Source organism: Dreissena polymorpha, chromosome 3 (genome assembly GCF_020536995.1).
Source record: "Dreissena polymorpha isolate Duluth1 chromosome 3, UMN_Dpol_1.0, whole genome shotgun sequence".
NCBI classification, from domain to species: domain Eukaryota; kingdom Metazoa; phylum Mollusca; class Bivalvia; order Myida; family Dreissenidae; genus Dreissena; species Dreissena polymorpha.
Window position 1 is genome coordinate 72,603,948 of NC_068357.1, and position 72,089 is coordinate 72,676,036.

Here is a 72,089-nt window from a genome sequence, read left to right on the forward strand (position 1 = left end):
TCTGAAAAAGGGGTTTAATGCATGAGCATCAAGTGCCATCCCAGATTAGCCTGTGCAGTCAGCACAGGCTAATCAGGGATGACACTTTCCACTTTTATGATATTTTTTGTTTCAAGAAAGTCTCTTCTTAGCAAAAATCAAGTTTATGCGAAAAGTATCATCCCTGATTAGCCTGTGTGGACTTTAAGCACATGAATTAAATCCCCTTTTCACAGAGTGTGGCCCATATCTTATCCAAAAACACCTGCCAAAGCTTTCAGTAGGAAGTAATTTTAGTTTTGTATTTCTGCTGCTTCAGCTAGCAGGTACTTTCGTTATTGCTGTATCATTATTGGAAATAATATCTTTTTGATTATTTGTAAATACGGTTATCTATTAAAATGTTTTGACAAACAAATACTTAATTATCAAATAGCATTTAATTTTAGTGTTATAAATTGAAATAATATCTGTGCAACATATAATTTCTCACACACCAAAAAGTATATTAAAGTGTTGAACAACACACAAGTAAATGCATTATGAAACTTGCAGAGTTTGTTTGAAAATCTATCATGGTTTCATACTTTATTTCACACAGAGTGTCATCAAGTAAAATCATGCTTCTAATAGTCACAATATAATCGTAAAATGTCTTGCAACAAGATTGCTTTATAAGAGACATCCCATGTTAAATACCCCGGTAATGGTAATACAGTTTAAGACAAACTCTGCTTCTCATATAGTATGCATGTTCCATAATGACAAGTATACTCTTATTCCTTTTATAACAGTTGAAGCAAAATATTTATAGTGATTCTGAGGTAATATAATCTTGTATAAAGGTGAAAAATAATACCGGTATATCTTGAATAAAGGTGAACAAATAATTGAAACAGTTGTGTAATTCTGGTTCAATGGATAAAGTCATTGACAGAGCAGATAATAAGCATAAGAAGGCTAGATGCCATATGGTACATAAAGTTAGCCATGACACGCATTCTGATTTTTTGCTCCAATAAAAACAAGACACAAATTCATATATGTACAGCGTAAACAATATTTAAATCAGCAGTGGTGTAATTCTGGTTCAATGGATAAAGTCATTGACAGAGCAGATAATAAGCATAAGAAGGCTAGATGCCATATGGTACATAAAGTTAGCCATGACACGCATTCTGATTTTTTGCTCCAATAAAAACAAGACACACATTCATATATGTACAGCGTAAACAATATTTAAATCAGCAAGGGTTGACTTGAACGCTTTTATAATCACAGAAAGAAACCCATCTACAAAATGAGACCTCTTTTTCATAATAAAATGGGAAACATTACTTATTAAAACATATAAAACATAAATACTTTTCAAAACAAGCACACATGAACACGCTTGATGGAGACAAGTAAGAATCACAGATGATGGAATGGTATGGGGAGTTGTGCCTAGCTATGGCCGTGCCCACATAGTTGAAAGGTATTGTCCTAGTTCTCAGAAGGCTCTGCACCTAGTTCTTGTATGGTCCATGGGAGTCTTTGATAATCATGAGGCTGTCAATCACAGCTCCATCCTGGAAAACAAAACTCTGACTTTTATGTTTCAATATTAACACACTTACCACATATCGGTAAGTAATAAAATTTTGCATGTGTTTTTACAGGTTTACGTACAAGGTTTTTCACAACTGTATTCATATAGTAGGTATAGTGCAATAATATATATCTTTTTAAATTTTGCAATGCTCTTAAATTAATAACCAGTGAAAAAAACAAACTAGAATCAAAGTTATGACCATGTTTCTTGTACCTAATGCAGTGTTTTCTTCTGTATCCAGGTGTTACCAAAAACATTACCATGATCTATCCAGATTATCTCAATTATTTTCTAATTTTAATGTTATACAAATACATATGAGAAAAAACTGAAATCGAACATTCACCACAAAAGAAAGATAAAGAACTCTAAATCAGAATTTAAACATTATCATGTCTATGCAGCTGAGAGGAATCGCCCTCTAAAACATGGATGTCAAACTTTTTAAGTTTTTTTTTTTAAATATTACTTCTGTTGGTCAATTTTATTGAGAGCTATTCAAGAATAAAATTCCCAGACAGACTGAAAAGAATATTCATTTTCCTGGGACGAGTCTTAACAAAAATGAATTAATAAGCCTTTACCCTTAAGATACATATAATGATGCATTTGTAGTCCTTTAGAAAAGAATATTCGATTAAATACCTTTCTTACTAAATTAAAGTTCTAAAGGCTTCATTTTCAACCCTTAGATACTGATGAGCAGCAAACAGCATAAAATCTGAACAGACTGCAAGTTACTCGCAGGCTGTTCTGGTTTTTATGCTGGTTGCAAAGCCATTTTCACCTTGCTTCTTATAGGGAAAGGGTTAAGCCCAGTTTTCCGGGAGACTGGTTCATTTATAAATGTGTCCAACATGTGATTAGAAAGCTGGGGTTGTAATAAGTACCACTATCTTATATAATGCAAGACGCATCATGGAAAGGGTTAAAATTAGCTTCAGGTTTTTAGTAAAATTAAACAAAATATGAGCAACCTCCTGCGTAAAAATGGGGTTTTATGCCATTTACCGCCAGAGTAGTGTCAGAACAGCCTGGTCAGGAGCTATGGTGTCTGCTTTTTTTAAGTCATGCAAGCCTTCATCGTATCATTAACTGACAAAGTGGCCCCTGACCAGACTGGGTGGTTAGTAGGCTGGTCTGAAGCTACCCTGGCTCCATATTGCACAAGACCAATTTTTTGCATTACACAGCTAATATCTAGTTGTAACTGATTTAAAGGGGTTGTTCACAGATTTAGCACATATTTTAATGTTTATTTATGATGCTTGCTATAGTCCCGCTGCTTGGAAACATATTACCATTATAAATGTGCTATCTTAAATGCAAAATTGCTGCTAAATCTTTTATTTAAAGTAATCACACAATTCATGTTAATGATGACAACATAAACAACACATACATTCCAAATAATTCCATCGTCTTGATTTAGTAACACTTTATACTATTTATCAACTTCAAACTTTACGCCTAAACTAGATTTTTGCAAAGAAGATACTTTTTTTAAACAAACAAGAGATGTCTTTGTCAGAAACACAATGCCCCCTACTGCACCACTTTGATTTTTTTTTTATCATTTGGCAGGTACAGATAATTATCTCCCTTTGAAGCTTATTACTTCCCTTGAATTTGTTTTTTTGACCTTTGACCTTGAAGGATGACCTTGACCTTTCACCACTCAAAATGTGCAGCTCCATGAGATACACATGCATATTAAATATCAAGTTGCTATCTGAAGCGACATAGAAGTTATGAGCATTTTTCAAAACCTAAACGCGAAACCTAACCGCTAAGTGTGACAGAAAGACGGACAGACAGACGGACGGTCCGATCACTATATTCCCTCCTAAAATATAATAAAAGCGGAAAGTGTCGTCCCTGATTAGATTGTGCTGACTGCACAGGCTAATCTGGGACAAAACTTTACGTACATGCATTTCACAAAGAACGGCTCCATTAAATTGAAGAAATCAGCTGAAAGGAGGAGAAATCAGACCAACAAACTGTAAGAAACTTAATAAAAACAAGCTGTAATCAGTACCTTGTCATCCGAGACCTGTTCCAGGTATAGGTGTGTGCTGTTGAAGACCTTCATCCTAGTGTAGCCGTAGTCGTCACTGCGGAAGGCTGACCAGCCCCGGGGATCCGGTATGAAACTATCGTGGTCCTCTTGGCAACCCTGCAATCGGTGTTACATTCTTTTCTGTAAATTAATTATCTTTGTGCGCAAAACTCACCATGGTTTAATTCCCATTTATGAGAGCAGATATTGTATAATTGTACATACAAAACTTAAAGAACTTTTTATTTAACACAAACAATTAATGCAATTTTCTTTATTACAGATTGCATAATTTAAACATCTAAATTCAAATATTTAAAACTATATCAACCAATTATTGAAATACGAATTTGATATATGTTGCAATTCTCGTTTAAATTTTGTATGCACACATATATCACTGGCCCTAAGTGCATACTTAAATTTCAAAATGTTTTACTGGTTCGTAACAAAGTTTCATAAGCCTGTCCCCTTGCCAATCAAATTCATTGCTAAAATTGACAGGAAATCGGTTGTTTTTAATTAACATCAGATGGACCCCTAGAATTGCTCAGATTTAGAAATGAAATGTTTTAATAATAATTAATGACAATCCTTATTAAAGGACAAGATCATTTCCCTGGCAAGGGGCCAACATACGGCAGATCCTGTGATGATGTGGACAGGGGCCCTGGGGTTGGTGTAAGGCTCCTTCAAGCTGCCGTTGTACACCTGAAAGGGACCAGGTCAGACCAACATTAAAAGGGCAAAAGGAAAGTTATTCGTCATTACTTAGTGAAGAACAATAAAAGTAAAATAAATATCTGAAACTTTATTAACTAACAAATTTTTAGATTTTACTTACAATATTGAATATTGTTGCAACTTGAATTAAAAATATTAAATAGTTAATATCAGTTTGTTTTTATAATTTTATGACCATTTCATATGACACAATATGATGATTAAACTGATTTGTTTATCGCATTAGTCTCACTGGTTCCCAGTATATATGCACACATTAAAGTATTTATTCTGGAGTCTATTCTCTATTCCTTAAGCCTAAGGCTAAGGCTTAAAAAAGTAAGTTTAAAAGACACACAAGTTTTTATCTAAAATAGCATACACTATTCTTAATGAAATGTTTTAAGACATTTTACCAATAATTGGGTATTAATCAGTTCAAAAATTAATCTCTTAACTAATGACACTGAATTAAAAGCAAAAGGCAACAAGAGTTTGTCGACATATCCCCCCCCCCCCAAACTAGTGACCCCAATTTCAATAGGGGTCATCTACTGTCCAAGGTCAATGCGCATTAGAAGTATCAAGCAAATGGGTAAATCAGTTGACGAGTTATTGATCAGAAACTATTTCACACTTAGTGTGTAACAGTGACCTCGACATTTGACCTTGTGAACCCACTTTCAATAGAGGTCATCTACTGTCCAAGGCCAATGCACATGGGAAGTATCAAGCCAATCGGTGAATCAGTAGAAGAGTTATTGATTGGAAACGATTTTACTCTTAATGTGTTACAGTGACCTCGACTTTTGACCTTGTGACCCCAATTTCAATAGGGGTTATCTACTGTCCAAGGCCAATGCACATCTTAAGTATCAAGCCAATTGGTCAATTTGTTGACGAGTTATTGATCGGAAACGATTTTCACATTTAGTGTGATAGTGACCTTGACCTTTGACCAAGTGACCCAATTTGAATAGGGATCATCTACTGTCCAAGGCAAATGCACATGTAAAGTATCAAGCCAATCGGTCAATTCGTTGACAAGTTATTGATCGGAAACAATTTTCACACTAAGTGTGAAAGTGACCTTGACCTTTTACCTAGTGACCCCAATTTCAATAGGTGTCATCTACTGTCCAAGGCTGATGCATACATGAAGTATCAAGCCAATCGGTTAATTCTTTGATGAGTTATTGATTGGAAACTAACTGGTCTACTGACAGACAGACAGACTGAAAGAGATCCTGCAAAACAATATACCCCTTCTTCTCCGAAGAGGGGTATAAAAATGCATGCTCTATTTTCAGCTAACCTGAGAACAACATGTACATGGTGAGCTTTTCTGACCATCTTTTGTCTTTCTTTGTAATCCAGTGTGTCGTCAACATTCACCTTATTATTACCCAAGAGGCCACAATATTGCCAAGTTTTCATTAAACATGGTCAAACATTTGTCCACATGATATCTCGACCATGTTTACATGGGGTAAACAACTAGGTCAATACGTCAATTTAAGAACAAGAGGGCCATGATGGCCCTGAATCGCTCACCTGACTAACCTTGCTACATCAACTTAAATTCTATCAGACCCATATACAATCCCAGGCCAGATTTCATCAATTAATACATTCTGACAAAATTTCATTAAGACGTGATGAAAACTGTGACCTCTTTCATCTACACAAGGTTTTACTAGAATTGGCCATGTGACCTAATTTTTGACCCCAGATGACCCATATACGATCCAAAATCAGATATTATAAAGATAAACATTCTGACCATTTTTCATTAAGATCAGATGAAAGCTATGACCTCTATTGTCTACACAAGGTTTTTCTATGATTTGACCTAGTGGCCTAGTTTTTGACCCCAAATGACCCAAATACAATCCCAACCCAGATTTTATCAAGATTAATATTCTGGCCAAATTTTATTAAGTTTGGATGAAAACTGTGACCTCTACTGTTTACACAAGTTGTTCTTTTAACTTTGACCTAGTGACCTAGTTTTTTACCCTAGATGACCCAAATTCGATACAAACCCAGATTTTAACAAGACAAACATTCTGACTAAATTTCATAAAGATTGGATAAAAATTGTGACCTCTATTGTCTACACAAGTTTTTTTTATTATTTGACCTAGTGACCTAGTTTTTGACCCCAGATGACCCAAATACAATCCTAACCCAGATTTCAACAAGATAAACATTCTGACCAAATTTCATAAAGATTGGATGAAAACTGTGACCTCTGTTGGCTACACAAGGTTTTTCTATTATTTGACCTACTGACCTAGTTTTTGATCCCAGATGAACCAAATACAATCCCAACCCAGATTTCATCAAGATAGACATTCTGACCAAATTTCATAAAGATTGGATGAAAACTGTGACCTCTTTTGTCTACACAAGGTTTTTCTATTATTTGACCTAGTGACCTAGTTTTTGACCCCAGATGACCCAAATACAATCCCAACCCAGATTTTATCAAGATAAACATTTTGACTAAATTTCATAAAGATTGGATGAAAACTGTGACCTCTATTGTTTACACAAGGTTTTTCTATTATTTGACCTAGTGACCTAGTTTTTTTGACCTAGTGACCTAGTTTTTGACCCCAGATGACCCAAATACAATCCCAACCCAGATTTCATCAAGATAAACATTCTGACCAAATTTTTATAAAGATCGGATGAAAACTGTGACCTCTACTGTCTACACAAACAAATTGTTGACGGACACACGCACACACGCAAGCACGCACATAACGGACGCCGGACATCACACGGTCACATAAGCTCACCATGTCACTTCGTGACAGGTGAGCTAAAAAGCTGGTGAACATTCTAGAAGTCAAATTTGTTTGCCCAATCATAATGAAACTTTCACAGATTAGAGGTTTTCATAATAGTGACAAATACCCCTGACGCCAAAAAACAACAACATGGCTGCAAAATAATGCTTTATATTGCCTTATTGAAACCTTGTGAACGCCCCAAAAGTGTGACAGCATGATGAAACTTTCTCAGACTATTCTTATTAGATCAGGGTTAAGTAAATAATTGGTTAAGGGCCCTTATAGAAGAGCTGCTCGGGCTAGTCGGCAGTTTTCCTTACAGAACAGGTAAGTTCCTTTGTGTCTCAGGTGAGCGCCTTCTTGTCACTAATATCAATATTTAGTTTAAAGTTATTTTAGCTCTACATTGAAGGCCTCAGGCTTATTGAAACGCTCTCGAGTCCGTTTACGGGGCCTAGAACCAGTACTTTGGGGAAATCAAAAGAATGCTCCGACAGTGGGGATTTAACCCGTGACCACCTGTTCGCTAGGCTGACACCTTATCCATTACACCACAGCGACCTCAACTTGGGATAGTATGTCAATATTTAATGCTCCAATTGTCTTTTACAAAACTAAATGATAATATTCAAGCAGGACTGCTCTACAGGATATTTCACCTTGTCATCAAATGTTGGCCATAGTCTTTCATAGGAGTGTTCATGTGCCCAGAACATCAGGTCTACCCCATGTTCATAGAATATCTTCTCCAGGCCAAACTTGTGGATGAAAGGAATACCATCTCTCACCTGGAACAAAGAAAACACTCTTTTATAGAATACAGCACAAATATCCAGACTTACCCCTTTACCACATAGATACGTATTTTGACACATTTGTAGTCCCTCAGAAAGTTACATTTAATTAACCTGTTCCCACATATCTTTATGCATTTGTAGTCCCTTACAAATTAACATTTAATTAAAGATCTTTCTTCCTAGATTCAAGTTTTAAAAGCTTCATTTCCAACCCTTAGTAACTGATGAGCAGCAAACAGCATGCAAACTGAACAGACTGAGTTAATTGCAGGTTTTCTGGTTTTATGCTGGTTGCAAGAGCCATTTTCATTTTGCTTCTTATGGGGGAAAGGATTAAAGATCTTTCTTATTAGATTAAAGTTTTACAGGCTTCATTTCCAACCCTTAGATACTGATGAGCTGCAAACAGAATAAAACCTGAACAGACTGTGAGCTACTCACAGACTGTTCTGGTTTTATGCTGTTTGCACATAGCCATTTTCACTTGGCTTCTGAGTGGAAGAGGGTTAATTTAAACAGCACAACCACACAGGCATACAGAGAACGAAGAAAAAAAAATCATAAATAACAGCCAAACAAACAGTCATAAAACACAGCACAAACACACATTCATAGATCATTTTGTTAAGGCCATAATTACTGATGATTGAAATACTATCTCTGACAAAGTTAGACAGTGAAATACCATTTTAAAATCACTGAGATTTCCCTTTAAATAATAGGATAACCTAAAATTAATGACTGAATTCCAAATATCTGCTTTAAGCAAACATTGCAACTGACTCACAATAGAGTGCCACTTGGTACAGTCGTCTTTGTCGGTGTTGGAGCAGTACATGGGGCGGTGGCCCATGGTAATGATCCAGGGTCGCAGCTTCCGATTCTCCGGCTTGGTGGCCTCCTTAACATCACAGTCAATAGCTTGTTAACAACATGGATTGAAACAGCTAGAAATGCACAAACGGTGTGATGGTTTTATATTGTTATTTCCTACTTAAAGTGATATTATGCGCATTTTTCACTGTTGAATTGTGCTGAAAAGAATTAACAGGTCAAAAGAGTGAGTTAAAATGTGGTTACTGACCAATTATCTGCAACTCATCTTGCTACCAGTTGTTTATAAAAATATATGTAATATTCGATATTTTACTTGACTGTACAGTCCTCAATGCCGAGCGTAACCATCTTTTTATGAGGATCGGAGTTAGTGTTCGTGTGTCGTATGAACAAATCTGCACTAAAACTAAATTTAGATTCAAATTGTACATGCATAATCAGTTGATAAACGAAAGTACTTTTAATATTCAAATGCATTATTTTTGTCTTTCCGTGATATTGTTTTATTATGTTGATGCTGCATTAACAAATATAAGTGTATATGAAGTGAAAACACCAAAAATAAACAACAGTTGTGATAGACACCTATAAAAATAGCATATACTGTTAGATGCGCATAATATCACTTAAAGCAAGACATTTTAAAACATGCATGCAACCCCCCCCCCAAACAAAAAGTATTAATTTTTAATACAGTCATTCCCCTACATAATAAAATATTACCATGGGTTTGAATTAACATACACCTGGGGTGCAGTTTTTGTAACCATTTAGACAAAATTTTACCACTTTTATTGGGTTTACCTATGTCAGGTCTAGACATAAACTTTCAAATTCACATCCAGTAAGACCAGTGCCTTAAAATTTCACTTTTTCTGACCAAAAAGGTACTTGTCCTGACCTTAAAATATACCTCAATATCCTATTAAAAGTTTGAGTGATTTTACAAAAATAAATAAATAAATATATATATATATATATAAATATTATATATATATATATATATACACGTCTTTGATACCTCTATAACAGCTACGCTTGCCATATATGGCATAAGACCCATTTTCCCATGACACAGCTCCTCTGATACCTGGCATAAGACCCATTTTCCCATGACACAGCTCCTATGAAACTTCTAAATCAAAATGGCATAAGACCCATTTTCCCATGACACAGATCCAATGATACCTCTAGATCCTAATGGCATAAGACCCATTTTCCCACACACACAGCTCCAATGATACCTCTAGATTGTCATGGCATAAGACCCATTTTCCCATGACACAGCTCCTCTGATGCCTCTATTGAAGCTACACTGGTCATACATGGAATAAGACCCATTTTCCCATGACACAGCTCCTCTGATGCCTCTATTGAAGCTACACTGGTCATACATGGTATACGACCCACTTCCCATGACACAGCTCCTATGATACCTCTAGATCCTCATGGCATAACACCTATTTTCCCATGACACAGCTCCTATGATACCTCTAGATCCTAATGACATAAGACCCTTTTTCCCATGACACAGCTCCTTTGATACCTCTATTAAAGCTACACTGGCGATACATGGCATAAGACCCATTTTCCCACGACACAGCTCCTATGATACCTCTAGATCCTCTATTAGCCAGTAGTACTGCCTCAGAATTTGCGTGACCCCGTACTGCAAGAAGAAGTAGTGCTCTGTGGACAGCGAGATGAAGTGGACCGGACCCATGTTGAAACTGAAATACATGGCACACACTGTTACACACTAGGTAATTTGCTAATTTCAAAATCTATTTGAGCCGTGTTCTGTGAAAAGGGGATTTAATGCATATGTGTAGTGTCGTCCAAGATTAGCCTGTGCTTTCCGCACCAGCTAATCAGGGGACTACCCTTTCTGCTTTTATGATATTTTCCGTTTAAAGAGTCACTTCTTAGCAAAAATCCAGTTATGGCGGAAAGTGTCGTCCCTGATTAGCCTGTGTGGACTACACAGGCTAATCTGGGACGACACTTTGCGCACATGCATTAAACCCCCTTTTCACAGGGCACGGCCCATTTGAATGTTTTTGTACAAACAATATGCAATTAAACATCTTTTTTATAAAGAAACCACACAAATGTCTTGCATTGCATACACGATTTAAGGTAAGGAGCCACATAACCAACTCATCTTATGTTATAACTTACCTTACAAATGAGCATTATGTTAAACATATACTTGTTTGTTAAATGCCTTGTGCTTAGAGTTTATACTTTTAAGTTTACCAAAGGAATCAAATAGATATAAAAGAATATACTTCAAATATACACCTGTAGAACATGTTGTCTCCATTCATATCTGTGGGCATGTTGAACCTCGCCTTGTAGTGGGTGAAGTTACTGAAACAGAGGCACTCCAGTGACTCATGAGGACAAACAAGTGTGTATCAATTAAAACCACACATGAAATAAGGGTCCATGCAACTCGGTTAAATGTTTAGTTGTTCAAAGATAACACAATCTTATGCAAAATGGGTGTTAGCGATAAAGTCCTGTCATACTGTGGAAAAATTATGCAATTATGGCTTCAACACACCCACTGTAGTGTAGAAACTGTAGAAATGTCTCATTCTTTATAGATGGGATGTTTTCTTATATCTTACATTTGTTGCATTTCATATGTTGTTAAGCCTAGCCCAGTAATTGCAAGAATTTTAATTGCAAGATATTTCACATGTTTCCAATGAACCTTGTATATTCTCATTAAGACACTTTTCTCATTCATGTTGGAAAACAAATGTTGTCTTGAAACAATTGTGTGACTAACTTGTCCAAATCACATTAACACTCGATGGACAAAATCACCACATCTGGCCGAATAAAACAGAAATAGAAAATCTGGCACGGCACATAATTGGGCATTTGTTTCATACTATGTATTCTAATTGAGGATTAATGGGACACAGGCTACATACTATGCATTCTCGTGGTTCCCAGGACACGTCATGTAGGGCAACTCTGCAGCCAAGGGTTGGATCATGTTCATGAACTTGTCTCCCACATACCCATTGTCCTGAAAATTAAGATTGTACTGGGTTCAGGGTGAATCCTGCTTTGACAGAGTTAAATTCCCTGATAGTTAACAGGTTTAGGTTATGTCATTCTCTCTGTTTTCCTACTTGTGTGTGAACTTTCTTTTATCAAATGATGACAGAAGTAATTCAAATTCATAAAACAGATTTATATTAAAAAAACATCATACTCATCAAGATAACAATTTTAAAACGTATAATTTAAGTCACAAAATACTAGTAAATGCAAGACAACCATAAATATTGTTAATTATGTTTTCAATCCAACAACAATTAAGTTTGATTGATAACTGAAGTGCTACTCACCGAGTCCATGTCATAGGCCAAGTCACCTGTAATCATAAGTAGAAGCACTATAAATCAGTAGGAGAGGTGGTATATAATACAATTTCACAAATAGTTGTATAAACAAAATATAGCAATACAGGTATATTCCAGTATAATGTTTTTAAATTTCTGACATGACAGAACAACCAGCCAGAACCCTTAACTTTAAAGGCATAGACAGTTTGTTTTTGTTGTGTTTTCAAACACTAAACATTTGGCATGGCCACGTTTTCCATAACAGTTTTAAACCAGAAATAAAGAATTATGTTGCAAATGATATGTTCTTCACACAAGGCCCTACAAGTGCATCAGTCAGGATCTCAGTTTTTGGACCTATTAACCCTTTACCACTTAGATACGTATTTAACCCTTTACCACTTAGATACATGTACGTATTTAACCCTTAACCACTTATATACATATTCAACCCTTTACCACTTAGATAGGTATTTCACCCTTTACCACTTATATACACATTTAACCCTTTACCACTTAGATAGGTATTTAACCCTTTACCACTTATATAAATATTTAACCCTTTACCACTTAGATACGTAAATAACCCTTTACCACTTATATAAATATTTAACCCTTTACCACTTAGATACGTAATGTAAATAACCCTTTACCACTTAGATATGTATTTAACCCTTAACAACTTAGATACGTATTTAACCCTTTATAACTCAGATATGTACTATACCCTTTACCATTTAGATACGTCTATCATTAGATGCACAGTCCAAAATGAGCACTGCAACTGAACATTTCACCGATAAAGGCATGGGAAGGAATATTTAATAAAATGTGTTTGTGCAAATAAGTACCAAGCAATAAATACCTAAAATTCCTAAATTCAGTTTTGTTCGCTATTAATTTTGCCTCTTGATCTCAAACCACTCTTTTCAAGTAGGCAAAAAAATCCCTGCCATAAGATACCAGCGATTTTCCTCCTTCTTTATAAAGTACCGGTAAACGGCACTTTCCCAATTATGAAAAAAATACAAATTTCCCAATTGCTGTCCTTAAATTCCCAATTAAAGGTAAAAAAAAAAAAACAAAAAAAATTTTTTTTTTTTTTTTTTTTTAAGCAACATTTAGTTAGTTTCCCTTTGCAGCTCTATAGCTTGAACCTATGTTTACATAATATTAACAGCTTGAAAACACTTGGTTATCAATTTTAAAGTATTTGGGAGCAAAAAATCAAATACACCAATTTCCCAATTTGAGGTTTTCACGACTCAATTTTTTCCAATTTTGATGTTTTCACGACTCGATTTTTCCCAATTGGACCGGTACGGGTACTTTTCCCAATTGGACAAGGAAAATCGCTGGATACTGTAACTCAAGATTTTGTATCCCACTTGAACATCATACATTGAATTACTTTTTTGGGACAAATCAAGTATGGAATGAAATATTGCATCATAGGGACTATAAAATACATGTGAAAGGGTAAATGTGCACGTGTCATTTTTGTGTACTGTATTTGATTTATAATTTCAAAATAAATAAGAATGACACATTATCTAACTTAATGGTTCAGTCATTCTTATCACAAAAATGCTGTGCATTAAAACAAAAACATTTCATTACATTTTAATTATGTTATCTTTACAATAAATAGTTTATCTGAATGATCTAGACTTGGTACATGATCAGACCACATTCTGATTACTTATCATATCTCAAATTTTATATCATATCTACAGTATTGAATAATCACAAGATAGACTTTACATAACAAAATGGAATGATGTAATATTATCACACGCAATTTAATCTTAAAAACTGATCATGTATGTGTACTGCATGTTCACAAATAAATAACTGATGATAAAGCTAAATAATCATCGACAACTTAATTATAGTGAAATGCAGTTTTGAATATGCTTAGGCCATAGATAATAAATAACTAGATTCTCATCCAAATTTTGGGGAAAATTGGGGCAGGTGGGTGGGTTTTATTTTTTATTATTAATTTTTCATTTTATGTGTCAGACCTATATATAAGTAATGAAGTTTCACGAATGTGTTGGTTTATATGCATAACGCCTATATGTATGTATGTATGTATGTATGTAAACTTAAATAGAATTAAACAAGTACATAATCAAAATTTGACTATTAATGTGTTTTATTTTACCCTTTTAATATCATGTTAAACATATTATGACATTCAATAAAGCATTGACTAGACAAAACATTGACTAGACAAAGTATTAAAGAAAATACAAATCTGTAACAGAACCTTTTACATTATTTTTTTCAGTATGACTACATGTAGATATCATTGATTAAAACATGGTCTGACTGCATTCAATAGACAGCATTTACTATTTTAAGTTCAGTTTGTATTAACTGGATGAAGATGTTGAAAATGAAGATGATATACATTTGATATGGGAAGTTTCAGGGGTGTCTGCAATAGTAAAGTCAATTAAATTTCCTAGACAGGTGACAGTTTAACTAACTGTAACATGGGGTGACACCTGTGTCAATTCTAATTTATTTCGGCCGACGAAGGAACAGATGATTTTCGGTAGGTCAACTTTCAATGGGCTTGATCATACGAACTACAAATGAACTCATCGTACAGGTCTGCGAGAGTTTAAATTTTCCGCACATTTTGACACCCCGTACCAATCTTTTACTGTTGTAACGCCGTTTCTACACCTAAAAATAAGAAACATTTTGTTATTGTTTTCGCTCGATCACTTAAATTTCAGACGACGCTCGTGCGCCGTTAACAATCGAAAAGCCTCTGGGAGACATTGAGTTGCCAATACGCCATTTGCTATTTTTGTACTCATTCAGCCGTTTCGTCCTCAGTAGTTTGCGGCTCGACTTTCTATACGGATTTTTATTTCAAAATAAAAAAACGTTCGGGCAGGGCGATTTTCAATGGGAGGGCGGGGATGAGAATCTAGGAATTTATTTTCTATGGCCTTATACATACCTACATGGAATAACTATCAGCAATTTTTCAAATTACCATCATACCATCTTGAACATGAACTATTGCAAACAAAATTGGAAATAATATTCCTATATAGGATAATATATTTTAAGGAAAATGAACATCCTGAATAATGTAGAAAATATATTTTTTACAATTTTAGAACAAAAGGACAGAGAGAGCCCAACACATGTTTATTTATTTTAAGATGCAATGCTTTAGTTTGTATGGATATCAAAACCAAATTCATTCAGAAAAAGAATTCATCTTTCCATGATAATTTTCCAGCTAGTCATAAGTAGTGTACATATATAAGATAAAGACATATTGCCTACATACCCACATGAAGAATGGCGTCATACATGTTCTTGTCCTTGTCAATGCTAAGACGTTGCAGTGACTGGTGGTTGGAGAAACCAAAGTCTCCGTAGAGAGCGACAGATGGCGACCAGTCAGTGCCGTCTTTCATTGCATGGAACGTAAACTGATCGCTCCACACACTTTCTGGCCTTGTGCCTACTCTGTACACTAAAAATATATACACCTAACAATGCAAGCATTTTAAATCTGGAATGCTCAGATTCTTCGATAAGTATTGATATGTATCAATACATATCAATATGTATTTTATCATTTTTATTGCTCTTAATCAATCACAGACCTGCCCCCATTTGGTGATTTTAATTTCCAAATCTGTGTCCCAGACCCAGAGAGGCTTAAAACCCCAAATCAGACAACAAAAGAACGATATTTCAATAAGCTTCTGACCATAGCTGGCTCAAAAATCAACAACAGCGGATGATATTTCAGCCAGAAAACATCTGAACCTACATGAAGTTTGTGGCTTCAGCTCAGGTTGAGTCACTTACAGAAGTACTACCAAGCCATACCATACACAACAAACAGTGGGTCTATGCCCTCTGTGCATAAGTAAAATCCTCCGGCAAAACCTGAATAATATAATATAACAATTGCACTCTCATAGGCAAACTACTTGTTTTCATTGACTATGCATATTTACCATATATCTGTCCAGGAATGAGTCCAGTGAAGATGACTGTGTGAATGTACTGGGTGTGGTGAAGTGTACCGGGGTCCACAAACTTTTCACTGGTTCCCTCGACAGGTGTGTACGAAGGCCTGAGGCTGGCCTGCAAAGCGATCATACCCACAGTGGTCTGGGTGGCATTCATTGTGCTCCATGTCACCACCATCTGGGTTGGATCAACTGCAATGGAATATTGGATTAATTATATGAGTGATATCTTGATTAAAATTTGAAAAGTCTTGATCAGTAATAAAATTATTGGTTAACAAATTAAGCAAATCTAGAGGGAGGAGACTGTGCTGGTATGGGGCTAGAACCCACAAACTTGCTGCAACACTAGCATGGCGTTTTATCACTCAACAACTTTCAGCAAGTAGGTTTCATAGTACCGAAAAGACCTGTTCCTGTTAGCAAAATCAGCGAAGTCAGAAAATACAAAAAGCTACAGTTTACATAATGAAAGCCAGAACAAGACACACTACAATATAAACTAACAAATGCAGATAAGATGGACCAAATCAATGACACTTCAGAACATGAAGTTCTGGTCGCTGACAGCCTTAGAAAATATAACAATAAATTACCTGAGCTTTTTTTTAAATTTTTAACCTCAAAATAACTTATCTGTAAGAAAGTGCTCATAGATGTTTATCGATTAATTACCTTTGTCATGGGGTAATGATGCAAGATATCCAGACAAAAGCTCTCCTGAACATTTGGGTAGAAGAAAACTTACAAATGAACAGTTTAACTAAATTTTTAAAAAGTTTCACATTTACGTTGTAGTTTTGTTTTAATATTTATCATTTGGTAATTGCATGCCAAACAAGTGCATGTTGACATTCAAGCCAATAGTTTACTGATGAAAATATCAAAATGTGTTTACAGTATTCTGTCATGACTGCTATTTTGATGATACCCAAATAAAACGCTATTAATTCAACTGAAGACATGCAACAAAAACAAGAGAGCCAAAGCCCCCAGGAGGCTCCTCTGATAACCAAAAAACTGTTCTAAGCAGGGGTTGTGATGTTAATATAACACATGTGGCTTCTGAACTAGTTTTTTTACCTTAAACCATTCTTTAACTTGGCTGCTATATCATAAGAACAAATGTTGTGACAAAGTTGTATTCTAATTTGGCTAAAACATAAGACGTTTCTTCACAAGGTTACACTATAGACTTAAAAGGAAAACTGCCCCGCCCCCAATGTAGCCATTTATATTAGAACAAAGGTTTTGGATGAGTTTGATGAAGATTGGAAAAAATGGGAACTTCTAGGGTGTGTAGAATGATTCACTATAGCCATAATAGGAACTGACACTGGCGGCAATTTTTCAACACACCATAACCATTTTCCAAGTTGGCTAATCCACATCATATAATGTAACAAATATTCTGAGAATCGCAAGTTACATAAAGGTTTGACAAAAAAAGAATTCTAGATTGTTCACATGCTTCATCTATAATTTGACCAGGTGACCTAGAGTTTGACCTAGCGTGACCCAGTTTTAAAATCAGCTGAGATATAATTGGAACAAATAAATGTGGCTTCTAGTGTTTACAAGGTAAATGCTGACGACACATGAAGGACGACACACAAAGGACAAAGTGTATTACAAAAAGTTCACCATAAGCATGGTATGATCAGGTAACAAGGGCTGTCTGGGCGGTCAAATCAACAGTCATAATTTACTTTTGCCATAATGGGTTTAGACCATCCTGAAAGGATTCCAAGTTAACGGGATGGCTGGTTCATGTCAACACACAATGCAGAGAAGTTCCAGTTTCCATAAATGTTGCTGTTAACCATTTACCACTTAGATATGTATTTTTGGGCATTTGTAGTCCCTCAGAAAGTTAAATTGAATTAAAGACCTTTCTTAATAAATTAAAGTTTTAAGGCTTCATTTCCAACCCTTTTAATGGTGAGCAGCAAACAGCATAAAACCTGAACACACTGCGAGTTAATCGCAGGCTGTTCTGATTTTATGCTGTTTGCACATTGCCATTTTCACTTTTCTTTAGAGTGGGAAAGGGTTAATGTGGTCTGACATAAGTCTACATAACCAGGTCAGTATACAACATTTCAAAGAAGTAATAAAAACCAATTAATGTTACCAGTTGATATAATTGACCTATTTTGTATTGAGGCAGAGACCAAACTACAGGTATTCAATTTATACCAATTTAATGTAGCAAAGTAATTAAACATAAATTTATTATTAATCCAGTTGATCAAAATATCAATAGCAAAACGCATATAATGTGATTATGTTCCTTATTTAAATACGTATCTAAGTGGTAAAAGGTTAAATACGTATCTAAGTGGTAAAGGGTTAAGAAGAAAACAGCTTACAATTCATTTCATTTAATTATCAACATGATATCTGGACTATTTAATGTTTGGAATGCACATTAAATGTGAACAGTGCATTGTTTAAGGAAAAGGATAAATGCTTTAAGCAGGCAATTTTATTGAAGACTATTGGCTGAATCATTTATAAGTGAATAATTATTGGTAAACATTAATTAAGTTCTTATCAAGCATCCGACATTATTTCAGATGCTACAGGAAAACAGCACTTATGCATGTGAATATCAACCTCACATATCGTTATATAGGCGTAATATATACATTGCTTTGCTTAATCCTGGAAGACATGATTTTGCAACAAGCAATCATTACAAAGTGCAAGGCAGCATGATTTTTAAAATTTAATTAATTAATTCTATTTGAATCATTGTCTTTTTCATCTTTAATCATGGCATTTAATATACATGTGAAACACATTCATAATAAGCATGTTTTGAATGTTGTCTGAGATAATTGAACTTTGAAGTGGCATTAAATTACAAAACTTTAATTTTTAACATTCAGATTATCATAATCTTCTTTCTATCATACCTAAATTATACAAAACAAAAATTGTGAACTTATTAGTAATTATGATCATTTCAAATCCATAATCCTTAAGCAATATTGGAAAACTATGTCTATAACCAATTCATTCCAATATATGAAAATAATGCAAATTTTATGGTCAATTGACTTCTTGCATTTGTCTGCAAATTTCATGGCCACCATCCAGTTGTAAAACAATAACTTGCACTAATTCAACTCTCAGCTTGATAACCCAAAGGGTTGCTGACAGTTGGAATGTGTTTTCTATTTTTTCCAAAGGTGCAAAATGTGATCTCCAATGCAAGGGCTAAGGAACACTGAAACTGCAAAAACTTATCCACATTTACCTGTCTTAACACCAAACCATTAAAGCACAAAATAACTATTTTGATTTACTTTATTTTTCTTACATACTCTCTTTCCACCATCATTTAAAACTGTTGCCAACTTAAAGTGTCGCTATCTGTTAGGTTGCAATTCACTTATCTTTTGCACATCTTGATAAATTTGTGATGTTGCCTAAGTCGATAATGATTTTCGAATAATTACATTGTTCCAAATTTTAAAAATAAAAATGTCAGCAAGAGTAGTGTGTTGAAACATTGTTGTGTTGTTTTCTGGTGCATGCAAAGGATAACGTCAGTGGGTTGCCATTCAGGTAAATTTAATGTGTTTTTGAAGCTTATTCGTTGCTTTCCTTAACTTGTCACGAACAATGTCTGTTTAAGGATGCCCACAGATCAGCTGCAGAGAACTTCAGTTGTGTTTATGAAGTGGTTGATATTGGCTCCAAGAGTCGTCACAGAAAAATTATGAAAGACAGGGCTCGAATTTGACTTTTTCTTCTACTTGCAAAACATTGCGAGCAGCTTAAACCCTTTCCCACTCAGAATCGAAGTGAAAATGGCTTTTGCAACCAGCATAAAACCAGAACAGCCTGCGAGTAACTCGCAATCCGTTAAGGTGTTATGCTGTTTGCTGCTGATCAGTATCTAAGGGTTGGAAATGAAGCCTTTAAAACTTGGATCAAGTAAGAAAGGCCTTTTATCAAATTTAACTTTCAAAGGGACTACAAATGTGTGAAAATACGTATCTAAGTGGTAAAGGGTTAATACCGACTCACAAAATCAAAAACATTCTCGCAAATTTTGCTGGAAACAATTTAATTTCCGTTTTTTTTCTAACTCAACGGTTAACTTTGCTTTATCTTTCGTGTTGTTATTTCAGTATGTGGGCAAAAAGAAACTAGTTATTTTTCGCTGCGACGCCATGCCTGTTCAAGTTCAATGAACACGTGTAAATTAGTAGACTGTTTCACGTTCTTTGTACCAGTACCATCCGCGTATCTATACTATATGTATACAAGTCTACATACAAGGTGCGCGCTTCTGCATACAGGTATTAAGACTTTCTATAAATTGACCTATGGTTTAGGGTTCACGACGTTGAGCACATTTAGCAATATTACTCATTGTTTTTTCACTTTTTATTTACTTGCCAAAAAATACTAGTGGCTTAAAACTTAACTCGCAATCGGTATTTTGCACTCGCATTTTGCAAGTGTGCGAGTGTTAATTTCGAGCCCTGGAAAGGCTCTGGGGCCCCGTTTTGATGGACTAGTGTAATCGACAGATCAACACAAAATTGTTGAATTCAATTTCTGATAGAACTTTACTGTCCACAAATTTGGGGCAATTGCACTTTGCCGGTACGTAAAAAAGCGTACCCTAACCCGCAACACCTAATACCTTACGCAACACCTAATGATCCTTTTTATCCTAGCAGATATACATTTCCTTAGTATCGGGGGCTACCGCCCCCATACCCCCGCTTTGTCGATAGTGGTAAAAAACTGCATACCGGTAAACCGCAATCCAGCGGTCATTACTTTTAGTGAAAGAATCGGCATTGCCAAAAAATAACAGCCACAAACAAATATTTTGGCTCAAAGCGAGATTATACGATTTTTTATGTGTTAAATTTTAATATATTGATAAAATATGTCACATTAACACAAAATAGGCAAGAAAAAATATAGTTTTTTATACATTGAAGACGAATTTAATAAAATGTAGCAAATACAAGTTAACGCCCAGAGCCGATTGTGATGAAGATATTTCATACATATTTTCCTACAATAACCGAAGCATTCGTCTTTTTACTTAGTGTTTGTGTGTTGTATTGACCTTTTCGACATTATTTTAAGGGAGACAACTCTGAGTGGATTTAGTGAGGTCGGGGGGGTACTCGATAAACTACTGCAGTGCGTCTGCATACAGTTCTATGTTGAAGCAATTATAATTTCCCAATAATTTGCAGATATAACTTATAAGGTATGATATTTTTTGGTAATTTTTTATTAGCTTAGTATCTTTGATATAATTGTCGTTCATGTTAATGCTTTATTTCGATTTCATTGTGTTTAAAATAGGTAAAAACAAAACATGCTAAAGCGGGTGGGGTATGGAAAAATATCTTATTTGTTAAGTTTGGGCAAATTAGAAGTTTGATGGCATTTGGTAAAATACTTTTCTTTAAAAAGAAAAATTATTTTAAAACAGATAACTTTGCTGTATTTAAATGTTATTGAATGGTTTATTGTTATAACTTCTAGAAACTTTTTTTTCAGGAATATCACACTTCACAGTGTCAACAGAAACTGGGATACTGTACTGAGTATCTAATGCTGCATGAAGATCAAGATTTCTTCACCTGGAATTTTATTAACACTTGCAATAAATATTATACATCACCACAGTTACATAACTATGTTCTTTGACAAAATAAAATAAAGATACTTCAGATGTGTGTCTACTTCATACCCTTACATTAAAAAATATCCTACACATTCAGAAATATAATAAAATGGATGGTGGTTTAAGTTGCTACACATCCAATGTTGTCATGTAATCATTTAATATAACATGTGATGTGTTGTTACTTGACATGACTATTAACACTGCTAAGAAAACATTTACTTTGAATCAAAATTAGTGTCCCTGGTCAAATGTCCATTGGCTTAATATCTATATGGGTGAAACTTTCACCTGCATCACAGTCATCCTTAATTGGTTGTGTGTTAAGCTATCCCAATTAACTACCAGTCATGGCAGATTTGTTCAAAAGAAGACAAGTATCAATGTTTGAAGAATTGTTATTGCTTTTACAGTCTTGACGCTAACCCCTAGCCCGACAGCCCGGGGCTAGTGATATGTATTAAATTTGGGCTATTAAAGTTTCCAGATTCATATAGTCGGGCTAGTGGGTATTTTAATCTGTTCTATTAAAGCATAAAGATTCAGGCTGCAGTTAGTTGTTCAAAAATGCTAAAGTGAAGACTGCTTGTATATGCTGGTTAGTCTGAGACATTCCAACAAGTAATAACTGTGACAGTTCAAATATTTGCTCATTAAAGTGTGTGTATGTGCAGGAGCTTGTGTGTGTGTTTGGTACAAGCTCATCTCAAAAACTGATTCACTATTTAGTTTTTAACCTAATAGAAGTAAAACCGGACTGTAAAATGAATACTATCATTGTAAAGATTTTGTTGTTGGGATGAAATATTATAAATTGTAATCCCTATGATTAACACAGAAAACATTAACCGAACGCCTATTCTGTTGGTGTAGCAGAGCCAAAAGACCTGGAAGTATAGATGGTTAATGGATGATGTTCCTTATGATAGTACTAGTAGGTACCAGTTGGTTTGTCTTTTTGAATACATCTGATAGTATATTTAATTTTTTTCATTAATAAAATGGGTTAAACTAAGTAATCCTGCTCAGTGGTTGAATCTTCAGGAAATGTTAACATAAGCACATAGTTACAATGTATTTGATACATGTATGCCGGTGACCCTCAACTGCAATTTTGGTTACTGACAGGGTAGCCTAACGTGTAATTATTTCTAAGAGATGAACCCGAGTTGAGGCTTAAACTTACCAACCCATGAGTGAGTCAGAGATCAGCACTCTACCGGTTTAACTGGCCGGGGTAAGCTTGGAATCGGGGACTTACTTTTGCTTAATTATGATCTTAAATAATATTATAGTTGTCAACAATAGATTTTTATGTATTTTAAAAGCGCAACAAGTTGGGCTTGCAACAGAAGTAATAAAAATATATAGATTATTATACAATTTACAAATTTAACAATAAAGTAGTCTTATGTTTACTGAAATGTGCAAATACCAATTGGTTTTTATTTCTAAAAATTTAGAAAAATGAGCTAATATAATAAAAATGTTTATTTTTAATAAGTGGGTGGGTTTAAATTAACTTGCACTCAAAAATTATAATAGTCTGGGGTTGTTTTAATTTCTGACATTTCAGCACACAGTACAGTAACATGAGTAAGGTAAATGATCTTGTTATTTTTGTCAGTACCGGTAGTTAATTACGGAGCCGTTAATTACAATGATACTGAACTATTAATGAGCAGATGGTCGTTGAACGTTATAATAAAAATAATTATTGTTTTTATTAGTAATAAATCGGCAATTTATCGCTTTTATTCTATTTATAAAGTCAAAATATCGGATAAGTAAGGTGTCTGCTGTAGAGCGAATACTGTCAGAACCCCCCCGAACCCTTGATCTCGCGTTATCTCGGCAGTCTCGTTACGCGTGATTTAACAATGTCGAAATCGTGAATGAATAGATATTGTTGCAGGAATTCAAAATGAACCGTTAAACTAAATTAAGATTCACATCGTACATGTATGATCTACATGCTGGCGAATTGGACAATACAGACATTTTAGATTTCAGAATTAAATATCTGGTTTATTTCACTTTTTTGACACATGTTCTTCTTAACTTTAATTTTAATTTATATTGAAATATATGTTTAATAAGCTTTTTTACACATTTTATATAAATTAATAAATATTTGGCAAAATCGTATATTCTCGCTTTAAAATCAGTGTGTCCGAAAATCCAATGTGTCCGAAAAGTAATGGTATTATATAATAATTAATATTATATTTCAATGAAGATTTGGTTACCTCCATAAGACAGGTGGATTTGTTCTGGCGTTATGTAGACCGCTGCATGTGTGGATAAAGCGATTCCAAGCAACACAAAGGCAATAAGAGCCATCTTTCTTCCTATTTGAATGATGACCCAGTTCCTTCCTTGTTTACAAAGTTTTTGACGTTTGTCACGCGATCACAACTTTGGTTACCCTATGCATTGGAAGTAGAGAACCAGCAAATAGGGAATTAGGGACGATACGGACCACGGACCATTCGGCCCAGATTTGCGGACAATACGGCCCAGATTAGCGGACAATACGACCCATATTTGCGGATTATACGGCCCAGATTTGCGGACCATTCAAAACACGTGTGAATTAATATTCATTACGTGTTCCACTTCCTTATAATGTATAAATACATTTATAAAATATTTAAGTTGATGTAATGACATTAATGACTACATTCTTAAACTCGCCAGCATGTATATCATGCATGAACGATGTGAATCTAAATTTAGTTTTACGGATCATTTTAATTTCCTGCAACGATATCTATTCATACGACACACGAACACTAACCCCGATCCTGTAATAAAAAGACAAATGCTTCGGTTAAATATTTTTATCAATATATTACAACTTAACACATAAAAATCGTGCAGTCCCGCTTTAATGACACATCAATTATCAATTAGTGAAATTATTCATATCAAACAATATATGTGTCATAAATGGGCGTACTCGAGAGTCAAACATATGCCGATGTTGTCTTCAATAATAACGATTGTCGCACTTTACCTTTAATTGGTAATTACAGACGTGTTAATCAATTATGGTATATTCTCAAAAACTGAAATAGATGACACCAATCAGTAAGTGTCATAAATAGGGCCTGTTCGAGACGCAAACATACGAGTCAATATTGCAAGTGTTATACCCGTTTTGACATTTTAAAATAAATTAGATTTTATAAGACCATAATAAGACCAAGATCGTAAAAATCGCTGCAAAATTGATGAAGTAATGGCTGTTCAAAACGATGCACCCCTTTTTCGGGTGATTTCGAGTTGGATACCTTGTTATATATTTATTTGATAGTGAAATTTGTTTCTTCAGAAAAGTTAATTTTTTGTTATAATATGATAATTTATCATTCAAAATGATGTTTTCACTAATTAGTATCATAGCCACATTCTAACCACCTGTGCTCCACCTCAAGCACTACAGAAAATCCACCGAAATCTGCCATGTTTGATACCATTTTAGATTTTTTCCGTATTCATTTTACTTGAAAGTTACACTGCGAATGACGTCCAAATACACAACCATTAAAGCCACACACTTTGCCTCTTACCTTGAAATAAAAAACATGTTAATCAATACATATAGATGCAATCTGAAAGTGTGCAGAATTGTCATAAAATCTATAGCATAGTTAGCAAGTTATTTATTATTTTTCAAACGGTACCGCTTTTAAAACCGAAAGTATGATTTCTAGAATTATACGTCCATTTCGACAAACGCGATTATTTGTAAGCTTTAAAGCGCAAAAAAGACGGATTTCTACCTTGTAACCACCAGATATATTCTAAGTGGAATAGATAAAATATGTTTCTTATTTATACTTAAATGTACTATGCTAAATAAGTTGTGTGGCTTTAACAGTCTTAAAAAAGGATGCCTCTTTGTACCCGGCCATATTATCATAGTTTTTCCATGAAATAATCAGGGAAACAAAACTTAATCACGGAAACAAAACTTAATCACGGAAACAAAACGTGCCTGTATAATAAACAGAAGCGAGACATAAAATAAATTAGTAAATTATTGCACATTCATAATTTCTTAATTGCAATGATTTTAGAATGCAGTGTACTATATATACACTATAAACACATAATTAATATGTTTCTGTATATTTTTGTGTTTGTTTAAAGAAATTGATTTAAATTTACTATATACAAGTATTCTTGATAAGTTATGTCGACCGACAAAAAAGGTAGCGCGCCGATTTTGTATGTTCAGCAATATTTGTCCATGAATTGTAATACATTGATTGAATAGTGAAACCATTTACTATTGTTAACAATTAAAATGTAATGATTGGTAAACTAAATCCTATATAAACATCGGTTATCCAGTAAGCGCAATGGTAAGTTAGTACAAGGGCCTTTGATTGTATATCGTACGAGTTATAAAATCAACTCCGGATGCACAAATAATGCAGACACAAGTATCAATTGTTTATTTATAAGTTTAAGAGGCTCTATGTGCATATTGTGATGACCCAGAGTGTGTCCCCGCACTCCTACCTAATTATCTACTTGACTCTCGAAAGTTTGGACTAATGTTAAATTATAGATTGAATTTCCTGCTATTATATATTACAGAAAGGCTTTTTGTTTTGTTGTGGTATTGTTCTGTTGGTGTAGATCTAGTACATGAAGCAAACCCCACCTCTCCGGCATGTTGACCAACTACCGAACACACATGTACCGGGAAGGGATTGAACCCGGGCCGCTTAGGTGTGAAGCGCGTGTACTTGCGCTAACTGGTCAGCTACTGCTTATAAATCAAATAAGTAACGATTTGCCACATAAAGATTCGCCACATTTTAATAACGGTTCGCCACATGTTACTATAACGACTCGCCAAAATGCGTTGATAGTCAATAAAAGATATGAAATTTGGTGAAACGAATCTTTTCGAAAAAAAATCTGATTACACTTGCAAAATTTGATACTTGTAATTAGGATGGTTGCAATTGCACCTGTATACCAATATGAAAAACAACCAGGTACTTTCTTGTTTACGGATTTACATATTCTTTAAATTGATAATGCATTTAAAAGGCGGCGAACGCAATTTTGCAATCAATTGGTGAAAACCACGTTGACGATTGTGTAACAAGGATTTAATCATGAAATTACATTGGGAGGCAGTGGTGCCCACGGCTCGGGAAAGCTTTGTGGGTGACTTGAACCTAGTAATATATAGCCCGCGTCATGCGAAAATGTTTAATATGGCATGTGCGGTCAGCGGGGCTCAAGACTAGCCTGCGCAATCGCGCTGTCTGGTCATGACGTACGGTTTTTTGGTCTCAAAAACGAATTCACAGACTGGTCTGGAACTACACTGGCTGCATAACACGTTAGACACATTTGTGTTCGCAAGTAATATAACTGACGTATTCAGTGAAAAAAGGTTGATAAGTTGTTTCTCAAACAGTATCCAATTAATCATAGTTGATTTTAATACACAGCTTAATGTATAATAATGTTTTAATGCAAAATAAATATTTGTATGACCAGCATATACCTTACTTACTTACTGTATTCATATCGTAATAGTATAATAATAATAATAATAATAATAATAATAATAATAATAATAATAATAATAATAATAATAATAATAATAATAATAATAATAATAATAATAATAATAATAATAATAATACTTTAAATTGTTTTTGCTGAAACAACTGTTCAAATAAGCATTACCGCTTTTATAAATCGTTAATTTGCCACTAAATATTTTGCTTTATTTATGCAAGCTTGGTTTATCAAAATTGTCTATTGTATTAGGGTGAAGATTGGCACTTTATATGTTCCGACAGCACTTGTAAGTTAAAAACGGGAACAGCTTATTAAAATCAATCGGTAACCTCTTTAAGTTAACAAAGGCAGTTGTTCCCCATGCGTCAAATACATTAATAAACATCAATTATTATCATTACATACACCTAATCATAGATGTTAGTTCCGTATGGTCGTTACAGTACCGCGATCAATAAGTCATAGGCATACATCGTATCTTTGGAAGTTCCGTAATCCATGCACACTTTCAACGCTTATTTTTTTGACCGCGTCAGATTGCAAACTGAAAAGATGACCAGTATTGCATTGGTGAAACGTACGTTGCTCCACCTGTGCGCAACGTGTGTTAATCACTATATGATGCGTATCCATAAACAAAAGGCCAAGAACACGTTCGCTGGGAAACATCGCAGGCCTAGGCACGGGATGCGGCTGAAAAGGAACACGGTGGACATGCGATTCAACAGGTTGCGGTTTTATTGCATTTTGCTAAATTTTGCGCTTATTTGGGCAGCAGGTGAAGATTTAAAGGAGCAGGATTCTACCTTGTGGTATTTATGTGTTTATGTGATAATGTTATTTCTTTATACATAACAGTATCTGTCGATTTAGCGTCGGTACAACCGTCGTGTGAGGAAAATAAAAGGCTTATTTAAATGATGTTACTGAAAAGGAGGAGATGGTGGAAATCCGGTCCAGCATTTTGCTTATTTCTTGTATGTTGCCTAAATTCTTGCGATAACACGTGCGGATGGGAGTGTTGGAAGCAAAAGGTGGGATGGGTTGCAAAAGAAGTAAGATTAAACATTATTGTATATCGTTGGCAGCGCTGTTGTTTCAATTCAACACAATCTGTCGATTTGTTGTCAAACCGCAATGTCAGGAAAATAACACGATTAATTAAAATAAACTTATGTCGAAAAAAAAATTCAATCATGTTTCGCCTCTTTAGCATGCAGTTCTTGGAGTTTCATGAAACACAAGTCCCCTCATTTGCTGAAATCGAAGATTAAGCAAAAGCCACACATTTCGAGGGTTGGTTAAAACTTGTATAGAGGTGAACTGGTTCACATGCTGTTCATATTTTTTTTTATAAAGTTTCATTATCTTTTAGCACTCGTATTTCCGTTTCGAACTGCACAGAACACAAATGCATTTATTGTGTTTATTTAGCGCAGTGGTCGATACACGTACGCGCTTCTCCGACCCAGGTTCTATATTTCTGTTGAGTTTGTTTTATCGTGCGGGAATTCCGACCCACCCCCAACCAAATAAGATCACATCAGAATATTTCTCAGTATGAACTAAATAGCTGAAGTGTGCAGCGTCAATTCAAATTCACCCCAACTTCCATGAATCTACTGTAGTGAAGCTTCATTGCATGGTCATTGTCGCCTCAGGTACTACTTAAAGGACCCGGATAGTGACACATCATCCCTCACTAGAGCTCGATTGGTATTGTCGACTCGGGTACTACTTAATTAAATGTACCACGGGTACTCTTAAGTATACTTAAATGTACCCCGGGTTCGGACAATATACCAACACGTACCCCAATGTCTCAACAAACGATCTTTCAGATGACAATAACATAGTGACGTCATCCTCTATTTATAGATTGACATGTACCCGGCAAATATACCAGAGTTTTATTCCCTCCGAAAATCTGATGTCGCAAAACAGCTTCGGAATACGAAACAAAATTCTCTTTAAACAAAATCTGCCTCAATGTGCTTTTTTGAGATGGAGTTTTGATGTTATAGAGGCAACTTTGTAGAATATTAACATAAATATGAACAATTTAAGTGATTTGAAAAAACAATTGGCCGATAACGACAAATGTAGCGTAAAAATTCCCTGAATTTTTTTCAGTATATTTTCCGTACCCATGTACATTTAAGTATACGTAAGAGTTCCCGGGGTTCATTTTTAATTACAAGTAGTACCCCAGTCGACAATGACCAATCGAGCTCTAGTGATGGATGATGTGCCCCATTCTGGGTCCTCACGTAAGCAGCATAAGGACATCATAAACTTAAAAATGAACAACAAAAATTGATCAACAATAGTTTAACTTTAAGTTGGATTCTATTTGCAGTGATGCATGTTTTTTGCACGTATTGCTATTATTCATTAAACAAATCCGGGAGATTTTCACTCGATCTATTATAATATTAACAGCCTTTCATGCAAAAACATGGTATCGTAGACGAGATATGGTATATCTAAAACACCACAAAGTCAATAATGTTTTTACTAGTAATTGACTGTTTTATGCCCATAAATGGTTGTTATAAATATCCATACAAACACATATTGCTAAGTTGAGATGAGTAACAATTATTGGCGCAATATGACGTTATGCTCACGTGGTGTATTTGTACCGGTCTCTATTTCCATATATGGCTCAAACACTCTTACGTTAAGAATGAATCTATGCTTAAAATAATCCGAGTCTACATGTATCGTATTCTTAATACGTGAATATAAATCGGTGGCTATGATCAAACGTCTATTTCTGCAAATTTCCGATTTGGGTAATTTCTAAATTCATTTTTAACCAATCCCGAGCGTCTACCCTCTACAAATATTCACTGCAGAGCATTCTCTTAATCAGACAGAGGGAGTCTTAGGTGGCCGTATTCGTTAAATTTGACGTTGTTTCTACTTATATTATCAAAATGGTAAGTTAAAACTATGGATATTTGTAAATTTATATATATTCTTTAGGCTTGATATATTTTCTTTTAGTCTAAACGTGAATGTGTGACATTTTTATGCTAAATTCCGCACGAGGAAACAATACGGAAGTAACATTTCTTACATTTTTTACTGATTGTTCATACGCGTTGCCAAGAATTTCGCTTTGTTGATACACGAAAATTAATGTCTAATTTATTAGACTTTATTAAACCGAATACTGATCCCGTAACGCCATATCAGAAACTGTAAAATCTCCCTTCTGCGTATAATTACTTTGACTTATAATAGACTTGGAATAGAGTTCGGTTTACATGGTTAATCCGTACTAAGTCAACTCGTACCTTGGTCAACTCGTATGCTTTATGCTTTTTGTGTCGTGTCTAATTTTTTTTAAAGATGTTACATCACACAGATTTTTAAATATATTACTTTAAATCATTTAAAACTAAATTATGACACTTTTGTCTTTATATTTGTTGCTGTTTTTTTTCTAATTTTTTATCGTCTGTAATACTAATAAATAATCGATTATGTTGATAATGTCAAACCACAATTTTGAAAATAAATTCTTGTTGAGCCAAGGATTCTGATCAGCTATTCCTTTTTCAAGATTTACATGCTATAAATAGCCTTAAAGGGGCCTTTTCACAGATTTTGGCATTTTTTAACTTATTCATTAAATGCTTTATATCGATTAATGTAAACATTGGAGCGTAAAAGCTCCAGTAAAAAATCAAGAATAAAATTAAAAAAAGGAAAAGAACATTGCCCGGACCAGGTTTCGAACCACAGGGGTCTAGCTAGGTTCAAAATTTAGGGAGAAGTCACTTCTCCCAAAGGCCAAAATAGGGAGAAGTGGCAACTTTTCGGGGAGAAATGGTACTTTTGCATCCAGTGGTCAAGCTTAGCTCAAAATTTTGGGAGCTGTCACTTCTGTACAGTTGCGTCATAGGTCTTCATTTTACATGTATTTTGCGGCAAATTAAAGGAGAAGTATTTCCGTTCAGCTTTCAATCAACTCTTTACTTGTCTTATACCCCTCATTAAATTTGCCAATTATCATTAATCAAAAACAATTTAATCAAAAACAATCTTATTTCACACTTTGGGGGACAACATTTACAAATACAAACACACACTCACTTAAGTGTTCATTTTTGTTATTGATGTATTTAACTGAGTTAAAGTTATATATTTAACACTTAACATGCTATTTATGTGATGACTGATAAGCTATTTCAATAATAGAGGCTGAAATGGGTGATGGAATTCAAAAGGCTGCATTTCATTTATAATAAGAGATGTTAAGTGTATGAAACTTACATTTTTCTTATTTCTAATTGATTGTAAATTATTCTGGTAATTTTTATTATTTTTTTCCTGTACAGGTTTATCAAATAAAACTTCAAGTTTAACAAAACCAGTAATATTCATAATCTTCTTACTTCCTTGTAAATTTTAAGAAAATCAAGATTAAATCGAATTTATATTGTGCTACAATTTTTTTAAATAAAAATTCATTTAAAGTCTCATTTTACAGCACAGATTCCAAATCTTACCCATAAATGAGCCCTATATTTATTGCCAGTGTGCTAGGTTAACTCTTCCCATTTGATCACTCCTTTGTATTGTTTTAATGGGCCATTTAACTTTGCTGAAGTATAGTTATTGGTAGCCAGCACAAGGCAATTAATCAAGGCTTCACCTATGAACAATTTTAAGAACTCTAATAGCTCCCGACTGTGCATTTGAATGTTCAACTTTGCATGACCTGTAAATGGGGCAACTTCTGACTGAGAATTCTCCTGTGTCCAATTCTCCACATCAAATTGATTTTAATGGTCAATGTGTGGCACAAACAAATAATTAAAAGGTGGAGAAGTTATGTCGCCTTCATGAAATTAATTAGCGACATAAATATTCCCTTGGCGAGCAAATCGCCCACTTCGCCCACTAGCGAGACCCCTGAACCAGTGACCCCTGGAGTCCTGCCAGAGTCCTGAAGTAAAAACGCTTTAGCCTACTGAGCTATTCCGCCGAGTACACATTGTTGACGTATTTTATACCTTATATAAACAATCTTCGTAGTTTCACAAAATTTAACGACAAAAACAGAACTCTCCAAATTATTCAATCGTTTCGCGTTGCAACGCTTTATAATTTTTAGGTTTTAAAATCGTCAAAAGATGCATATAATGGCTATATTAGACCATGGTAAATGTTCAGTATTACTGTTTCCTCACAAATATCATAACTAAAACGAAAATTTGCGAATCTGAAACAACTTTTTTCAATTTTGTCAATTTACCAAAGCGTGAAAAGATCCCTTTAAATAGTCTGGTTGATATGGTTGCATTTGGGAATCCTTTTTCAAGATTTGCATGCTATAAATAGCCTTAAATAGTCTGGTTGATATGGTTGCATTTGGGAATCAATCGAGACGGGATTATGCGTTTCTTTGGGTGAGTGAAAGTGTTAAAACAATTTAACAAATTTTATCATATTTCACAAAATAACATAATAAATAAATTTTGAATAAAACATACAGAGGGGAATACTCGCCCTGGTTGGTCTGAAAATTCATTTAAAAAAAAGACCAGCAAGACAACTACCAAGTTGAACACATAAACCAAGTTAATAAACATTCCATCAAAGCAAAGAGGCCCAATGTCGACAAGGGGTGTTGAATACCTCAAGTATGTGTTCTGCCTATCAAAAGGGTAGACACAGTAGTTTCCTTATGTAAGAGTAGGTTTCACAGGGGTCGGCCTAGGGTCAAATTTTAGGGAGAAGTCACTTCTCTCTTGACTGGCATTTAAGGAGAAGTGAGCAGAAATAAAAGAGAAGTCATGTTTTTTTAATTTATCTTATATATCTTGTAATAAGTTGAATTATTTTAACATTTGAAATCACTGAATACAAAATGTAAATTAATTATCCTGCTCTTTCATTTATTTTAATTGTTCATTGAACTAACAAGTAAAACGAAAACAACTAAATAGACAACTTACTTAAAGCATTCAAGTGTGCATAAAAGTGCATATATTGTTTGCATCCACAACCCACCCACCCCACAAACAAAAAATATATTATAGTACTGTTTAAAAGACCAATTAACTTTAATTGAATCTTGAAATGCAATTAATTAACGTACATGGTATACACCACCTTTCCAGTGATTCATTTTTAACCAGGTTTTCCGAAGGAAAAAACTGGTTATTAGATTGGCGAATGCGGGCTGGCTGGCTGGCTGGCGGGCGGGCGGAACAAGCTTGTCCGGGCCATAACTATGTCGTTCATTGTCAGATTTTAAAATCATTTGGCACATTTGTTCACCATCATTGGACGGTGTGTCGCGCGAAATAATTACGTCGATATCTCCAAGGTCAAGGTCACACTTTGAGTTCAAAGGTCAAAAATGGCCATAAATGAGCTTGTCCTGGCCATAACTATGTCATTCATTGTGAGATTTTAAAATCATTTGGCGCATTTGTTCACCATCATGGGACGGTGTGTTGCACGAAAGAATCACGTCAATATCTCCAATGTTAAGGTCGCCACGACTAAAAATAGATTTTTTTTAAAAACAAACTTACAAAGTGGGTTAATTTTGTTTGTTCATTTCAAAAGTTCAGTTTCAGTTTTTTCCCTTTATCAGATTTTTTTTTCACAATGAAAACCTGGTTTTGTGACAATTTTGTCCCTTGTTAAATCTACATCAATGAGTCCCTGGGACTCGCATATTTTGAAACAATGGGTCCAAACTGAAACAATTGGTCCCAGATTGTGTCTTTGTAAATTCGTTACAAATAATCTACTTAACATGATACACCTTAGCCAGGGGGTCTTTTATGCAATTTTACAGCTAAATACAGAAATAGGTTTATAGCAAGTAAAACCTTTATTTGTTTTACTTTTAATAACAAACAGTGGAACAGATAACATCTTAAACAAAGAACTTTTAACATCTTTAACAATTTGGACTGACTAGACTTTTAATAAATTGGATGACAAGTGTTTATAATTTTTTGGTTTTCCTACAGTTAACCTGTTCCTGAATTTGGTCAAGACCTTATTCTGTATAGAAAACCTCTCTCACATCCTGTAGTATAAACAGCAGATGTCTGTTTTGTTATATGTAATTCAGTGTTCTCCGTAAAAAACGGAGTAGCCAGCGATAGTAACAGAGGAGTCGGCGATAATGCACACGGCATGCCGTGTTCACAAGCGGCGAGCGGGGTAGGTTCGGGAAGGGTATCCCCTCCGTTCAGGGGGGTATGGGGAAAAAATGCATTAATGGAGTGAAATGGTGATCTGGCGCATTTTTGGGTGTTTTTTTTTTATTAAAGTAATAAAGCATTTGTCATAGAAAATGAAATATTTATTTGAAATCTCTAAAATTTAAAAAATGCAATCTGAATCAGAGTTAGAGTCAGAGTCATGCGCTAGGTCAAGGGCTTGGTGTGCACGCTTATATTCAAATTCATAACTATTCTTTATACAAAGGCGTGTACAATTATCCATTGCTAATACACAGTATTAATTTGAAAAAAAAGTATGTTATATATCAAACGTGTCCGACACACGTATCTCATACAATCATCTTTATAAATATGACCGATTTTGTACTGGTATAAACAAAGCAACTCCACGTAGCAGCAGTTAATAAATGCAGAAGAACATCTACAAAGTCTACCAATTACATGCAAGGTGCTGAGTAATAAATGATTTCTGCTGAGTTATAAATGATTTCTCACATCAACTAATAAGTTTTGATCGTATACAATGGGTCTATTTATGGATTTTTCATTCTACCTTGAATTCGCCTACAAAAATCGGCGAGGGTTCTTTGACTTGTGTCTACTTGGCACTGTGTAAGTCTTTTTTTAGGTGGAGGCATCGTGACGTCTGCTTCTAAACAACTATTTCAAACAAACGCTTTAAATACAGCGCATTAATTGGAAAATGACCGGTCGAAGGTTAAATTAGCCAGCCGTAAACTTACCGTAGTTAGCTAAAAATACCTCTGTGTTCGTAAATCTCGACCATAAACAAGCGTGCAATAAAGCGGTGAAAAACTGTTACGTAAAGATACGAACTATTGATCGTTTATCCGTGCTTGTCTCTGTGCGAAAATAATGCGCATTAGAATATTAACTTCGAGCTAGTTTGTTTAAACACAAAAGCGAAAGTATGGCGTCACAATTTGTATAAACACAGGCGTTTTTGTGGCGTTTCAAATGTATATTTTTGAGAAAAGTAGCCGGCGCCTAGATTGTTAGTAACCGGCGAAATCGCCGGCCGCCGGTGCTTCTGGAGAACACTAACTTACATTCTACGTAACATATGACGGAATACTGTACGATCTGTATCACTATTATGTTTGTACCGTATAAAAATAAAAGATGCTATTTATTTCAGAACTTGCAAATTTTAATTGTCACTTTATAAAAAACAACACTGCTCAATTAATCCAGAAAAGTATAATAACATCGCTTTACTATATAAATAATAAATGTCTGCGCTCACAACAGACGAACGCAAACTGTGTTTTCCGCCGTTTTTTCTTCATATTTAAACCACATGGTTTACATCGAGGCTCTGTTGTCGATAAATATCTACACAGCGAGTTTAAATTGTTGAGGATCAATTTCCAAAACCTTTTTCTGTCGCATATTCTTTGTTTACCATCCGGGACAGCCAATTAATCGTCCAACGAACTTTTAATAAAACGTTGTAACTGATATGACAATTGAAATATTCAACCAATCAAAATATGTGTACTACATTCCCAATGTAGAAATGTGATTTTCGTTCTACTTTTCAATACGGTGTTGACATGTGTTTTGCTATCCACGAATCGTACTCGGTATCATGTACAACTTTGACGATGTTGAAAATCGGAGTTTTTAAAAAATGCGTCCCGAGAACGTTCATGTTTGAGAATGATGCGTCCCCAGAAAAAAACGTGCGTCTGGCACGTGGGACGCACGGCAAAATGAATCACTGCCTTTCACATCATGCTCTGTGTTGTGACAAACATTAAAGTAAAACTGATTAATTAGAATACCAATTATTTTTAATTAACTAGTGCTTGGCAATTGCTTAACATATGTTGTAAATGACACATTTTACACTTTTCACACTCTAAACATAATACCCTTGAAATACACGAGTGTGAAAGTGATGTTAATTGTGAAAAAGGTATTTCAAGAGGGAACATTTAGAAGAGAAAAAAAGACATCATTTTTATGATTTATACTTATACACGGATAATCCTATGATATCCTACATGTTTTTCTGTATTTTGTTTGTCTGGGTATGAGTTGACTTTATAACTTTTTATAAGTACAAGTTTACAAAAAACAATACTAGTTGACCAAAATAGGTACCTGATCACCAAGGTATGAGTTGACCACCACCCTAAGAGTTCTTGCTGTTATCAATTTATGTGAAAACATAAATGATGAATCTTTGTAATTTTATTACTATAGATATGTTTTTGATATTTTTTATGAGACACTAAATGTGGCCATTTAAGAATTTAGTAACTACTATCTATTTAGCTGTGTATTGAGTTGGAATATAGTATCCTGAGCGTGCACAGTAGTAAAGAAGATAACATTTACAATTTTAAATCAAAATCAAATATTTTGGAGATACATGTATTTAAATTGGAAAATTGTTGTGTTAGTGAACTTTCCAAGTGTAAGTTAAAGTGGGTGGATTATTAAACACAACATTTTAATTCAGTTTCACTTGCTTTACATGCCAAAAATAGATCTTATGATTTTGACCAAGAATATGAGACATTACTTTCTATGTTTAGTCAAAAAATAATAAAAGATGAATTATGATATAGAAAAGTAAAATAGGAAAATCTCAAAATTTCATTTTGTGAATGTATAAATATTTGTTAGTTTAGTTATCAACAACAATCAATTTGTACCTTTCTGTGGAACAAATAAACAAAATGAGACCTAGCACATGCACAATTTAGGCCAGTGAACTTTACATTAGGACTGTACAATTTCTTCTTTGAAGGGTAGTCTGGCCTGTAAATTATATGGGTCTTTGGCAATGTTTGCAATATGCAGCCCCATTTCTCAATTCATAAGGCAAATATATTACCCCTATAATTACCTTGATATTCTCCTCTCAATGGAAGTTGAAGGTTTTGATATGTTTCACATGATAGTATAACATTGGCATTTACGTTTATTGAATACTTATAATTTTAGACACACTACATAGATGATGGAGTGTAACATTATTTGGGTTTGAAAGAACCAACTATGATTAATTGTAAACCAAAGTTTAGTTGCAGAAATTGTGGTGATATTTCATTGAACCTTTTTGGAAACCATGATTAAAAAAACTGGTAAGTTAAACGAATGACCAGTTGGAGTGTTGCATTGTTAAGTTTTATTTGAGTTGTTCAAATTTTATGTTCAGCATGTTTTGTTACTTTAAGGCCTGAAGAAAGACGTGAATGGAAGTTATTAAATCTGCTTCTCGTATTACTAACATTATTAATTCAATATTGGCATCTGTATGTGTTTATAGACATGTTACCCAGAAAAGGTTTTGTGCATGTTGAAAGATTAATAACACTAAGATCTGCCCGTTTATCAGTACTACTCCTAACAATTTCTCTTAATTTAGCCCAATTTTTGTGTGTGACTGTTATAGATTTGGACTTCATATAAGTCATGATTCCAAAAGAACTTTACAACATCTTTTCGGTTCTAGGCATTCACGATGTAATGTTTATTTAACAATAATTAATAATAATAATACAATTTGTTATAAAAATGTTATTATTCCAACTTGGGCATCGCATACACACTCTTACATTGTTCTTGTCCTTTGACAACTTAAGTAGTCAGGGAAAATTGCTTTTTCCACATGGGATTAAAGAAAACCTGCATGTGCCACAGTTCTATGGTAGATTTAATTTAGATTTTGTAAACTGAAAAGGAGTAATCATTGTAATAAATTGAATTTGACCGACATCTGAGCTTTTTCCATGTTGCTTTAGTGATTAGCAATCAGTGCAGCCAGGCATGAACAGGAACAATAGTGCTATTTGTTGTCATCTTTAAATCTTTGAAGTGTTTACGGAATACCTGTTATATTTTTTAGACCTTAAACATGTGCATACTATTTTCAGCAAACTGTTCTATGTCTTAACTGAGGCATGTCATACAATATAGGTCTTAAGCCATATGCAGCCAGCCTAGCGCCAGACCAGCCTGCGCAATAGAGCAGTCTGGTCAGGAGTCATGCTGTCCGGTTTAATGTCATGCAAGGTTTTGTGATCTCATAAGCAGACAGGGTAGCCCCAGGCCAGATGCGGAGACTATTCTGGAGCTATAATGTTGGCCGGATATGGCATAAGACACATTTCAGCATATTAATTCTGGTCAATTGCTTTCATGTAAAAAGATTCAATATACATGAATTTTATGTTAATATTACATAATGTATTGCAGTGCAAATCAAATTAATCGTAATAGTAATGTTGTATTTAGGCTTGAATTTAGGGAGCATGGGGGTTATTTACCTGTCAAAGGATTCCTTAAAGTGCTGAAAAGGGTGTAACAATGTAAAGACTTTATAGAGGAAGAAACCTTACAAAATAATGTGTTGATTTATTTTTAGCTCACCTGAGCAAAACCTGCTCATGTTGTGCTCATGGTGAGCTTTTGTGATCACCTTTTGTCCGTCGTCTGTTGTGCGGCGTCAACATTTGCCTTGTTTACACTCTAAAGGCCACATTTATTGTCCAATCTTCATGAAATTTGGTCAGAAGATTGGTCTTATTAATATCTTGGATGAGTTAGAAAATGGTTACATTTGCTTGAAAAACATGGCTTCCAAGGGGCGGGGCATTTTTCCTTATATGGCTATATATGGCTATAGTAAAACCTCGTAAACACTCTAGAGGCCCCATTTATTGTCTGATCTTCATAAAACTTTGTCAGAAGATTCATCCAAATACCGGTAATATCTTGGACGAGTTCGAAAATGATGCCCGTTGATTTAAAAACATTTTTCCTTATATGGCTTTAGTTAAACCTTGTTAACACTGATGGCCACATTTATTTTCTGATCTTTATGAAACTTTCTCAGAAGATTTGTCCCAATGATATCTTGGATGAGTTCAAAAATGGTAACCTTTGCTTGAAAAACATGGCTGCCAAGGGGCGGGGCATTTTTCCTTATATGGCTATAGTAAAATCTTGTTAACACTCTAGAGGCCACATATATTGTCCAATATTCAAGAAACTTGGTCACAAGATTCATCCCAATAATATATTGGACGAGTTCGAAAATGATAACGGTTGGTTGAAGAACATGGCCACCAGGGGGCGGGGCATTTTTCCTTATATGGCTATAGTAAAACCTTGTTAACACTCTACAGGGCCACTTTTATTTTCTGATCTTCATGAAACTTGGTCAGAAGATTTGTCCCAATGATATCTTGGATGAGTTTGAAAATGGTAACCTTTGCTTGAAAAACATGGCTGCCAAGGGGCGGGGCATTTTTCCTTATATGGCTATAGTAAAATATTGTTAACACTCTAGAGGCCACATTAAAAGTCCGATCTTCATCAAGTTCATGAAACTCGGTCAGAAGATTCATCCCAATAATGTCTTGGACAAGTTCAAAAATGATGCCGGTTTGTTGAAAAACATGGCCACCACGGGGTCAGGGCATTTTTCCTTATATGGCTTTAGTAAAACCTTGTTAACACTCTAGAGGTCATATTTATTTTCCGATCATCATGAAACTTGGTAAAAAAAATTGTCCCAATGATATCTTGGATGAATTCGAAAATGGTTTTGGTTGCTTTAAAAACATGGCCACCAGGGGCGGGGCATTTTTCCTTATATGGCTATAGTAAAACCTTGTTAACACTCTAGAGGCCACATTTATTGTTCAATTTTCATGAAATTTGGTCAGAAGATTGGTCTCAATGATATCTTGGATGAGTTCGAAAATAATTATGTCTGCTTGAAAAACATGGCTTCCAAGGGGCGGGGCATTTTTTTTATATGGCTATAGTAAAATCTTGTTAACACGCTAGAGGCCACATTTACTGTCCAATCTTCATGAAACTTGGTCAGAATATTTATCCCAATAATATCTTGGACGAGTTAAAAAATGATGCAGGTTGGTTGAAAAACATGGCTGCCAAAGGGCGGGGCATTTTTCCTTATATGGGCCTATGGCTATAGTAAAACCTTGTTAACACTCTAGAGGCCACATTTATTTTCCGATCTTCATGAAACTTGGTCAGAAGATTTGTCCCAATAATATCTTGTTATCTCAGGTGAGCAACTTTGGGCCTTTCAGGCCCTCTTGTTGAATGTTGGGCCATCAAGACAATGTTTATATTTGCCTTATTTAAATCTCTGTATTCATCTAAGGCAAGTTTAAAAGTTTTAAGCCTCAACATGATGTTATGTGTTTCAGGCCAGTTCTGGCTGCCAGGTGGCACAGGATGCTAAAGATCAGTTCAAGGCACTCAAAGAGAGGAAACTCGAGTCTGACTATGTTGTGTTCAAAATTGAGAAAGAAAAGGAGGTCATAGTTGACAAAATTGGAGGGGCTGGTATGAATTGTTGTTAACCAGGTTTTCCGAAGGAAAAAACTGGTTATTAGATTGGCGAATGCGGGCGGGCTGGCTGGCGGGCGGGCGGAACAAGCTTGTCCGGGCCATAACTTTGTCGTTCATTGTGAGATTTTAAAATCATTTGGCACATTTGTTAACCATCATTAGACGGTGTGTCGCGCGAAAAAATTACGTCAATATCTCCAAGGTCAAGGTCACACTTTGAGTTCAAAGGTAAAAAATAGCCATAAATGAGCTTGTCTGGGCTATAACTATGTCATTCATTATGAGATTTTAAAATCATTTGGCACATTTGTTCACCATCATGGGACGGTGTGTCGCACGAAAGAATCACATCAATATCTCCAATTTCAAGGTCGCCACGACTAAAAATAGATTTATTTTAAAACAAACTTACAAAGGGGGTTAATTTTGTTTGTTCATTTCAAAAGTTCAGTTTGAGTTGTCTCCCTTTATCAGAATTTTTTTCACAATGAAAACCTGGTTTTGTGACAATTTTGTCCCTTGTTTAATTATGTTTTACAAACATTTGAGGGTCAGTGCACAAGTGAATACTATGCCAAGTATCTGGTTAGAAGGGGCCAGAAGTTTAATAGCTCATCTGTTATGCTCATGACGAGCTTTTGTGATCGCCTTTTATCAGTTATGCATCATACATTGTTATCCCCACGCTTTTTGAAAAGCCTGGGGATTATGTGGTTATCTCCGCGGTCTGTCTACCGTCCTGGCCACTATCATCTCCTACACTATTAGCACTAGAACCTTGAAACTTACACACATGGTAGCTATGAGCATATGTGTGACAGTGCACTATTTGGAATTTCGATCTGACTCCTGGGTCAAAAGTTATGGTGTTGGGGTGGGGCCGGGTCAGAGACTTTCACTTATTTTACTAACAACATGCGGCGTGGGGACACGCGTTGGCCTCTGCCGCGCCATTTTTAGTTAATATTTGCCTTAGTAGCACTCTAGAAGTCACATTTATTGTCCAATTTTCATGAAACTTGGTCAGAACATTTTATTCTTATGATAACTCAGCTGAGTTCAAAATGGTTCCAGTATGTTGAAATACACGGCCACCAGGGGGCAGGGCAGTTTTCCTTATATGGCTATAGTAAGAGCTTGTAAATACTGAAGTTTCATTTTAATGATTTATATTTCATTCTTCATGAATAAAAAAAAGTTCACTAGGTCAAATTAACAAAAGGTTGTTAACATCCCGGTTTTATTTTGTAGACCAAAATCATAAAGTAAAAATCATTAAAAGGTGAGATTAATGTAAATGGACATTTCTAAACATATTGTAAGCTGTACAAAATAGCTGTCAGATTAAGAAAGGAATGGCAATGAAGCAGGTTTAATGATACAAAATGTTAGGCTACAAAACACATAGCTCTTGTGATTGTAAATTTACTACCAATCTGTATTTTTTCAGCATTTAACACCATTAAACTTGTTTTAATAATAAAGTTAAACAAATCACATAATATCTAACAATGAACAGACTTCATTTATGCAATGTTAAGTCAAGATCTGTGATGTTATTTTGCTTCCTGTTTTTCTGTACCTAATGTTTGGCTGGTTTTTACTTATGTTATTAACCCTGTTTTTGGTCACATTATCAAGGAAGGAAATGAAGTGGTTTATTGTGGGGACAATGGGTCATTCTGATGAATCTTCAGAAATTACCGTAAGTGCTTGAGAATGAAGTACAACACAACTAGACAAATATTGAGGATGTAAGCAAATGTCTAAATGATAATTGGTCAGAATGGTTATCATGACAATATTTAGGAAATGTTTGAATCTTGTCAGCTTTAGGACATGTAATTTGGTCATCAGGTTTGGTCTTTGACATAGATTTACCTTGTCCTCAGGTGAGCTTTTAAAGGGATTTATGTACATTTTGTCATCCCATTATATTCCTGCTTAAGTGATATTTATTATCATTATGTCTAAATATATTTTGTATTGATTGATAATACCATTGAAAAAATTAAATATGTCATGCTGCTTTTAAAGATGGTTGATTTTAACTCGATAACAAAGCACAGCTAACATGTTTAATGCTACTTTCAGATGAGACTTTTGAAGATTTTGCCAAATATCTGAAGAATACTGGACCCAGGTATGCCGTCTATAACGTGAAGAAGGGCAACACCGACAGATTGCTGCTTGTATCATGGTAAGAAAGCTCAAGGCCAGTATTGTGTATTGATCTTCTGAACTCAGCTATAGGTCAAACAAAGTCAGTTTTCATTTGTTGCGAAAATCATGTATTTAATTTGACTACGAAATTCTCAATCTTGTTTTAAGTCTCCATTAAAATATTTACCAAATAAAATGGCTGCTTCATTTGAGTTTTGATTGTCATGGGCACACTTTGGGGGGGGGGGGGGGGCTCAAGTGATGGATAGGTATACATGGACATTGGGCAAGATTTCCCATGTTGTGAGATGTTATTATAAATGACTGCGACCAGAACATGAATGCCATAAAGGCTAGTCTTTTTTTTATGCTCCCCCAAATTTTTTCAGGGGGAGCATATAGTAGCCGCTTCGTCTGTCCATGCATGTGTCCGTCCGTTCACAATTTTTGTCCGGGCTATTTCTCAGCAACTAATGACCGGAATTCAATGAAACTTTATGGGAAGCTTAACTACCAAGAGGACATGTGCATATTATCAGCGGGTTCTAGTCAGATGATTTTTCACAGAGTTATGACCCTTTGAAATTTTCCATTAACTGTACATATAGTGCAATTCTTGTCCAGGCTATTTCTCAGCAACTAATGACCGGAATTCAATGAAACTTAATGGGAAGCTTCACTACCAAAAGGAGATGTGCATATATTATCAGCCAGTTATGGTCCAATGATTTTTCACAGACTTATGGCCCTTTGAAATTTTCCATTAACTGTACATATAGTGCAATTCTTGTCCAGGCTATTTCTCAGCAACTAATGACCGGAATTCAATGAAACTTAATGGGAAGCTTCACTACCAAAAGGAGATGTGCATATATTATCAGCCAGTTATGGTCCAATGATTTTTCACAGACTTATGGCCCTTTGAAATTTTCCATTAACTGTACATATAGTGCAATTCTTGTCCGGGCGATTTCTCAGCAACTAATGACTGGAATTCAATGAAACTTTATGGGAAGCTTCACAACCAAGATGAGATCTGCATATTATCAGCCGGTTCTGGTCGGATGATTTTTCACATACTTATGGCCCTTTGAAATTTTCCATTGTACATATCGTGCAATTATCGTCCGAGCTATTTCTCAGCACTTATTACGGGAATTTAATTAAACTTTATGGGAGGCTTCACTACCAACAGGAGATGTGCATATTATCAGCCGGTTATGGTCGGATGATTTTTCACAGAGTTATAGCCCTTTGAATTTTTCTATAAACTGTACATATAGTGCAATTCTTGTCTGGGCTATTTCTCCCCAACTACTGACTGGAATTCAATGAAGCTTTATGGGAAGCTTAACTACCTTGAGGAGATGCACATGTTATTTGTGGGTTCTGGTTAGGGGATTTATTTAGAGAGTTATGGCCCTTTGAAATTTTTAAGTTGCTAAACCATCCATCGTATTATTTTGTCCAAAGTTATGCCCCTTAAGACGTTTCCTTTTATCTGAATATATAGTGCAATATTGTGGCAAAAAAAACTTTGGGGAGCATCACCCGTCTCCGACTGTTTCTTGTTGTGAATAGTTCTTTAAATAACATCTGTTATAAAATGACTGGATCAGCTTAGATTTCATTTAAAAAAATGTTCTTAAAGTTTCTAAAATTGCTCAATAGTAAGTAAACTGATCCAAGGACTTTTATTAGGATACTGCCGACATGAGGCTACAGGGAAGTATCTGGTCTCTTCAATGGTATTCAAATTTCAGTATTAGTCAACCCAATATATTACATATGGGCCATGCTCTGTGAAAATGGGGTTTAATGCATGTGCATAAAGTTTCGTCCCTGATTAGCCTGTGCAGTCCGCACAGGCTAATCCGGAACGACCCTTTCGCTTATGCTATTTTTTGTTGAAAGAAAGTTTCTTATTAGCAAAAATCTAGTTAAGGCGGACTACACAGGCTAATCTGGGACGACACTACGCACATGCATTAAACCCCTTTTCACAGAGCACAGCTTATATATTAGCCAGGTGTACATCATATTTGAGCACACTGAGCTATAGTTAAGTGCACTGTTTCAATCCCAGCTGTCTAGTGACCTCAGCTAAGGTGCCACTGGACTGTGGCTCCAGCTGGCTTGAGTATGATACCCTGGATTTTGTGGTGTGGGTTAATTAAAATATGAAAAAGAATTGAAGTAGGCCTTCAAACAAGTGAATCATAAGAGTACCTCTAAATGAAACTTTAGCAGAATATTTATCTTGACAATATATTAGTCAAGTTTATTGTTTGGAAGAAAACTGCCTTTTCTAAATACATTCATTTTTCTCTAAATGAATTGGCATATAAGCAGTAATTGATACAGGACTTCACGTGTACAAACCTTGAAGATATTATGTACTTCAATTCTGAGAAGTACAGGACATGTGTCACACACGATCAAAATGTGTTTCAGTATTAGCAATCTGTCTAAAATCAGCGGCCAAGAACCTCAGACTTCAAGGTGTCAAAAGTGAATACAAGACCAGTCAGTTCAGTCATTGATAATTGGTGATTTACTACATGCTGCATCTTAAACTGCAATGTTTCATGGCCCTTTTTGTCTTTAATCTGCATTCCATTCAAGGTCTAATGAAAGCCTTCGTGTTTCAGGATATCAGATAATGCTAAAATCAAAGAAAAGATGGTTTACTCTAGCACGCTGAACACTTTGAAATCTGCGCTCAACATCGACTGTGTCATGCAATGTAACGATGAAGACGATCTAACAGAGGACGCCTTTCAAAAAGCAGCATTTAAATAGACTCCTAGATGAACAACATTGTGTAGTATCTTATTGACAATAATATTCATATAGTGAATTGGTGTGTATAAGAATATTTTTGATATGTAATGGCAATATTTGGTGTAGCATCATGATTAATCATTCAGTTTGTACTGACAGTAAATCTACTAAATGTTGAAGAACCAGAGTAAGAATTGGGACCCAAGAAAAGCCTTGAATCAGACAACTGTTGAGGTCACTAGTTCTCTTAGTAATTTATAAAATCTTTGTTATAATATTGTCTCAAACTACTTTAAAGAACTCTGAAGGACAAACATTATGGTCTAAAATGTAAATGTTATTTAAGTTATCATTATAATTATGTTCGTTTTAAGTGCTTCCATGCCCCATAAGTGCTACACTAAAAGTGTTATTGTTTTCATCTTGACTTGCAATGTGCTAAAATTACTTACCGTAAAAGAAGCGAATATTTCCACCTGCAAGATATTTTTATAAACAAGTATCGGATCCGATAAGTCAGTTTTTCACTAAAAAGAGTCATTTTTAAACTTGACAAAATATATGTATGCAATTTTCAAGTTATTGTTAGTATCGTTTCCTCTTAGTTTTTATACTATGGGAATTGGTTTCCCTATGTTTACTTCTTGAATAAAATTTAAAAAACATATGTCGTAATTTTTGATATTATGGTATCAAAGTTGGAGCATACTACATCATGTATATACTTCATAATCATGTATATCTAGTTTATAATACATGTGTTTATATGTAAACAATGTGATGTATTGCATGCTACAAGTTCTGTTTGGCCATGTATAAGTGGACTACATACCTACTTGTATGTAGCTGGGCTTGAAAGATATGGCCAATAGTTTCCTGTTTCAGATAAGTGTTGTTCTCTGTGGTGTACTCAGACACCCTTGTATTATTCAAGGACATAATATCACAGTACACTTTTAAGCATGTGGATGTACTGACACCACTGGTTTTGTCTTGTAATTTAAATAAAATTCAATATGAAACTTAGTCAGAAAATCTGCCCCAATGATACCGGGCAAAGTTTGAAAATGTAAATGTTGCTTCTAAATTTTAATAAATATTTGGAGAATATGCAAAAAACTTGTGATTGCTATGGTTATGTAAATCAGAGAAAAATGTGGGAAATATCTGGATCCTACAAAAACTCATCAAGTACATAATCTAGGTTAATGAAACTCGGTATGTTCATAGATGGCCATTTCGCAAAATGCATATTAATTTTTTTCTCTGACAAAAATATTGCTTTTATGCTCATAGAAATAAGTGAGAACTAAAATCTGGATCTTGCAAAAACTAAAAAAGTACTTTAGCTTACTCTGAGAACTTAATACCGGTAGCTGCTGTTTTGTGTGTGACAAATATCTGGTCATCAATTGACTTGCATGGATTCCCCTGGCTCAAAGTTTTTTTTAAACCAATTTACTGTAGAACACGTACCTTCTTCACATTTTATCAGTTTTATGGGGTTTTATGAAGAAAAAGTTATAGCCAAATGGAAATTTCTTGAACCGAATTTTTAAATTTGTAGCTATTTGCTAATTTGGCGATTGGCAGAGCAGGCCCTGACTTGGTGATGGGAACATACATGTGTAAATAGTCAACCTACTGGTATGTTCTTGTAGGTGACAGTGGGTTACTTACAAATTGCATTTGCTTGGATTACTAAAATTAGAACTACACTGATGTTTTGTTGTAATTGTTGCATGTAATATGATTAAAAGTCTGGTGTGCTTTTGAACATGGACAATGTTAAAAATCAATTGCTGCCTTTTTAAAAGACTAAAACCAAACAAGATGAGGAATGATTTGTACATGGAGTTTATGACAACGGAAGCATATTGTAAGCGGATAAATAATAACATTTGTACAAATAGCTAACGTTTAGAGATTGATATTGAAACATCGTAACATAACATTTTGTTTCGTATACAATTTAAAAAAATCATTCTTTGAAATAAGAGGGTATACTAGTATTGTTTGTAATTCCCTTTATTGTAAACAATACTAAACATACCTTGATAAAAATAATATTGTATCAGTTATTTAACCCTTCCCCACTCAGAAGCAAAGTGAAAATGGCTATGTGCAAACAGCATAAAACCAGAACAGTTTGCGAGAAACTCTCAGTCTGTTCAGGTTTTATGCGGTTTGCTGCTCATCAGTTTCTATATAAAACTTTAATCTAGTAAGAAAGGTCTTTAATTTAATTTAACTTTCTAAGGGACTACAAATGCGTCGCAATACGTATCTAAGAAGTTAAGGGTTAAAGATCTGCATTGCAAATAATAAGGGTGTAAAGTGCTACCCTGTTGGAAAGTTATGCTTGGCATGTGTCATAAAAAAAAGAGTGAACAGGTAGATGAACATTATTTCAGAACTAACACAAAATATGAGACATGTAGTGGAAAACATGGCCTCGTATAACGTAGATTGATCTTGTTTTATTGGAGCTGAAGTAAGTTATTGAGACGTTTGATAGCATGTGTATATGCTAAATTTATTAAATGCTATTATTAAAGATATCAATAAGTGTAATATTGGAGGGTGGAGACTGTTGCCGAAAACTTAGAATGCCATGATGTACGTGCAAAGCGCATGAATATTTGGAAGCATGGAATGTTGGAAGACCTGATGTTGAACCAACCCTGCATTATGGTAAGAATCATTCCCCATTTTTCGAAAATGAGGTGCAATAGTATCGTGGTAATAAATCATTCGACATGAACATAAAAAGCATGCTAGATTAAGATGATTGAGTGGACTACAGTGTGTTCTGCCTTGTTCAAATGTTGCATTGAGTTTGCCGTTGAATGTTGTGTTAATTCGAGTTTAGATTAAAATGGATTTGATGTGTAAACTTTGTATGCAAATGGCAACTTGCTAGGATAAAGCTGCTACAGCATTTGTTGTATAGTAAGCTGGATTTGAGCAAAAAAGTAACCACAAATGTCTATTCGCAGATTTATCTGAAATTCTGTATCGGATGAACATTTACCATTTTAAATTTATGAGAACGAGATGATTTTGTCATGTGATATTTGTTGAACAGAAATTAATCAGTTTATAATGACCGAGGTAAATAAAAAAAGAAGTGCAAAGCCTTTAACAAATGTGGTTTTATATAAGCAATACCATTTTAATTGGTTAGCTGTTTGTTATTCCTCGCTGAAATGTTAATGGATCTAGAAATGTCCGGGTGTGTGTGCATGCGTGCTTGCTTCTGCCTGTCACAATGTTGGCCAATTTCATCAAATTTGTGCACAACACTTATTCTTAAAACATGAGCTCTTATTGTAAGGCTTCTCGATTGCATAATTTTTAAGGATTCGTTGTCTTAAAAAAATGACAATCGCAGATCCTTATAATGGCATTTTTTTATTTTTCAAAAATTCAATCTAAATTTCGTACTCAACCCTTTCTAAAACAATGCCCCCATGGCGAGGAATGCACTGTTTATTGCAGATTCTTGTTTAACTTTGCATGTTTTTGTTCCTGAAAGGAATAAACCTTTCTATACAAAGCGTGAAAGGCTGGTATTCACGTCATGCGTGTCGTTTCTTTCAGTCGTCCGGAGTCTTGGTGAAGGACGAGTGTACACAAGTGTTTGAGGAGATCAAGATAGGACACAAGTATAGCTACATCATCTACAAGATCGCCAAGGACAACAAACTCATTGAGGTCGACTGTGTAGGAAAATTAGGTACAGCATAGTATGTGTAAAGCAGACCGTTAAGTCAATAATAAGTGACAGGTATTTTTTTTTTTAATTAACTATCTAAATGTGCTGGTTATAGTAATAATTCTCATTACCTAGTTTATAATGTTTTATAATGAAAACATATTTTAAAGGGATATTATACGATTTTGTCAAATATTTATGAATAACTATAGAAGGTGTTAAAAACTTATTATACATATATTTTAATATAAATTAAAGTAAAAGTTAAGTTGAACATGTGTCGAAAAATGCGTAATAAGCCAGATATTTAATTCTGAAATCGAAAATGTCTGTACAGTCGAATTCGCCAGCATGTATATCATATGCATGTACGATGTGAATCTAAATTTAGTTTAACTGATCATTTTAATTTCTTGCAACGATATCTATTCATACGACACACGAACACTAACTCCGATCCTAATAAAAGACGAATGCTTCGGTTATTGTAGGAAAATATGTACGAAATATCTTCGTCACAATAGGCTCGGGGCGCTAATTTGTCTGCTGCATTTTATGAAATTCGTCTTCAATGTATAATTTTTCTTTCCTATTTTGTGTTATTGTAACATATTTTTATGCCCCCGGTAGGGTGGCATAAAGCAGTTGAACTGTCCGCCAGTCTGTCCGTCCGTCCGTCCGAAAACTTTTAACATGGCCATAACTTTTGCAATATTGAAGATAGCAACTTGATATTTGGCATGCATGTGTATCTCATGAAGCTGTACATTTTGAGTGGTGAAAGGTCAAGGTCATCCTTCAAGGTCAAAAGTCAAAAAATACAATCCAAGGGAAGTAGTAAGCTTTAAAAGGGAGATAATTCCTAAACCTGCTAAATGATATATTGCAATTTTATTTGAAAGCGGCGCAATAGGGGGCATTGTGTTTCTGACAAAAACATCTCTTGTTATCAATGTATTACAATTTAACACATAAAAATCGTATAATCTCTCTTTAAAGGAATGATCTACTGAATTATCTTTCAGATAGTCACAGTTAGCTGCATGTCTATTTGTCCAATATTCAAGGAATGGAACACACGGCATGTAAACATTTCTGCCAATATATAATCACGTCTTTCATTGGTCAACGTCTAGTTAAAAAAATCAATTGTTCAAAAGGTTTTGTTTTGGCATATTGATATTGAAACTCATGTGTGGGCTTTCAGGAGAATCGTATGATAATTTCGTAGAGAAGTTGATTCAAGCCGGTAACAATAAGGAGGGACGTTACGCTGTTGTCGACTGCCTATATGACAAGACCAAGGCTAGTAAATTGGTCTTCATTATGTGGTAAGCAGCCTTCACATATTTTCTTTGTTGAACACCCGGACAATTATTTGAATGTATGGTACAGGTTGTGATGCGCCGATTTTGGCTTATTAAGAATTTTCATTTAAAACCCTGAAAAGGACAATTTGCCTGTGATATAAGCACCCACACGTGTTTTAAGATAAGGATTTAAAAAAATTATATTACATCTGATCATTATGCCCAGTGGGTTGTGAACAGCTCGCTTTTGTACAGCTCCCCTCGGTGGCATGGGTTTATGTCAAGTTCTTTGCTTAGTTATTCAATGTATTGCCACCCTGTCTAGCATGTGCTTGCTAGCCATATGTCTGATTGTATGTTATGGTAGTGCAACTGAGTTGTAATGTTAAAATTAAACTATATTCATACGATAAAAACAAAAGCCACTAATTTTTATGTCCCCCACTATAGTAGTGGGGGACATATTGTTTTTGCCCTGTCTGTTGGTTGGTCTGTCTGTCTGTCTGTCTGTCCGTCCGTCCGTCCGTCCGTCCGTCCGTCCGTCTGTCTGTCTGTCTGTCTGTCTGTCTGTCTGTCTGTCTGTCTGTCTGTCTGTTTGCGCCAACTTTAACATTTTGCAATAACTTTGCTATATTGAAGATAGCAACTTCATATTTGGCATGCATGTGCATCTCATGAAGCTGCACATTTTGAGTGGTGAAAGGTCAAGGTCAATGTCATCCTTCAAGGTCAGAGGTCAAATATATGTGGCCAAAATCGCTCATTTTATGAATACTTTTGCAATATCGAAGATAGCAACTTGATATTTGGCATGCACGTGTATCTCATGGAGCTGCACATTTTGAGTGGTGAAAGGTCAAGGTCAAGGTCATCCTTCAAGGTCAGAGGTCAAATATATGTGGCCCAAATCGCTTATTTTATGAATACTTTTGCGATATTGAAGATAGCAACTTGATATTTGGCATGCATGTGTAACTCATGGAGCTGCACATTTTTAGTGGTGAAAGGTCAAGGTCATTCTTCAAGGTCAGAGGTCAAATATATGTGGCCCAAATCGCTTATTTCATGAATACTTTTGCGATATTGAAGATAGCAACTTGATATTTGGCATGCATATGTATCTCATGGAGCTGCACATTTTGAGTGGTGAAAGGTCAAGGTCATCCTTCAAGGTCAAATATATGGGTCAAAATTGCGCATGTAATGTCACTTCTGCAATATTGAAGCTAGCAATTTTATATTTGAAATGCGTGTGTATCTCAAGGAGCTGCACATTTCGAGTGGTGAAGGGTCAAGGTCAAGGTCATCCTACAAGGTCAAACATCATATAGGGGGACATTGTGTTTCACAAACACATCTTGTTTGTTGTATAGATCAATACCAATTTAAAATACTAGTATATTACTGTAAAAAGGTCTGGTAAGCAATGGTGTTGAAGACAATAAGTTACAAATGTATGGATGACAAGGACATTGCTACCTTCTTCAATGACTTCAGTTTTAAACCCAAATTTAGCCTTAAAGAAAAATTTGACCGAAGAAAACACATGTAACATTTGAACTGTTGATTTTCATTTGCGTTTAATATTCCTGGTCATGTAGTTAACAAGATCCTAATTTGGTTCACATTCCTTTGGCAGGCTGCCAGACGATCAGCTAGGCATCAAACAGAAAATGTTGTACACATCGAGTAAACGTGCTCTCAGGGAGAAGTTAAACGGTATCGCAAAGGAACTTCAGTGTAACGACACAGATGATCTCGCCTGGTCTAGTATCGTAGAAAAATGCTCGAGCAAGTACGACTAATGGGCGGAAGAGGACGTTATTTTTATTTAGTGACTTTTAATATTAAAGGGTGGCATTTGATGAGATGGGCATTATATATCGGCTCATTCATTTTTTTGTAGAATTTATTACAATGCCAATCCACTTCTGCTTAAAATTCCTTGAGATTTGCATATGGTAGATTCTAATTAACAAAAATTCCAATAGATTTGTTGATGAAATATAAAAGTAGAATTTGTAATGGGTTTACCCACTACAATATAACATATTGTCATTGCTTATATTAAACTCATGCTTGCTCATAATATAAAGGGGCCTTTCATAAACTAGCGTGATTTACTGACCTGCAGACCTGTTATAAAATGAATTAAATGAATTGTGTTCGTATTTAAAAAAAGGGATACTTAAAGTGATTATGTTTAATTTTGTTAACCTGGTTTTAAACTATTTAATGTTGTATGTAGGCTAATTACCCATGGGTAGTAACATATCATGCTGGTTTACATATATTCCATTTGACATACTCAGCTATGTTATGACGTGTAATTTTACACATCCTAAATAAGGGAAAAAATCTAAATATACATTGGTTTTGTTATAATGTTTCTCGATGGGTAATGGTTTTCTTATGTAATTCTGTGAAATCTATTTACACAATCTTCAATGCAAAGCTTGTTCAATTTACTGCTTTCTATTAGTTACAACACTTGTATTAACTTTATCTCACGAATACATTGTTGTGCTCCCATTTAAATGTTCTGGAGATTGTTATTTCCAAAGAATATTACTCATATATGTTTTAAGACAAGTTAAGCAAATGATCGAATGAGCTAATTATTATTAAATTTACTTTTAAATCATCATAAAATGAAAATACATTAACGGTGATTTAAAAAAATAACTGCTGTTAATGCTGTTGAATTGTTCAACAAAGCTTATTGCAATTTACGTTGCACACGTTTTTATGTCTCAATTTTTGCATGCTTGAAATATACCTTAGTTACGGTCACATTTTTGTGTGTTTCACACAAATATAGATGAAGAACATTTTATGTATGTATGTGTTTCAATGTGTACATACAGTTGTATGAATGAAGTTCTTTTATAGAGTGAATATTTCAACTTGAGTAAGTTAAGTAAGTATTCAATATTTGGAACTTTCATCTATATTCTTAATTAGTGCCTTTAAATTTAAGTCTTAAAATATGCAAATAGACCAATCAAATTTGATGATAACGAATGTTAAGAACCAGAGCAGTAAACTTAAATTGGAATTGGTAATCATATGTTTCATCCTGTTAGAAAATGTAGATGTTGGTGAATAAAGGATGTTTAACTTCTGTCAGTTTTCCTTTTTCGGAGATGTTTTTATGCTGTCATTAAAATCAAAGGCTACTTTGTTTAATGAAAAAGTTTAAATTTAAGAATATTGTTTTTTTCACATCAAATTTCGTTCCCTACTGAAAGAAATTATATGAAAATTCCATTTTATTTACAAAAAAAGTCATTACACTGTTATCAAATGAATTAAAACTATACATGTTTTCAGCTTTTAACAGTAATGTTCTTAAAAAGCATTTTTTATGCGATAATGACACACACATTTTGGTCTTTTATGCTAAACTTCCTTTAGTAACTCCCAATATTTCATGCAATTAAGTATCAAATTAACCCTGTTTGACTCCGCAATTCTTTCATCGCTTTGAGTGCCTTTTAAATGTGATCGTGGTAAACATATGGGTTGTGTACTGTGATAAAGGGGTTAAATGCATGTGCGATAAGTGTTGTTCTAGATAAGCCAGTGCAGTCTGCACAGGCTTATCAGGGAAAGCACTTTCTGCTTATATGATATTTTCTTTTGAATGTCTTGAACTTTTTTATGGAGGACGTTAAGTTGTTGTGGATTCAACTTCTCACATAAGTATGTGAGATAGACAAAATATATGCGGCTATATTTTTTCTTTAAGGGAGATTTTTTTTAAACCACACTCTCTATTGCTGCCATCTTCTTATGGTGAGCTTTTTTCCTACATAAAATCTCATCACCTAACAGTACAGGTAATATAATTGGTCAACTATTTCAACTTAACCTTGTAAGGTTCACATTGACAATAAAAACTGTTAATTAATGGAAGAAACAATAGCGAAATGTTAGATCACTTTTAGTGGGTCATCAGAAATTCTCCCATACTGGGCCAAGTTTATTTTTAAGACAAAATCGATTTATGTCTCTGTATATTTTACAAGTATAACCACAATCACTGGGTAATATAATCAAGCGTTGTAAAAGAAAGGAAAGCCGTAGCACGTCTAATTGACCTTTCGACAGCGAGAGTGAAGCCACGCCCACCGATTTCAAGGGGGGTCACTCCGCCGAAGTCCGTCATAAAAATGGCTACGCGAATCGGCCGCATAAGTGAACCAAAAAGGCCTCATGGTATACCAGAAAGGCCATACAATAGTTTTTATTATCATTGAATAGTGGTGCTGAATATAATTATCATATCTATTAAATAGTCAAAACTTTTTTATTAGTCTACTTAAAAGCCGTTAAATTTATCATCAAAGTCGGCAAAATTATCGCCAATTATCGCATACAGTATGAATTGTTCGTTAGTCACAATATTTTTCATTGAGTAATAGATGTTTCAGTTTTTTAATTAAAAGCCGTTAATTTTTGCAACCGATGGCAACATCGCAAATGTGGCACAGGTAAGTAAATTTATTATAATAGAAGACGAAGAACGTTTTTATTGAAATCCGATATAACACATATCTACAATGCGTTTGGTCAAAATGACCCATGCTCATTGTTATAATCGTATAACAAAGTCAAAGTCGTCAAAAAAGTAACATACACAATATATTATTATATATTATTATTTCCTCGAAAACTATCTTCTGCAATGTTTAAAATATAAAAAGTTGAAAGAATTTTCATGTACAAAAAAACTCGCTAATCAGACCGGGTTTTCAAAGGGTCATTCACAGTTTGCGGCATCTGTTTTGATAACGGATTAGTAGAAAGCCCACATATGGTGTAAAATGACACTTATTGGCCCCTATTGATAATTACTTGCGCATTTGAAAATAGTTTCTTAACTTACATTAAATTTGGAAGACTTAAACCGAAAGAAATAAAAAATGTTTTATTCTATGTGATATTATTAAAAATAATAACTGATTGTCTTTATTATTACGATTTCATTAGCATTAAAAAAAATCTAGCAAAGTTTATAGTGTCTTATTTATTTGCCGACTGCATTAGAATGTCAAATTTATTTAACGTTGGCCACCTTTGAAAAATGGTTTTAAATGTTCCTTTCTAATTTGTCTATATAGAGGATAAACAAGTACAAAGTTATACTCTTTTTTATAACGTGTCCGTTGCAAAACTTACATTTTCTATTTTCGCGTAGTATCTTATTATAACGACTGTGTTTTGCTTTCGGGCGATCGCTTAATATGTTGAGATTAAGCTGTTCGTGTGGACGACCACAAAGACGAATCCAACGTTTGAATTTTTCAAGATTAGTACCCGGTTGAGGAAACGGAAAAAACGTACTTCCATCTTTTAACCGTTCTGGATACCTTGTGTCTGAATAACAAGTGCCATAACAGCACCTTTCAACCATTTTCTTTGTTTAAAACACAGAATTACGTATAAGCTTATGTGTCGAACAACGGCGAGTTTGACGGACAAAATGGCGGATAGTAACGGGCCTAATCTATGCTGTAATCTGATTGGTTAATAAGCCTGTCAATCAATCGGCTGTCGAAAGGTCAATTGTAGTGCAATAAACTGACATTAAATAGTAGAACATTTGGAGATATAAGTATTCAACAGATGATTCACATTGGTTTATAAAATCATCCAGTCGTAGAGCAATAACGGATCATAACTCCAGTATTCAACATGACTTAAAGATAATACGACACCTCTACACGACTAGAAAATTGAAAGATCAAAACAAACGAATCAACCTTACGTCATGGGGATATAAATACACTTATTCAAAAACTGCAAGAGTATATGACACTTCTTTAATAGAACAAAACTGGAAAATCACTCACACACAATTGGTAGGACATTGGAAAGTTAGAACATTTCTTCAGTAATATGGCAGTTGACTTAAAGACCACTTTTAAAAAACGGTTGGATTGTGGAAAATCAGGACACAAATTCAAGGTAGAACCGTGGAATATTAGAACACTTTTATTCAACAGTACAGCATTGGAAAATCATAACACTCATTCAATAGTAGAATATTAGAAATACAACAGTTTAATTATCTCAAAATGCACTGTTCTTGCCGTTAACTTATATTTTACCTTCATACCTGTATTATCACTTCTTCATAAAGTGTGAGTTTACTTTGATTTGTCCACGAGTGTATATTACTGTTGGGTTAAAGAATACTAACTAAAACTTTAAATTTTCCTTGAGTATGTGCTTAATTATCAAACTTAAAAGACAGTTGCAGACATACAAAGGCGCTTTTGTAAAACTTGTTCTACTTTGTAAAATTGACTCGTACATGTATTCCTAATAGATTCATAAAATATTTTCATTCAACATATAGACGACTGTGGTTATATTATATTCTTACGCTAAAACATGCTATGTATTTAAACACTATTATTTTAAAAGTTGTTTCAATCAACCTAAAATGACTCTCCAAGAAATACATATGGTTAATACCATTATTTGAAAAGTCGTTTCAAACAACCTTACAGGACTCTGTCCAAGAGATACGTAAATTGAACACATTTCTTGGGACCGGCTGTGAGGAGGCATTGCTTGAAAAGATAGCGCTGGCGTGCTCGGTCCATAACTTGAAGAAAGCAGACGCGGAGTTCAAAGAAAACCCATTCATGAGGGACAAGCGCTTTGATATGTACCGGAAAGGTGAGCAACTGCATATCTTGCAATAGTTTAATAGATAATGCTTCTGTTTTACCATGATTGCTTTAGTTATCATGTTTACCCAGAGACGTGTGTACATAGCAAGGAATGCTTTCATGGCCAGTTTGAAAATTGAAGACACGAGCTAAAGAAGCCTAAATGAATAATAATATCAGTCAAACTGATAATGTGCGATAGTGCGTCAATTTAAGAAAAAATTGAACACACCAATTAGGCATAAACTCAATGCAAGATTAATTGACTACAACAACCTAACAATATGCGCATGACCCCTTGGAAGGGAAGCTACCTAAATTTGTTATTGCTATTGGGTTTTAATTTTCAGAAACCTTGAACAAATTAAAAATGGTGTTAATTATCGAAATCAATAACTCTTCGATGAAAAAAATTATATATAGTGAAAAAAACAGACTACTGTATATGTGCTGTTTCACCGTATAAGGACACGGCAGACAATTTCATCAATACTTTATCTTAAGTTAGTGATTATTTAGCCGGAAAATGTTGTTTAACTGTTTTATTTGTAATCAAAGAATATAATCTAACAAATTCATTGAGCGGATCGAAAGAATGATAAATTATACGACTATAACTCAATGGAAAATCCATTACTTCACGATATTAAAGTTCCCACAATTTTTGGATACTACTTATAAAGTGTTATCGAATTCGGATTATCAGTAACAGAGATCTGGCGACAAAATCATTAACAATGTTTTGTATTGAATTAAAGGGAAATACTTTTCTTAAAAGTCAAAGGAGCGTGACAACCTGACAATGTGCGCATGGCCATCTTTATTGATGCTGTATTTTAATGTTTATCAAATTCAGATCGTTTGTCCGAGTTCTGGCACTTATTATTCAATAACCCCAGGAACAATGATTGAGGTGAGACAATCTACAATATGCGCATGACCGTCCTTTCATGACACTGTATATATACAATTCATCGAATTCAGATTTTTTTTCCTGAGACCTCAATTGTGAACAAAACTATCGCCACTCTGGATCCAACCGGCTTTTTATTGCATAAGGAAGCCTCTGGTATAACGTGGGCGCCATTTTGTTTTCGGACTTCTTTCAAGCAAAATGGCCGCGCCCATCGACAGTTGTCAATTGAAGGAAAACAAAGTGCAAATCATGCCCAATACTTAGGAACGCGATACATAAAGTATGCAGTGCAGTTAGGCTATAGATTGCCTCGATTTAAGACCAAAGTTATGAACGCTCTGTCCTGGGAATTGGAGAGGAACAAGGAAAATTTGGATATCTAAGTTCTGTAGTAGCGGCACCCCGTAATAGCTATAACTTTGTTTTTTAACTTCTAACCATGGTTCGAGTTGTCGTCAGCAGTATTTCTATGAAACTAACAATACAGATTTGTGTTTCATAGCTATAGTGCTTAAGACATAAAACACAATCATCTTCGAAGTCAAGTTTCTTGGAGCAAGTTTGTGGTAAGCATTTATCCAATATTGTTAATACTTTTTGTCAACACAGCTAGATGCACATTAACTTTTCATGGCCAGTTTCCAAGACTTGCCATTCAACCATCTCAAGTATTCTAATTGTCTGGTCAAAAGTACAAGTCCGTGGTCATCGTATGTTGTAAAACTAACATATATCATGTGTTTCAACTTTGTTTTTTTTAAGTATTCATTACATTTTCATGTAGCAAAAATATCAAACACACACATTTTAAAATTGTGTGGGCAATTAATTATGTTTTGTAAGCTTCTTAAACAACCCTATGGCCGAGCTGGACGACACAAGAGTTGAAATTGAATGTCCCTGTCCAACCAGATTGGTTTAACCTGGAAGTAAATTAGTTAAGGTACTGTAATTCAGTGCATCTCAATTATTCTTATGAAAAAAAGGCAAAGAATTTAGGTTATTTTTACAGGTCTTCTTTGGAACCAAATATTGCCCATTAAAAAAATCAGCTCATTATAAGTGGAGTGTCAAAAAGTTGGTTTATCCAATAATACAACCCCAGTGCTCCAGCTAGGATTTGAAAAGGGCAGGGGGGCTTATTATTCAAAAGGGCACTTTCGAAGCGCAGTATTTTGTAAAAAGGGCACTTTCGATGCGCAGTATTTTGTGAAAATGGCACGTACGAGCGCCCGGGTGTTTCTGAAATGCTTCCTATTGCATGTTAATTTATATGTTATAAATAATTGTATTATTCCCATTAACATTAAACCATTCAAATATAATGTCTACAATGAGAATTAAAGTAATTACAATGTAATAAGAGATTTATGAATAATCATATAAAAAAAAAAAAAAATTTTTTTGAGGAGGAGGGGGGGCAGGGCAGAGGTTCGGGGGGGGGGGGGGGCAGGGCGGAGGTTCGGGAGGGTAGGGCTCGGCGCCCTTCCATTTAGGCCTAGCTGGAGCACTACAACCCCTACTATGATATTGTTTAATCAAAATTAATATAAAAATAGCGTACATGTACATTTAGCTACAATGACATAACATTTTCATATAACTGCGTACTCCTCAGAACAAAATTTGTCAAAGATTTTGTAGCAGCACACTTTCTTTTGATACAAATGCATTCTTACTAGTACGTTAAACTGACATGTGATATTTGCACTGATCCGAGAATTAAAATGTGAACACGTGTAAAATAATATGAGTTAACTTAGAAAAAATAGTTGCTCTTGTTCTTTTAGTTTTTCCTTTAAAGGGATCTTTTCACGCTTTGGTAAATTGACAAAAATGAAAAAAGTTGTTTCAGATTCGCAAATTTTCGTTTTAGTTATGATATTTGTGAGGAAACAGTAATACTGAACATTTACCATGGTCTAATATAGCCATTATATGCATCTTTTGACGATTTTAAAACCTAAAAATTATAAAGCGTTGCAACGCGAAACGATTGAATAATTTGGAGAGTTCTGTTTTTGTCGTTAAATTTTGTGAGACTACGAAGATTGCTTATATAAGGTATAAAATACGTCAAGTATGTGTACACGGCGGAATAGCTCAGTAGGCTAAAGCGTTTTTACTTCAGGACTCTGGCAGGACTCCAGGGGTCACTGGTTCGAAACCTGCTCCGGGCAATGTTCTTTTCCTTTTTTTAATTTTATTCTTGATTTTTTACTGGAGCTTTTACGATCCAATGTTTACATTTATCAATATAAAGCATTTAATGAATAAGTTAAAAAATGCCAAAATCTGTGAAAAGGCCCCTTTAAATCTTTGAGTTAATAAATGTTGCACCGAGTTACTTATTTAGTTTTAAAGGTATTTAGAAATTATCTTAGTTAAATTATTAATGCAATATTTTGTGAACTATGCATAAAATTTTTAAGAAAGCCGCCCATGCAATGTAAAAGCAATACTATGGAAGAAAACAGCTTATTTTTAGTATAAATATGTTATATTTTCTTATCTCTAAGAGAAAATTTACAAAGGGTATTTAAATTACTGATTTTGTTATGACATTTGGGTTTCTAATAACAAATTTATCAGCCCTCTGTCCACTATTGTTTATTGGAAAATCCAGACAGAATCTATAAGAACCCCAGAATGAAACTCAAAGCATGTAACAAGTCCATTTACCCGAATAGACTACATTAGTATTGTTAAACTTGGTTGTGAGAGTATTACATAAAAAATTATCAGAGAATAATAGAATAAATAAACCAATAAATATTTGTAAAAAAACAACAACTGCATTTTAAATACACAGTCATTTCTTAGTTCTTTACAAAATTAATATCACCCTCTTGTAAATTTTAGTTTAAATTGATTGCAATTTGAAGTAATGTAACATTAACTTTTTAAAAGTGATATACATTTTTAATTTAAAAGGTGACTTATATGTAGGTTTTTCCCTGTATCAATATTTTCTTACTGTGACTCAATAAAAAAAATTTGGCAAAAAACTAAAGTAATAAAAGCCTTTCAATATAGGTAAGTGGCAAGGTAACACAATCATGTTTGACAGTTATTATTTACTTTCCTTTATTCCTTTATTCACACTTTTTCTTTAAATATATAATTATGTTGGTTGGTAAAGCAGATTCTTGATTTTCCAGCACTGAGCAGGATTTCTTAATTAATATAGGTCTCACAAGACTAGTACAAAAACAATGTGTTATTAATGCTGAATCTGTACAAATGTAAGAAAAGAACAAAAGATATAAGTAATATTCTTATTACTTTAAATAACAATAATAAGAAATAAGAGTATGCTCCATAGAAAATGTCATACATTAAACTTAAATTTAAAATATAACAAACATATAATTTATTTGAATTATAATGCTTATCAAGCCTTAACACACTGTGTATGCACAGCTCGTTGTCCGGCTTGCTTAAACCTTAACATTGGCTCTAAAATCTCAGTGCTTCCACCTACAACATTGAAACTTCATATGAAGCTGCACCTTGATGAGTTCAACATGCCACACCCATTTTTGGGTCACTAGGACAAAGGTCAGGGTCACTGTGACCTCTAATATTCTTCTGACAAGCTTTCATTTATTCAAAACTTCACCCGCAGCTGAGCATTGGCATCCGCTATGCGGTGCTCTTGTTTGCCACTGTCCTCAGCACAAAACATGATATATCTGCATGTGCATACAACCAAATCAGTTTAACTGTCACTTAATTATAGTAAATTTTAGTAAATTATAGGCTTTAAATTGTATCATGACACCAGTCATGATGTGACTATACAGTTATACAATTAAGGGACACATTATCTTTAAGAGAAATTTCAATACCATAATTATCATCTCAGATTTAGGGCAGATAATCTATTGTTTTTTTAACTGCCATTTTTACATATTTTTATTATTTTATGTTATGATGCATTGATCTTGTTTCTGAATTCACTAAGCAATCTATTATCATGTTAAACTTTTGAAGAGAGATGTTATCTGATATTAAAATTATAAAAATATAATAACTACAAAGTGAAAAAACTTGAGTTGAATACTGTGACCAACAAAATTTTGCCAAAGAGCAAAATTTTGATCAGATCTTAAATTAAATTAAATACAAGTACCGGGTATAAGGAAAGACTCTGCCTCTTGGATCCCAGTTCAGACTTGTCAAATCTGCAAATTTGCCCTTGGCCATATAGAATTGGGAACTAATTACCCGGTACCATCAAGTCATGTTAAAAGGAGTAGGGTGTAGCATGCTTTTATTTATCTCTTGAGCTTTCAAATGAATTTTATGGGTAATTTTCATACAACAAAACAGAAGTGGCAGATTTTTTTTTCAAGCAGAACACATGATTCATATGAATGATATCATATAGTGTATTTTACCTTGACTTTGAAGGATGACCTTGACTTTTCACCACTCAAAAGTTGCAGCTCCATGAGATACACATGCATGCCAAATATCAAGTTGCTATCTTCAATATTGCAAAATTTATGACCAAGGTTAAGGTTTTCGACAGACACACACAACAGACAGACAGGCCAAAAAAAATATGCCCCCCCGATCATTCGATCCGGGGGAATAAAAGGTTATTTAAAGATGATTTTAATTCACTTAAGCATATAATTAAAAGAAAAAGTGCATTTAATGCACATTTCATGCAACAGTAATTGCATTGTATTTTTCTGCATGTAGTGTGCGTTAAATACACTTAAAAATGGAGACAAGACACACTTTTAACAGAAAGAATGTATTTTTTCAGAATTTTCCAGCATTAATAATCTTCTAGTGTATTTTTTATCATCGCAATTACACTTTACTAGGAAATCAGTATGTTAACCCTTACCCACTCAGAGCTAAAGTGGAAATTGCTATGTGAAAACAACATAAAACCAGAACAGCTTGCGAGTAACTCACAGTCTGTTCTGGTTTTATGCTGTTTGCTTCCCATCAGTATCTAACGAATGGAGATGAGGCCTTAAAAACTTGAATTTAATATAAATAATAGTGAATAAAATTTATACAGTACCTAATTAGTAGCAATAGGCCTTATATGGTATACTTGTGGTAGAAATAATGCATTTTGTATAATAAAACACACCTGTCGATAATACCCGAAAGGGGAGTTAGACAGTATATATATATAGATAGATAGATACATTACTTAATCAATATAGATTCCCATACAGTTCAATACAATGTTCAATTAAATACACAATGCAAAGTTGGAATATGACATCAAGCTTGGAATAACCTTTTCAATAATGTATAATATGCTGTTATAATTTGAAAGTGAAATAGACACTTGCATATAAAAACTGATTTTACATCAAAACTAATTGTTAAATTTGATTTTGTAAATACTCAAAAAATGATACAGTTTATAAATGCAGTCAAAATGATAAAATATGTAATTACTATAAATAATAAAGTAAGAGAAACGCGCTTTGGTACTAAAAAACGAATGAATATTACAATAATACATTCTGAATATGTCATTAACAGTTTTGTCTAAGAAAATCACCAATTCTTTTCATATCAATGTACATAATTCTGGCATTGTTCGTGCAACTGTAAATAATATTCTATGCAGTGAAGTAAATTTTTCATTTTGAGAGCATAAATTGTTGAATTTGGCACAGTAAATTGATATAAAATGTCCATCTAAGTCAAATTAAGTTTTAGATTTATGTGAAAAGATTCTAGAAAACCAGCCCAGGTACTCACAAAATTTAAAGGTAATAATTACGTTTATGGGATAAACATTAAAATGTGTTCCTTTGTAAAAAAACTTATTTTTTTTATGTACTGTTGAAACATTTAAATCTAAGTATGTTCTCGGATACTGGAAATTTTAATCATTGAAGTTTTTAACACAAAGTGAATATCATTTCAACATTTATGAGTTTCTTAATGATGTAAGTCCTGTATTTAATCTTACACACAATTGCCGGTGTATATTATTGTTAGTAATGATTTCTGTGATAATTGTGAATAAGTAACATTTATATTTACCGTTTGCATTTATTGATTCATTGGAACAATATAGACATACATTGCGCTTTGATGGTTATGTTCATTTAAGCCCAAAAAGTATGGTAATTAAAACTTAAATAATACAGAAAGAAAGCACTATAAAACTGTTCTACTTTAAGAGATGTTAATTTTTATATTATATTTAATCATTCTAGAAGCACATACCAGTATATATTAAAAATATTATCAGAAAAATGTCAAAATATAGTGCTACATTTATGAGTAAAACAAGCAAATCCAGTTGCATAGAGCTGTTTATTGTTATTGTAACGATTTTCAATATACATATAGTGTGATAATAGCATTTCTTATATAATATGCAATATAAAATTGCAAAGATATTAGATATAAATGTCATGTTTTTACCAGGCATTTATTTTCTTGCAATGGATAAAGAAGTAGCGATATTGATAGATGCAAAATGGAATAACATTGTCCACTTTTTACCTTAATTAGTTGGACTACACATAGTGCAACACATATGTATTGTATGCATTAAGGAAGTCATCATAATCAGAACTGATTAGTACCCAACATAAACATTAAGAATACACTATAAACACCTTGATATTGACCTGATTGCAAAAAAACAACATTAAAATGTGAAATCCGTCAAAAGTTTTATAGTTTTTAAATACTCCACTTAACATGACATTGTCTTTCGCATTAAAATACATCTTTTTTAGACTATTTTCACAAAACGTGACCAGGAAACATCTGGTATTTCTTATTCAATTTCAAGTTAATTAATTTTGGATTGATCAAATGTGAAAGGTCAAGCAACTGTGTCATGTTTAAGGATAAAACATAGCATGTACTTGATTGAAAGATGTTGCCCAGTTCTAGCAGGGACCTATACATACCTGTTTGTATAGTCCCTGTTCTTATTATATACTTTAAATTGCATGTTTATATAATGTATGTAATAGTAAATAAAAACAAACAAGTACTTTAAACATAGTTGTGAATAAATTCTTTCATGGTTGAGAGTGAAAATGGTTCTAATTGGCATCTCTCAGTCATTTAACCAGCCATACAATTACTACAACAACTATTTTGGTTCCCTGAAAACAAGACACTGCTGTTACTGTAGCCAAAATGATTAACCAAATGTAAGCGCAAGCATGTGGAATTGTTTTGAATGTATGAGAACATTTCAATGTCCATTCCTTTCCTGTTTTTCAAAATGTCACCGTCGTTATAATAACACAGTCAAGGCACTTGCAGGTTTACCGTTGCAACCTGCTCTACAGATTTCTTGCATGTACTTTTCAAGTGTTGTAGGTGGTTGTATATGAATAACTCTTGCAATCGAAGGCGCGTTTAGACCCATAACTAAGGCAACTGTTTCAAGCACTAAACAAGCTTTTGGATTTTTCTTTCTAAGCTCAGAAATAATGTGAGCTTTCATTCTGTCCTTGTAGTTTTTTAGAAATTGTGCTACAATTCAATCTTCTGGTTGTGTACTGGATTCAGGACAATATGCATGTTTTCCTAGTTCATAGCAAAGTAGTTAAAAGCAATAGCCTAGAGATTCCAAATTATCACAGTACATAATTTATGGTGACTATAAACTCAATATGTTGCTCTTTTAATTCAGGCAGCTCTTCGCTTTATCATATCATACTTTTCATATTTGTGAATATTTGGCATTCTTTCTTATTTTTCCCCAAAAAATATTAGGGAAGTCAGGGTTGGCTAATACTTTTGTCGTGTTCTTGAATTGGAGGCTTTCAATAAGGTTTTCTATAGCATTTGGTGTTGCTGTCGCTGTAAGTGCCAAGTGAGGTATTTTGGGAAACAAACATGTCAGGTCTCCAAGTCTGTTGAACGCTTTGCAGAAATCTGAACCCCTGTAAAAACAGGACACATTACAAATATGATGTTGTTCTGTCGCAATTCCAGCAATCCATATTTAATTTATTTTATAACACGGTTTTTGAATGCAATCAGAAAATTCAACTTTTTTCATTCTTTAAACAAGGAATGTGTCCATAGTTACTCAGAAATCGATGAATAATAAACAGTCAGATATATTTATGAATAGTCGCTAGGTGTGGATAAATAAGTATCAACTATTTGCTTCAGGATCTTTATTTCCATCGACAATGATCAAGATCTGAAATTAACAATTATGATAATTATATCTATAAAATGATAATTAGAGAAATGATGCTATACTATCCTGTATCTCCCCCCTAGTCTTTGGGTATGAAATGTTCATATGAAATAATATTACACTTTAACTGAAGTTGAAACAAAGACTGATAACAAAAAGTACTGGGAACATTGGAGCCCACCAGGTCTACTCCCTTATAAAGTAAGAGAAAAAAAAAGAACTTTTTAACAACAAGAAAAGGCAAATGTCTTTGATGTGGTCAACTATATGAGTCTTTGTCAACAATCACATGACATAGTCTTTCTGCCACTCTGGGGCAGTTCTAGTTCTTCCTGATCGTCTGACTGGAAGGCACAACAGGTCCGTTGGCGGGGTTGTGCGGTTTGGTGTCTCACGACTTGGTCCTGTGTCCACGGAAACGTCTACTGGTCGACTGTCAGGACTCGGAGGCTCAGTATAGGCTAGCTGACGACGACTCTGCTGCAGGTTACCTCGGCTGGGTGTCTCACTGCTGCTTGGCGTTACCTTACTGGGTGATGCAGTAGGGTGAGGAGCAGAGTGAGTTGGGATCCCGGTGTTGGTTGCAGCCGGCGTAGATCTGGTTGCATGTGTTGGGGTCACTGCTGGTGTGATGGAGTGTCCTGTGGGATTTTCAGTTGTTGCTGCAGGTAGCCTGAGTGCTAGGTCACTATCAATGGACAGCCGTCGTGGTTGTAGTTGAACGGGGACATACTTTCGTAGGAACTTCCTATTGCGAAGGGTTACCCGTCTTGAGCCATCAAGTCGTACCACATACTGGTCAAATTGGCGAACTTCAATTACCACGCCAGTCTTGTCCCACTTGCGAGGATAGAGTCCAATCTGGTTTTGCAGGCGAACATTGTCTCCCACAGCTAGAGGTGGTAATCTCTGAGTGTGCTCTGACAGTTTTTCTGCACACCGCATGTGCCTGTTTCGCAAGGCTTCTTCACGGGCCAGTGATGTGCTTAACCAAGTTTCATGAGGTTTATACTTTCCAGGTGGAATTGGTATGAAGTCTCGAATGGGGCGGCCAAATATGCACATGGCTGGAGAGAGTTTGGTATCCCTGTCTGGTGTGTTTCTGTACTGAAGCATGGCACGCTGGAAGGCATCTGTGTTTATGTCACCAGTGGAAGTTGTGTTATCCATAAGGAGACGCTTCACTGTCTTTACACCAATTTCGGCCCTACAGTTGCTGTGTGGGAAGGCTACGGAGGATAGGCGATGGTGTACACCCCAATCACTCAGGAATTGACGTGTGGCTACAGCAGTGAATTCAGGGCCACCATCAGAGGCAAGTTCATCAGGTATTCCATATGTCACAAAGATACGTCTAAGACATGTGATCAGTCCTTGGGCTCCGTTAGCTGACTGCTCTACAATTGGCCAGTTGGAATAACGGTCCACTACAACAAGGAAATGATGCCCTTGGTAGCTGAAATAGTCAGCACATAAGCACTGGAATGGATACTCTGGACTTAATGGAGGTACTGGTGGTGCGCTAGGATTTGATGGTGCACTACGGTTGCATTGTTGGCAACTGGTACGAAGAGCCGTAATGGCAGGTGTGATTCCTGGCCAAAATACTGATGTCTCTGCCCTAGCAACCATGGAGGTGACACCTTGGTGAGCTGCGTGCAAAGCCTCAAGTACTTCGTCTCTCATTGATGGTGGTATGACAATACGGTCTTTGTATAGGATGACGCCATCGACTGTAGATAGACCTTCACGGTACTGAAAGTAGTCTCTGAGCGATTCTGGCAGCTGGTGACGGTGTTCCGGGATACCAGATTCGATGATGTCGGTCAATGCTAGCATGTCTGTATCGCTAGCTGTGGCTGTGCGAACTCTGTCCCAGGTGACTGATCGAAGGTTGAGAGCATTGAGGGATGAAACAACACCTGCAATGACGCATTCATCTATGGAGTCTTCCTGATCTTCCTGGATTCTCAAACCAGTCATGAGAGTACTGCGGCTAGCTGGACACACAGAGGTTGAATTGATATGTGTCTCATCATCTGGCAACATCAGCTTTTCTGCATCACTGATTGGATGACGTGATAGACAGTCAGTGGCGCGATGTTTGACACCTGGGATGTGGACCATACGGAACTTGTAGCGTAGCGTTTTCTCTTTCAAGTTTCTTAGACGAGTATTAGAGATGTCCTCAAGCGATCGGTCTGTGAATATCTTGAGAAGAGGCTTATGGTCAACAGCAATGATGAGGTCTGCACAGCCTAGGACAAAGTACCTGGCCTTGTCAAGGGAATCTGCGACGGCAAGAGCTTCACCCTCAACCGGCGCATAGCGAGACTCTGCTGGATGAGTGAATCTGCTGCCAACAAGTGTGATCTTCCATCCAGATGGGCAACAGAAGGGTTCCTTCTTTGAGCATGTGCAGTGCTTTTGAAGGAGCCAGAATCCAATACCCACTTTTGACCAGTCGGTCGCCAGACATGTGGGTCTTTTGGGGTCAAAGATACGAACACCTTCTTCTATTTCGCTGGCGATCAGTAGTTTTGACTCATCGAAGACGTTCTGGAGATGTTCATTCCAGTTGAATGGAGTGCCAGGTTTCAAAAGTTCCCTAAAGGGTAGCATTCTTTCGGCCATGCTGAAAGCATATGATACCTGGTTTACTAGACCAAACCAGGAACGCACATCTGTAATGTCTTTTGGCGTGGGGAAGTTAAGGATGGCTTGTAAGTATCTCTGGCAGGGTCTTACATCGTTGCGTGTAATTTCAAATCCTGCAAATTCCACAACATCAGCTCCAAACACAAACTTTTCTGGATTCAGTGTTATGCCATTTCGACCGCAAATGTCTAGCCAGTGTACCGCTTGAAAGAAACTGTCCTCGAGATCATCAGCCCATAGCAATGCATCGTCAATACATTTGGTTTTGTGAGGGATGTCTGCAACAATCTCATCATAGCGTCGGGTGTATCCATCACCTGAAGCAATGTAGCCCTGAGGTGCAGTTTTGTAGCGATATCTTCCCCAGGGAGTGATGAATGTGGTAAGATGGCGGTCTTCCTCACACAGGGGTAAACTGTGATAGCCGTTCCATGCATCGAAGACTGTTTTCTTCTTCCCATGGGGGACTGATCGTGCTTGATGAAAAGGTGATGGTGTGTGATGTGTTTCACGTGTGGCATGAGCATTAAGGGCCTGCAGATCAACAGTGCGTCTTGGCTGTCCACTTTTCTTTGCACACACAACCATTCGATGGCACCAAGTGACAGGCTCACCAATAGGGACAGGCTCAATGACGCCAAGTCGTACGTCTTGGTCAAGACCTGCCTTGACTGCATCTCGCCAGTGGATTGGAACTGGTACCGGTGTGTGGTAAGCAACTGGTTTAGCGTTGGGATCTACCAGAAGTTTCATTGGCGGACTGTCCATCAGACGAAGTGTTTGATGTTCACATGTGTTAAAGGTGCTGGCTTTGTAGAACTCAAGGAGGTACTGTTGAAGTTTGACACGATTCTCTTCTGTCGGTGAGCATGGTAATGTACTAGGTGGAGCTGGCGGAAGTTGACGGGCAGGGCATCCACATGGAGCTTTGTCCTCACCATTCAATGCTGCTGCACTGTATTGTTGTGAGGCATGGATTTCCGGAAAGTTGTCTGTGATGATACCAAGATTGATACAGGCTTCTCGACTCAGAAAAAGTTTGTCCGATGAGTCAGTAACATATGTCATCTGCCTGGTTTCAACTACTTGACCACTAGAGTCCTTGCTCGACATCCGCAGTAATAATGCACCGAGAATTTTAATGCCATCGTTGTTCGCTGTGTGCATGCGCATTGTCACAGGGATTAGGTCAGATTCACGTAACCCAAGGTGATGGACAACTTTGAGACCGGCAAGGCAGCTCTGGCATCCGGTATCAGCCATAGCCGGTATCACTGTAGCTAGAGACGGTTTAGGAAGATTGATGCCAAGTGCCAAGTAGTCCTCTGGAAGAGCCTGTATAGACACTCTTACGAATGGTTGAGGCTTAGAGCTTCTGCGAATCCAAGTGTCAGACAGGTTGTCATAGACATGATGATCAAGCGGGATGCTGTGTTTATTATTGTTCACAATGTTCACATCCTGATGGTGTATTTGAGAGGAATCTACAGTACATAATGCGTCAAACAGAGCACTTTCCTTGTCAAGGTTTTTGGGCTGAGTGTGTGAAGGGCGCCTTGGATTGTCCACACTACGGCACACACTCTCAAAGTGGTGTTCACGTCTGCATTGTGCACACCTGTGGCCATAAGCTGGGCACTGAGTCTTGCGTTCCTGTGCAGTTCTTTTCTTTCCGTGGCCACGTTTGCCACAGTAGGAGCAAGCTTCTTGGGTGTCTCTGCTGGACTGTTGCTGCTTCATGTAACTGGTGGCTGCTCCAACAGCATGGGAGTCTAAAAGTCTCGAAGCGACCTTTTTCCTGCTTCCTTGGCTTCCACGAATTGGAACACTTCCTCTAGCGACATGTTCTGGTTTTTATCACCAAGTAGGTCAAGCTGAATGTCAGGGTCTGCAACACCTCTTGTGAGAACATCACGCATGATTGCTTCAGTGTAATTAACTTTGGCGGCACAATTGTTGCAGTCAATCACAAATTTGCAAATGTCAGCCTGTCCTCTCAGACGTGCACCAAAGTTGCGGACAGATTCATCGCGATCTTGTCTCATGTTGTGGAGTGTCACTCTTGCCACCATTGTGTTTTCTTCACGCACTGCTAGCTTACGAATTGCTGCCAATACATTGTCCACCGATTTGTCAGTTAGATTGCCACCTGTTGTTCTCGTTAGGTCTCTCCGAAGAGGTTCATCACAACATTCCAACAACTGGATCACTTTGTCTCGACCATCCAGTTTGGTGGCAGCAACATAATCATTCCAGCGTGAGAGAAAGTAGGCCCAGTCCTCGCTGGATCCAGCGGCGGTAACTGTAGGACGCTTGACTTTCTCTACTCTGGCTGTTTTGGCAGGTGCCAATGTGTGTACGGCGCTGTGGGCAGTTATGAGTGCCGCAACGATGGCCGGATCTAGATCGGCTGTTGTGTAGGCACAGTCAGGGAACGGACACTTTACTGCAGGCATGGTGTCGTCTTCACAGTCTTGATCATAAATAAGTATCAACTATTTGCTTCAGGATCTTTATTTCCATCGACAATGATCAAGATCTGAAATTAACAATGATGATAATTATATCTATAAAATGATAATTAGAGAAATGATGCTATACTATCCTGTAGTGGAATTAGCAAATTGCTAATTGTCATTCAACACAATATAACAATCGTGGTAAAGATCGCGAAAA

The 72,089-nt window shown here is 35.2% G+C and overlaps 2 protein-coding genes and 1 long non-coding RNA gene across 4 annotated transcripts; 2 read left to right on the plus strand and 1 right to left on the minus strand.

Annotated features, from left to right (window-relative positions):
• Nucleotides 1-1,355: 1,355 nt before the first annotated feature.
• LOC127874719 (acid phosphatase type 7-like) lies at nt 1,356-24,292 on the minus strand. The gene is made up of 12 exons (XM_052419258.1): nt 24,104-24,292; nt 16,166-16,372; nt 15,484-15,672; nt 12,165-12,190; nt 11,742-11,839; nt 11,098-11,166; nt 10,409-10,523; nt 8,744-8,857; nt 7,819-7,947; nt 4,275-4,346; nt 3,615-3,752; nt 1,356-1,550 (listed from the first exon to the last, which is right to left on the minus strand). The coding sequence occupies exons 1-12, from the start codon at nt 24,195-24,197 to the stop codon at nt 1,488-1,490; spliced, it is 1,314 nt and encodes a 437-aa protein (XP_052275218.1). The 5' UTR covers nt 24,198-24,292; the 3' UTR covers nt 1,356-1,487.
• On the plus strand, nt 21,285-21,900 carry LOC127874731 (uncharacterized). Its single transcript, XR_008047067.1, has 2 exons — nt 21,285-21,431; nt 21,728-21,900. It is a non-coding gene; the product is annotated as an uncharacterized LOC127874731 (long non-coding RNA).
• A 5,777-nt stretch (nt 24,293-30,069) lies between the features above and the next one.
• LOC127874728 (uncharacterized) lies at nt 30,070-54,104 on the plus strand. 2 transcript variants are annotated; one of them, XM_052419275.1, is made up of 4 exons: nt 30,070-30,358; nt 49,556-49,691; nt 50,878-51,001; nt 52,620-54,104. In XM_052419275.1, exons 1-4 carry the CDS (start codon nt 30,356-30,358, stop codon nt 52,783-52,785), a joined length of 429 nt encoding a protein of 142 aa, XP_052275235.1. In that variant the 5' UTR covers nt 30,070-30,355; the 3' UTR covers nt 52,786-54,104. The 2 variants fall into 2 exon arrangements, with proteins under 2 accessions (XP_052275235.1, XP_052275236.1); XM_052419276.1 differs by lacking the exons at nt 49,556-49,691; nt 50,878-51,001; nt 52,620-54,104 and adding exons at nt 40,861-40,999; nt 43,100-43,205; nt 45,820-46,617 and having other exon boundaries at nt 30,193-30,358.
• The last annotated feature ends 17,985 nt before the right edge of the window (nt 54,105-72,089 follow it).

Coding starts and splice junctions, on each gene's coding strand:
- LOC127874728 (XM_052419275.1), top strand. Junction 49,692..50,877: donor CGACTGTGTAGGAAAATTAG/GTACAGCATAGT, acceptor GTGGGCTTTCAG/GAGAATCGTATGATAATTTC. Junction 51,002..52,619: donor AAATTGGTCTTCATTATGTG/GTAAGCAGCCTT, acceptor TTCCTTTGGCAG/GCTGCCAGACGATCAGCTAG.
- LOC127874719 (XM_052419258.1), bottom strand. CDS start 24,197: ATGGCTCTTATTGCCTTTGTGTTGCTTGGAATCGCTTTATCCACACAT. Junction 11,840..12,164: donor TGGCCTATGACATGGACTCG/GTGAGTAGCACT, acceptor CTTAATTTTCAG/GACAATGGGTATGTGGGAGA. Junction 3,753..4,274: donor ACATCATCACAGGATCTGCC/GTATGTTGGCCC, acceptor CACCGATTGCAG/GGTTGCCAAGAGGACCACGA.